The 70,261-nt window shown below is 39.5% G+C and overlaps 6 protein-coding genes and 1 non-coding gene across 12 annotated transcripts; 3 read left to right on the forward strand and 4 right to left on the reverse strand.

The window, feature by feature from the left end:
* Nucleotides 1-3,235: 3,235 nt before the first annotated feature.
* LOC137604269 (otoraplin-like) lies at nt 3,236-10,027 on the reverse strand. The gene is made up of 5 exons (XM_068328313.1): nt 8,698-10,027; nt 8,053-8,112; nt 7,776-7,915; nt 7,570-7,680; nt 3,236-7,473 (listed from the first exon to the last, which is right to left on the reverse strand). Exons 2-5 carry the CDS (start codon nt 8,099-8,101, stop codon nt 7,450-7,452), a joined length of 324 nt encoding a protein of 107 aa, XP_068184414.1. The 5' UTR covers nt 8,102-8,112; nt 8,698-10,027; the 3' UTR covers nt 3,236-7,449.
* A 235-nt stretch (nt 10,028-10,262) lies between these two features.
* Nucleotides 10,263-19,747, forward strand: gtpbp2a (GTP binding protein 2a). Of its 2 annotated transcripts, XM_068327991.1 has the most exons (12): nt 10,263-10,674; nt 12,203-12,229; nt 13,144-13,328; nt 13,553-13,661; nt 13,750-13,947; nt 14,188-14,362; nt 16,245-16,464; nt 16,832-16,967; nt 17,062-17,120; nt 17,208-17,379; nt 17,477-17,641; nt 17,838-19,747. In XM_068327991.1, exons 1-12 carry the CDS (start codon nt 10,474-10,476, stop codon nt 18,018-18,020), a joined length of 1,830 nt encoding a protein of 609 aa, XP_068184092.1. In that variant the 5' UTR covers nt 10,263-10,473; the 3' UTR covers nt 18,021-19,747. The 2 variants fall into 2 exon arrangements, with proteins under 2 accessions (XP_068184092.1, XP_068184091.1); XM_068327990.1 differs by having other exon boundaries at nt 17,477-17,979.
* trnal-cag (transfer RNA leucine (anticodon CAG)) lies at nt 15,095-15,177 on the reverse strand. The gene has a single exon. It is a non-coding gene; the product is annotated as a tRNA-Leu (tRNA).
* A 457-nt stretch (nt 19,748-20,204) lies between the features above and the next one.
* Nucleotides 20,205-24,819, reverse strand: polh (polymerase (DNA directed), eta). Of its 2 annotated transcripts, none has more exons than XM_068327655.1 (10): nt 24,604-24,819; nt 23,654-23,788; nt 23,308-23,540; nt 23,015-23,193; nt 22,631-22,734; nt 22,382-22,501; nt 21,899-22,022; nt 21,622-21,687; nt 21,335-21,507; nt 20,205-21,237 (listed from the first exon to the last, which is right to left on the reverse strand). In XM_068327655.1, exons 1-10 carry the CDS (start codon nt 24,738-24,740, stop codon nt 20,343-20,345), a joined length of 2,166 nt encoding a protein of 721 aa, XP_068183756.1. In that variant the 5' UTR covers nt 24,741-24,819; the 3' UTR covers nt 20,205-20,342. The 2 variants fall into 2 exon arrangements, with proteins under 2 accessions (XP_068183756.1, XP_068183757.1); XM_068327656.1 differs by having other exon boundaries at nt 24,368-24,728.
* A 1,366-nt stretch (nt 24,820-26,185) lies between these two features.
* On the forward strand, nt 26,186-33,166 carry LOC137603610 (polymeric immunoglobulin receptor-like). Of its 4 annotated transcripts, none has more exons than XM_068327234.1 (8): nt 26,186-26,246; nt 28,142-28,456; nt 28,702-29,001; nt 29,142-29,291; nt 29,849-29,868; nt 31,240-31,293; nt 31,823-31,903; nt 32,484-33,166. In XM_068327234.1, the coding sequence occupies exons 1-8, from the start codon at nt 26,204-26,206 to the stop codon at nt 32,535-32,537; spliced, it is 1,017 nt and encodes a 338-aa protein (XP_068183335.1). In that variant the 5' UTR covers nt 26,186-26,203; the 3' UTR covers nt 32,538-33,166. The 4 variants fall into 4 exon arrangements, with proteins under 4 accessions (XP_068183335.1, XP_068183337.1, XP_068183333.1 ...); XM_068327236.1 differs by having other exon boundaries at nt 26,187-27,938; XM_068327233.1 differs by having other exon boundaries at nt 26,199-26,246; nt 27,547-28,456.
* Nucleotides 33,167-33,693: 527 nt separating this feature from the next.
* Nucleotides 33,694-39,778, forward strand: vdac2 (voltage-dependent anion channel 2). Its single transcript, XM_068327237.1, has 9 exons — nt 33,694-33,830; nt 34,999-35,070; nt 35,173-35,222; nt 35,765-35,917; nt 36,011-36,063; nt 36,755-36,982; nt 38,158-38,308; nt 38,404-38,461; nt 38,877-39,778. The coding sequence occupies exons 2-9, from the start codon at nt 35,004-35,006 to the stop codon at nt 38,966-38,968; spliced, it is 852 nt and encodes a 283-aa protein (XP_068183338.1). The 5' UTR covers nt 33,694-33,830; nt 34,999-35,003; the 3' UTR covers nt 38,969-39,778.
* A 2,789-nt stretch (nt 39,779-42,567) lies between these two features.
* On the reverse strand, nt 42,568-45,407 carry comtd1 (catechol-O-methyltransferase domain containing 1). Its single transcript, XM_068327792.1, has 7 exons — nt 45,294-45,407; nt 45,087-45,205; nt 44,404-44,509; nt 43,820-43,938; nt 43,383-43,437; nt 43,174-43,307; nt 42,568-43,066 (listed from the first exon to the last, which is right to left on the reverse strand). Exons 1-7 carry the CDS (start codon nt 45,346-45,348, stop codon nt 42,914-42,916), a joined length of 741 nt encoding a protein of 246 aa, XP_068183893.1. The 5' UTR covers nt 45,349-45,407; the 3' UTR covers nt 42,568-42,913.
* Between the last annotated feature and the right edge of the window lie 24,854 nt (nt 45,408-70,261).

Raw genomic sequence — 70,261 nt, forward strand, 5'->3', positions numbered from 1 at the left:
AGTAGAATGCTCCCACATCAGCTAAATAAATATGCCTATTTTGCGAAGAGGTTATTTCTAATATAATAGTATGACTAATATGTCAGGCAGCAGCCAGGTGACCTTGGCAAAATGTGATGATGATGGGGGCGTAACTTGTAAACAGCACACACAGCAGACCCAGCGTGTGGGTTCTGGTGCTCTTCCATTCTGAAAGGACATTAGGGCTAATGGTAATGGTATCTCAGAGGTTTCCAAGCCTCTCATCAGCACTGCCCTATATACAAGCAACCAAAGAGCATAGTCCATTAAGAAAGCAAACAACAGATATTTTTCATCTGCCACATGGAACACAGGGTAAACATGACTGTGCCACGAACAATAAGTGACGTGTGATCTGCTTTAGTTATCAGCAATGCTTAAAATTCCTCCGTTATCATTTAATAACATAAACAAACAGCCAGAGAGGAATGAATGAGAAGGGAGATGTACTGTGGAAAAAGGCGATAATGATTAAACATCTCTATGAATCTAGACAGTCTTTTGCACAACTGCTTTATTTAAGCTTCAGTCACTTGTGCGTGTGGATGGGCATGCCTTCCATGTGGCAGGGACTGTCATGGAAACCTGCAGTATGACACCTTTCATCAGACTCTTAACACAGATGTGAGAAATGCACTTTTGATTCAGCCTGAGATTAGTGATAACCACAGTGTCCTTATTTGTCAGTATAGCTCCTCTGCATTGAGAGAAACTAAGAACGAAGCCTGTCATTCTGCCAACAGGCTGTGGAGTGAGCACAGCTTATTACTGGATCTGTCATGTGTTGATTAATTTATTCAGAGCAGCCTCATTTATTTCAGTAAAGGTAATTAATTTGCATATAGTTTAATGGTTTTCAATTACCAGTTTTACAGACCATAGAATCATTGTTTCAGACATTACAGTATTAAAACCTGGTCATTTGACTTAGTCCACCCTGCAATGACTTACAATCCTTCCTTCAATAACTACTTCCCATCATGCCATTGTAAAAATAGGCAGGGAAGCAAAGTGTGCAAATATACTCTGCACTGACCGCTCCAAGAGGGTCAATAAAACTACAAGCTAAGTTGCATTCAGAGAGCTGCATTGCTTATTCTACCCCAACAATTGGCGAGGATACCCCACCCAATCAATACAAGGACCATTAGGCTTAACAAACCTGGCCTGTCTATAAACTACTTGCAGCCTCTTTAAAGCAACAACATGTAATCCAGGACAGCCTGTCTACCTGTCATGGCTGGTGGCAGTTGATTGGTGCAAAGCAAGATGTAATTTCAGTATTGAATCCTCGTCTTGATGTAATTCAAAGTTACCATACATATGGAGATGCAGATATGATATCGATAATGAAAGCTTGTGTTAACAGTTGCTGAGATTTGACATTTAGTAAATTGAGTCATACATGACGTGACGCAAATAGAAGACCTACACAAATGCACCATACGTAATGTGCTGTGTAGTGTTCAGCAAGATCAGACCTTCACAATGAGAGTTACTATGGGGTGAAAACATCACTTTATTGATCAAAAGTCGGGATCATACATAGCTTTGAAGAACAATTCAGTTTTCTGTTATTTATATTTATTTTCTTTCAAATACAATTGTCAATTTTCAGTTTGTTCTTTTTTCACAGAAATTGTTACAATGGTTACATAAAAAAATTTCTTGATGAAGTTCATTCCACTTGTCGAGCAATATGCTCAGTTCACTGTGAAATGTTATTGCTTGTATTGTATAGTCTGACGTTGCCTGTTACTTAACTGCAGTTGCTAAAACATAAATCACAGTAAAAAAAAAGAAAGTAGAAACTAACATCAATAAGTGACAGTTTGGTTTTAAAATAACAGAAAAGATAGAAATGTAGCGCAACACAGAATATAATGGTGTATTTAAATCTACAGTCAACATTTCACTTTGTTTTATATTTGCTCAAGATACATATACAGGTTTTCTTTCACAAGTTAATGGTTTTTTGTAATGGTTAATCGGTTGTCATGACAAACAGTATACAGTAGTTATAGCTCAGTTGTCTTGGCAGAAACCCCTCTCCAAAAACATTTGCAAGGAAGACTAGAGGATTTCTGATGAAAGCTTTCCATGACTCTATACTTGAACTATATGAAGTCGGGGCCCTACACTTCTCTTTCCAATGTAATTAGTTTGAAGCAGGGAGACTCCTCACAGCAAATTGAACCACCGCTTTTAGTTAAATGCAAGAGCACATTTTCATATTGAAATAAAACTTGTATTGTAGCTCTGCTGGAGTTATATACAGTGCAGAAAATGAAAAAAACTACAGTCAATCACTTTCAACATTTTCACGCTGTTACACAATGAAATGTCTCAGTGGGACTTTGATTGTTTCTCTTCTTAAGATGTTGATGATGTCATGACACATAAGCAGACAACATTCTCCAGGTTTACCTGTTGTATAAAGGTAAACCTGTATACAGGTAATTAGGAATTACAAATAATGATCCTAATTATTTGTAAGGATACCATCTGAATGAAAACAAGGTAAAATAATTGTTTCACAATAATGACTAAAATTTTATTAACTAAATGAGGATTATAAGAGATTGCAAAATTATCACTTTATGCAGACTTTATATTGTTGGTCTAATAAACAGCTTGATATACGTACATCCAACAGACACAACTCTACTAGTGGTACTTGCTTATTTGGTAACACACTATACAGGTCGCCAGTCAATCATAGGACTAACATTCCATTCCAGCAGAATAAAATGATTGGTTCATTGTAAGGCTGCAACATTAAAATGAAGTGTTGCAGCCCTTCAATGCTCTGATTAAAACTTCAGTTATTTTTATTTAATTGCTGTAGAGCTTTTAAGAATGTTATGAAGAAAACTATAAAGAAAAAGCAAGTATCATTATTTCTCTTGCCTGGCTTTCATTTTAAAGGCATGCATCTGAACATGCATCATCCTAATTATTTGTAAGGATACCATCTGAATAAAAACAAGGTAACTTGTTTTATTCACAACATGGTAACTTGTGTTCTGTCCTTACTAGCATGACAATCCTCATGTTAGTAAGGATTCTCACTAACATGATTTTTCAACCTTAACCAGCAAGCACTCCACCACCAACCTTTCTGTGTACCTTTCTGGTACCCAGAGAGATTGGACAAACCAAAGGAAAAAATGAAGGAGAGAGTGTTACTTGGATCAAAAAGTAAGGAGAGGAGTGTCTTGCAAAAAGAAGTTTATTCAGGTGTGACAAGAAAGTGGACAACAGTTGAGATGAGGACAAAAACACAGCAAAATGAATATAATCCACACTTTATTCACACTCTTTCAAACAGTTCTCTTGTTAGTTCTCACCTACTAAGCCAATTACTCTTTCACAAGCACTAAAACACTAACACTATTCATTATAGGGTAATATCCAGTAAAATGAGTCAGTAATATATGATACACAAAAAAGGACAGAGAGCAACAAACAGTTACTGACACCCAAAGCTGATCTTTCTTATTCAACGCTTTAAATTATTGCCATCTACACATGACATGACCCACTAATTGTGAAAGTTTCTCGACACAAAACTAGACTGATAGATGTATTTTCAGATCTTGAAGATATTAATCAAGTGAGAAGGACACCAGTGTTCCTTAGGCATCAGAGGTGATTGATTCTTCCTGACTGACTCATTGATTCATTCAAGCAGACAATAAGCTGACATTTTCTGACTCATATGAAGAAAATCTGTGCTGGCAAACCCTGTTATTCAAGCACAGACAAGACATTCCCAATCAAGTCTTTCTCTGGAGACACAATGTGTTTGTTCTTGTCATATGCATGCATAAAGCATAGTCTTCCATCATTCGAAGAAAAATAAAGTTTTTTGCCTGTCTGGAGTAAATAATCTCTCTCACTAGGAAAAAGCCCCTTTTTGTTTGCCCTTTAAAAGAAAGGAGATGTTCCATCAAATGCATTCACCCTGAGTCATCCCTATGTCTGAGGGCCAGCATGTTTGTGTTTCAACTTCAATTACTTTTTCATTTCCTCCTCAATTCAAAAAAATCCATGATTGCTCTTCCACAAAGGTGCTCTGGAATATCTTGCTTGCTATATAGGGGAACTCTCAAATATTTATTCAGTTATCTGCAGCTTTTTATTGTTTTACTGTATTACCATTTAATTGGTAAAACTATTTTTTCCTATTTTTCTCAATATTTGAACAGAAAACAATTGCTGAAATAAATGTCATTTTATAAATAATAATGGATTAGATTTATATAGTGCTTTACTGGACACTCAAAGTCGCTTTTACATTGGATCCATTATTCATTCACTCCTAATTCATACTTGGTGATGGTAAGCTACATATGTAGCCACAGCTGCCCCGGGGCAGACTGACAGAGGTGTGGCGGCCAATCTGCGCCTACGGCCAACAGCACAATCACACACATTCACATATCAGCGAGTGTCTCACTGGAGGCAAGGTGGATAAAGTGTCTTGCCCAAGGACACAACGACAAATGACTGAACAGGAGCGGGAATCGAACCACCGATCTTGAATCATTGGACGACCCGCTCTACCACTGAGCCACTGCCGCCCCACAAACAATTTTATCTCATTCAGGGCTACCAGACTGTTATGAAAACCACATGTGAGGTTGCTGGGTGATGCAGTAAAATGTCACTCACAGATGCTAACTGGACTAGACACTGTTGATTTCTCCGCTCTACGTGGTGCTGTGCTGCTAGGGGTGGAGGTGTGGGTGTGACACACAATGGAAAAAAATCTGACTTCCTGAAGCCTGTGTTTGGCAGCTGCTCCTTTGAGCTGACACGCAGGAAACACACAAGTGTGCACACGCATTAATCTGATCTGTCACGGTGTCTCTGCCTGTCACCATGGTAACACCCTAAAACTATAACTGTCTGAAGGAAAATTTACTTAGTTTGAATGACTTGCTGTGAAGGCCTAGGTGTACACAGACACAAATGACAATCAGCTGAAAAGATGCTGTGCTCCTGACCTCTTTATGACATTTGTTAGTAACAATCATTGGACTTAAGCTCTTTATATCGTCTGTAATGAGAACAATTCCATTCCAATATTACAACACATATAGGGATGCTATTTTCATTTTCATAGAGTTATCCTTGTCCAGCCTTTACATACAGAACAGGTTTGACGGGATTATGGTCTATCACTATTTTTTCAAAATCTGCTGAACAGAATTCAGTAAAATATCATACATGCTTTGTAAGAGCCTGACGTGTGCATCTCATAATTGGTTTCTTAATTTTGCTTGATTTGCTTAATGTTATATTTTTAAGTGCATTTAATCTGAAGCGATTTCCATATTACCCTGCTATCACTCTGCTGTAATGAGGTAAAGATCATCATTACAAACTGTCTTGTATCTTGTGACCTTGGATACAAGGTTCTTCTTCTTTTCTTTTCTTTTCTTTTCTTTTTTTTCTACATTTGATCTTCTCTCGTGAAATTACCCTGCTATAACAGACCGATTAGTTATGCCCCCGGTATGTTTTAGTATGGAACCCTTTGTAGTAGATCCCCATTTGAAGCATGTTTGTATTGATCAAAACCTGAAAGGGGACAGGAGATTGATTATAATCCATGACAGCCTGGTTCTCTAAATTTGTAAGCTTGCCTTTATAATGGTCCCTCAGGTCGGACTGATAGAAACTAATGAAAGTGGACTGCTGGTACAGGCCACACAAATCAATACATGTGGCAGTTATCTAAGACACTTTGTGACATGTCAAGCACATTTACAGGCAGCTCTGGAAAAATAAATCATCTTTCATAACAAATCATTTGATTGAGATTTTTACACACCACTATGTTTGGGAGGGTACTGTGACACATTAAGCGGATACTGATCATTCAAAACCGATCAAAGAGAGATTCAAATTGGGAAAAGTTAGCGGTGATAAAATGTTAGGCCATTTCATTTGCATGTGTGTGTGCGTGTGTGTGTGTGTGTGTGTGTGTGTGTGTGTGTGTGTGTGTGTGTGTGTGTGTGCGTGCGTGCGTGCATGTTTTGTTGGAAAGAGGGAGACATAGACAGAAAAAAAGAGAGAGACCGACTGTCAGTAGAAGAGTCAGATAAGATAGATAAGATTCGGACGACTGTTATGGACAAGATAATATGATGATACTTAATGGAAAATAAATTTACCGTGAAGTGAGATCATCACTATCATAAGCAAGGCTATGAAGGTCATATTCCCTTAAGTGTTAGTAGGGAACCTTTGTTAGCTTTAGATATGGTGTTGGACATTTACTATATTTCACAATGTGGTAGTGCTGCATAATCCATCCATCTACTCCTAAATTATTATCACTGTTGTCATTGGTTTGTAGATGTTTTGTCTTCCATTTTTCTATCTCTTTTTCACTTCCTGTCATTTCATTTTTGCTGTCTTTTTAATGATCTTGATTGAGTTGCTTAGCATCAACTGTCTCTGATTACATTATATCAAATCTTGTGCTCCCTCCTCATTTTGTCTGTTTGTTTGTGTCCCTTCTTGTGATTTCGAGGTCTGTCTTTAGTGTACCTGGGTCTTGTCTGCTAATGACCCTGTATTAGATAAATATAATTTTGTTAAGCTTTCGCAATATGTCTTTTTTAACTGTATGAGTCAACCAATGTTTAGACCAGGTCTCAATTGTCATAAGGCATAAACGAACTATTGAGGATATTTTTTATTGAACCTGTAAATAACTGGGCTAAATGTATATTACCTCTGAATTACGGAGTGTTTCCAATATCATTGTAGTCAGTAAACTAAATAGAATATTTTGGTTAGTGTGCTGTGTGGGTATATTTATTTCCATAATTACTTACAGAAATGACAACTGCAACATTTAACTGTAACAACGCTTACCTGTCAAAATAATTTATCAGGTTTTTCTTTTGTTCATCCAAAATGATACTGTGTTTTTACTTTCATTTCTTTAATATAATTTTACTTGTCTTCAGTCGTAATTGTTATTTCCTCGAGAGTAATCTTAACAAGCTCTATGTGTCTTGTAAGTTTTGAGCTTTTTTGAACAGATTTGTATCATGTCTTACATGCTCCTTGCAACTGCTTCAGTCAATAAAATTGTAGGATAACATCGTCACCAATATTATAATACACAAATTATCTTTTTAAATAATCAATATTTTGGATTGACTTCAGAAAGATTTATTGACCAAAGGGCTTTTTTGACTAAAACAAATAGACAAAGAACAATTTGATATGCAGAAAGGGTGTCAAACTATGTGCTGAGGAGGGTTTTGCTTCAAGTTTTCATTCCAGCATGGAGAAAACTGTCTACTTGCTATGTTTTCTTTATAAGAGCTAGAGTTATGAAAAACAAGGCATGAAAGGAGAGAGTTTAGTCTTTCCATCTATTTTTTCTTCTTCTGCCTTCTCTTAATCACAGTAGAAGTCAGTTGCCTGCAAAGAAGTGAAAACAGATCAGTGTTGACCACCCCATTTTAAGCCATGTAATGTTCCTTTCAAATATTGTCATAAAGACACAAATGTACTTACAGTTGTGGGAATCTTTACTGTATCTTCCACAAACTTCTGTGTTTCCTTCATCACAGTTGCAGGAAAGTATCCAATGATACCCATCTGGTCAACATACCGTTCACCATAAATCTGTCAGTCCAAATAACAAAATTACATGATCTCTCCAAAAAATCAGCAACATCCATATGAATTTGTAACGGCTGTGTGGTTAAATAGTCACATACACTTCCAGACCAGAAGACTCCAGCGCCCTCCTTTGGTACAAGTTTAGAATACACATAAACCACCTGACCCCTCCTGATGTTGATAAATCTGCAGTCAGGAGCAATGAAGTCATCCAAGGCTGTGGCCATGGAGAGGACATCTAAAAAGCATAACACACAAAAGAGGACCGGACATATAAACTCAAAAAGTGCATTGTACTTAATTATTTTAACAACATTAACTTTAAGGACACACTCTGCACACTGTGCCATGCTTTTCTTAAGTTGTTTGACTTACTTGAGCATTCTGCATCGCCACAAATCTTGCTGTCTGCTAGTTTATCCATGCGAACTGCCTCTGCAGTATTGTGCAGTCCCATGCAGAGAAAAATCACCAGTGAATAATTCATTCTGAGCAAGAGAGCAGTGTCTTTTAAGAGTAAATGTGGATGTTGGAAGTAACTTAAAGCTGTAAACATCAAAAAAGTTTTCACTGAACCAGAGCTGAATGGGCTGAGCCCTTTTTTATAGGTTCCTTGACCAATCAGGTTTGCTGATTGGTCAACACCCCTGGATAACTACAGGGGTGTTGGCTGACTTTTTCCATGTCTCAGTCTTTTTACAGAGGCAAGCAGTCACAATTTGGGTGAAGTTGGGAAAAAAATGAAGCTAATACTTGAACAGAAGATTTCTAAATTCTTCAAGAGAGTGAAGACACTTTATACATGCTGCTGGCATCCTAGTGTGAAGGAGTAACCACAAGTCTATTTTGATTTTGTTAAAGTACTTATTTACTGTATGTAAATATAAAATAAATATTTCAATACTTTTATTGAATCAAAGACTGAATTCATCACATAATGCACACACATTGAAAAAGTGGGGTCAGAATGAGGTTAATAGAAGTACTTAGAGTGTTATTGACTTTTATCAATATACTCACCATCTCTCCTCTGTACGTGTCCAAACCATCAAAGTCAGCTGTCCCTAACTTTGTCTCCAAAACATCTCACCATGGCTGTTCCTCTGATGAACTCTTTTGTGATCCTATCCAACCCGGTCACTCCTAGAGAGAACCTCAACATCTTCATTTTGGCCAAATCCAGCTCTGTCTTCTTTTCAGTGGCACAGTCTCTAATCCATGCATCTTGGCTGGCCTTACCACTGTTTTATAAACTTTGCTCTTCATTCTAGCAGAAACTCTTCTGTCATATAAGACACTTGACACTTTCCACCAGCCTGCTTCGATGTGTTTCCTCACCTCCTTACCACACTCACCTTTGTCCTGGACTGTTGACCAGAAATTTTTAAAGTCCTCCACCTTTGCTATTTCGTCTCCTTGTAGCTTCACCCTTCCTTCTCCACTCCTCTCATTAATCATTTATACACAAATATTGTTTTATTCTGGTTGATTTTCATTCCACTCCTCTCCAACGCATGCCACCACCTTTCTAAATGCTCTCCCACCTGCCCCCTGCTTTCACTGTAGATCACAATGTCATCTGCGAACGTCATGGTCCATGGGGATTCCAGTCCAACCTCATCTGTCAGCCTGTCCATCACCACTGCAAACAGGAAGGGGCTCAGAGCTGATCCCTGATGCAGTCCCACCTCATTGATTGCTTACTGATTGCTTATTTTTTTCACGATTAAACCCTCTAACCCAGCTTGTATTCACCTGACATTGTAGTAAAACTACAATCCCTGAAGCTTGACAATCATACACTACTAATGTGATCTATAGCAGCTAATGGTCGGACCACCTTTGAATTGGTGGAAAACAACAGCATCCAACATGCTTCTTATTGTTAAGTTTCTCTTTAATGAGGTCAAGGGTTTCCCTGGAGATTCAAAGTGCTTGGAGTCAATGGATGAGTCATGTACTCCGAACCAAACACCTGACGGCACTCTTTCCCCCTAGGCTTGGATATTACATCACTCAAAAGGTTATTATGACATACAGTGTTGAGTTGTCACCAACATGGCAAAGCCAACTTCATGGAAGTAGTACTCCTTGTTACCGTATAATGACATACATTAATTGATATAAAGGTATAACGTGAATAAATAAAGCCAAGCCATTTACCCTCGTTGTTAAGATTTTTTCCCTAAATACTAGTTTTATGCTTTTCACTAAAACATTATTGAAGACATCATCGAATTCCCACTATACTCTTTTAACGCCAAATTAAATTAAGTAATTCTTACATTAAAGTTAATGGCATATTTATTCTTTTGTTATCATCTCTACCCGGCCTCCAAATAAATTTTTATAAAGTCGAGTTGTTTCCTTGTCGTCTGACGCAAACCGCTGCAAAAACAGCTTGTTTGGGGCTCACACGATTTTAATCCAAGTTAGCTAAAACGGGCGGAGTTTAAAAATGTATTGAGGCTCACTGTGGTTGGAAACAAACAACCGCTCGCTTGTGCGCTGTAGTTACAAGAAACAAGCACACCCTATTACGTTCTTCCTGTGACGTCAGTACGTACTCTCTAAACTCAAAACGACGTTCTCGGACTTTTGCTGTTATTGTTGGTGGAATTCCGAGACGACCGGTGTATTGTTTTGACTTTGAGAACCTCCTAAAAGCGCAAACAGCCTATTGTTCCTTCCTCATAAACACCTGCATTCTTGAGCTGAGGTTTGCCGGAAAATTTATCCTTCTATTTATTAAGGTAGTGGTGAGAAAACAAACTATCTAAGATCCTAAAGTCGCTGATGGATGCGGGGGTATCGGAGTTATTTTGTTCAGGAAATGGACACGGTTCTGGATCTCACGGGGTTACATCAAACTTCAAACCGGGAAATGGCTTTGGATTAGCTGCCAAAAAGGCTTGTGTCAAGACCACCAAGAAATCTAAGGCTCGACTGTCTCGCAACTTCAAGCTGAACATTAACACTCCGTATCTACCTCCAGAGGTAAAGATGTGTATAATCAAACTAAAAGTTGTCCAAACTAATCAAACTAGTGTTGTTTTGTAACAGCGGTAGTTTTAGATTCTCATTGTGTTCCACTTTTAGACGCTATCATCCGATTTCTGTTTGAACCTGTAGTGACACGTAAACAGTCCGTAGCTGAAAGCAATTGTAAAAATGAATGGAATAATACCTTGATGACCACTGAATTAACACTCTAGCTCTCGTTTTAAATTTACACTTGGTATAAAGTACACAATAACCTTAGGTTAGCAATGAATGTTTAGGTGAAGTAAAATACACTTCCATAAGGTTGCTGGTGAGCTATACCGCCAGCTAGCAGAGGAGGAAGAGCTCTACAGTATAGTAAATATATAGTCGAGTGGGTGTGTTCTCAGAAGGGCTACATATGGTGTTACTAATGTCAGCATTATAACCGCTGATATTCAGTGAGCCTCTGGCTATGTTACTACACAGGAACTAAAGAGCCTTTTTTAATATTATATGTAGTCACATTTGTAATCTAATGTTGGCTATGTGATCTTTCCAATCGCTTAAACGGACCTCATCGTTTGCCCCCAGCCTAAGAGTTGTTGCATCATACACCCAGCTGCTGTCCTGCACTTGTCAGTGTCAGAGCAGCCTTGATGTGTTTGTCTACTTTTTTGGTACCAGTTAACCTGAACTGTTATTGACTTTTATCATATATGTGTAAGTGTGATTTGCATAAAAACACATCCAAGTAGCTGTACATTAAATCCAGTCAGATTACTTCTTTTAATCAATAGCCAGTTGTCTATAACAACATGGCAAGTTTCTTTTAATTATTGGAGCTGATTAGCAGTGCTTTAGTTTTTATTAGTGGAAATATCATTTTGATATGTCAAAATATTTTGACACACAGCACTTTTTATACCAATGGTGACATGTTACAAAAAATATTTTCTCGTGTGTTCTCATTTCACTTCAACCAGTTAGAATTTACAGATATCTGTAGTTTTGTTATTAATGTCAATATTTTGTTATTAATGTCAGCTGGGACATGTCACACCGATTTTCATATTCTTTTCTACATGTCACAATGTCAATTTCACATGTCTAGAGTATTGATTTAATGATTTGACAATTGCATGTCAGGTATCTGAAATCTAATGCTGATTCTAAATATCTGAAATTATTTTCTTACTAGTGCCTATTACATGCCAACATATCAAGAATTTAATTTTGACTCATCCGATTGATATCTAGAATTGCATGTGTGATATCTGTAATGTAAGAACCATTGTAGATTGTGACAACAAATATTGTCACCAGTAAGAAATGCATTTCTTATCTTTTGCCTTTGAGTCAAAATTACATTGCAGCTATACGATTTTTTACTAGTCAAAAATCAATTGTTGGTTGTTGCAATTGCTTTGAATTCTACTGATTAAATGTTAGAATGACTTGTTTGTTTGAAGAGCCCTGCTCACCTACTGTCTGACCACAGCTGTCTCTTTCTTTCTCTTTTTGTTTCTGTCCCATCTTTTAGGCTGCAGAAGGAAATATAGAGTATAAGGTAAACAAATTAATTGTCATATATGCAAATCATGTTTTCTTTTCTAAGCTGCTTTACAGAAACCAAGTCAGCCCAGTTTCAGAATCAAGTCATTCCACCCGAATGAAATAATCCCACGATAGCATGGCCCCCATAGATTATTTAGTAATCATTAAAACCAGAAATTGGAACAACACTGATATCATTGTGAGTTTCATAGGTATTCAATTAAAACTTTGTTTTAAACTGGTGATATTGTTTCAAGATCTAGCTTAGTGATTTTTAAAGACATTTCAAATTTGGTACAGTTTCAACTATCATTTGATTTTAGCTACCAGTCTGTAGCATTATACAAAAATTTTCTCATACTGGTGAAGTTTCTGTAAGCCCTATGAATTTAAACACTTGATCATCAGATCAGGACTATTACTTGGATCAAGTTTACACTTTTTGTGTATGCCAGATTCTATGGGGATGCGGTCTTGTAATTTGTATCCAAGCATTGTAGGCATAATCCATGATTCAAGTTAGAAGAAAAAATCATGGAATTACCTTATCCTGCAAATTAATTAATTAATTAATTAATTAATCACTTTTACAGTAAACTCTGACAGACAAAAAAATGAACCTTTGCGACTAAAAACAGTGCTTCCTCACTGGAGCCAACTATAATAATGATCATCTAATGTTCAGATCAGGCTCTTTGACTTAAGAGTGTGGAGTTTGTTGGTATACATTTATCATTATTAGAATAAAGTGTCAGCAAAATGTACCTACATATATATTTGTTTATAAGTGAAGACTCACATTGTGTACCATGGAAAGCAATAGCCCAGTGGATTAGCAGAAATACTTCTAGCATTTTGACAGCTGCGTACCGTGACACAGCAACGTAGAGTTTTTTTCAGGTTTTTAATGACTTTCTTTTTGTCTAGCTGAAACTGGTGAACCCCACACAATACCGCTTGGAGCACCTGGCAACACAAATGAAATGGCGACTACAGGAGGGTCGTGGCGAAGCTGTCTATCAAATAGGTGTCGAGGATAACGGGATGCTAGCGGGACTATCAGACGACGATATGAGGACATCACTAAAAACACTTCACAAGTTGGCTGAGAAGTAAGATGAGATCTTAACAAACTCACTTCTTAACACCGTTGGGTTATGCTGCTGTATTTATTGTATGGCATCAAATTATTATCCTCATCAAAAAGTAGGTATGAATATTTACTATTATCAGTAAAACTTGATTCAGATTTACATGAGCATTCGGTAAGCAAGAAGTGACCATTTTCGTAAACAATCAAAACACCATAGAATATCTGTTTAATTGTCTTTGACAGAGTTGGGGCTGACATCGCTGTTCTCAGAGAACAAGAGTTGGACCTTGACGCTGATGTCCCTCGAAAGATTGCTGAGGTTCTCATCCGCAAAGTGCCAGATGACCAGCAGGTTAGTAGGGTTACTGCCCTTTTGTTTGTGGTTCTTTTTTTTTGTTTGATCAGTTTTTTAAAATACTTATTTTTGTTTTTTCCTGCAGTTCTTGGATCTTCGGGTAGCTGTACTGGGTAATGTAGACTCAGGCAAATCCACGCTTCTGGGTGTTTTGACACAAGGGGAGCTGGACAATGGACGAGGAAGAGCGAGGCTCAACCTTTTCAGACATTTGCATGAGATTCAGACCGGACGCACTTCAAGCATCAGCTTTGAGATTCTCGGTTTCAACAGTAAAGGAGAGGTGAGAGAACATCCAACACAATAGAAAAATTAATGTATCCCTTTGTCATAAACAACAGCATGATTCTAATACATTATATTGTTGTTAATGAGCTATGGGGTTTGTGGAAAAGTATGCAAAATGGAAAGGAATCTCACAAAAACTAATGACATATAGTCATTACTATGTGATGAAACTGTTGCATCCCAAAAAATGTTTGTGAATTATATGTATGCTGACTAATGCCCTGCTTGCCCCTAGGTCGTGAATTACAGCGATTCTCGAACAGCAGAGGAGATTTGTGAGAGTGCCTCCAAAATGATCACATTCATTGATCTGGCAGGTCACCACAAATATTTGAAGACCACCATCTTTGGCCTGACCAGCTACTGTCCAGATTTTGCTATGCTAGTCGTCAGTGCAAATACTGGCATTGGTTAGTATTTATTTATTAATGATTAGGTTTCTGTTAATTTTGTGAGAGGACTGAAGTCAGTTATAAAGTGCTTGTGTCTCTGTGTGTATGCTATCTGGTTTTAACACATTCTCAATCAGATAAGTCACCCTGAAACTGTCACGTCACAGACACATAGACTCGTTATGGACACTTGCAGGGTCAATCTGGCCAAGAGCATATATCTGTATACGCCACATCTCTGTATAGGAGCCTGACTGTTGCCTAAGCACTTGGCAGACACAAGATATCTGGGTAACAGACCACCATTGTTATTGTAGGCACTTATCCCACCTACCCACCCCCATTAAAACATGTTTTCTCCCCAAGTAATAGTTTGCTTCAGTTCTTGAAAATGAACATTTTTGCGGTATTTTGAAAATGTAGAACATCCAGCTCACGCTGGTTTTTATGTCATGATGGCTGAGTGGTCTAACTCGCTGCGTTCAGGTTGCAGTCTCCCCTGGAGGTGTGGGTTGGAATCCCACTTCTGACAGCAAAGTTGTCCTTTCAAAGTAAAACACAACATTTCTACTGTCACACCAAGAAAAGTGAACAAACCGTTGAGCATTAATATATAACTGCTCTTATTGATTGGTCCAATTACCACCCATGCATAAGCAAGGGAGTTTATATGCATGGAGATTAAGTTGAAATCTGAACTGTAACACATATTGTCTGATTCTGTAAAAATGAAATAAACAAAAACATTATTGTCAGAAGTGGGATTCGAACCCACGCCTCCAGGGGAGACTGCGACCTGAACGCAGCGCCTTAGACCGCTCGGCCATCCTGACATATTGGTTGTTGTCGACACAGCAAAATGAGCAAAGGGGAGGCCCGGTGACAATCACTGGTGCAACATGTACCCCCAGATAACGACTCTTGAAATCTTGTGACCAGCTGTTAAGGCCCTCTCTGCTTTAAAACCACCACATATTCTCTTTCTCAGCATCAGCAGAGCTTTCCTAAATAAATTATTCATAATTGATTATGAATTAATTAAAAAGCTGCTTTTAGCTTTTTAACCACACGGCAGAGGAACAGCGCTCAAGTGTTGGCACTTTCTGTACAATAGGATTTGCTGTATTTGCCTGTGTGTCTCTTCAGAAATAGAACACATAGGGAGAAATGGGGTCAAGAATGACGACCAGTTATGTAGCAGCCGAAAGAGGATACGGTGTCTGCAACCCAAGAGCAACAGTTTTAATTATGAAACAGAGTAATGGATCCTTGTCTTGCATAGGGCTCCTCTTGGACTGGATCTGTGAAAAGCCAAAAAACCCAAAGGTGGAGGAGTCATCTTGCATCAATCTGATACGTCACCATTGAATTATTTTGGCATTTCCAGTTCATTAATTTCAAGTAAATAAGACGAATGAATTGTTTTCCTACTCAGCGGTATTTTGGATGCTCTAAAAATAACACACAGCAAGCAAAAGAGCGTGCCACTCAGCTGACATGGGGGTCAGGTTATTTTGAGACTATATGTCCTTATAAATGTATGTTGTGGGCCACTATGCTTGAACTCAGGAGTAATTTTTAGCATGGTAACAGAAAAATAACCTACTATCCATTTTACTGGCCATCACATTGTTTATAAAGAATCATCATCTGCTAGACATGACAGCTAATATATGAATATTCCCGAAACATTATCCCATTTACTTTCTTCGATGATGCAGCAATAAATCATCATGGGAATCTACCTGCTCTTCTCTGGGTGCACATGGTCTCTTGACCCTCTGACTCGCGTTAACTGCTGGCAGAGAAACTGCATTATCTAAGGTCATGGCAGTTCTTTCTGTCTGGGATGTGGTTTTCTTGTAAACCTAATCTCTTCTTTTTAAAACTTTTTCTCCAGCTGGTACAACACGGGAGCATCTTGGACTCGCCACTGCACTCAAAGTGCCCATATTCATTGTTATCAGTAAGGTGGACCTCTGTACACGGGCCACGGTGGAGCGCACTGTGCGGCAGCTGGAGCGTGTCCTGAAGCAGCCAGGCTGCAACAAGGTGCCCATGGTCATAAGCAACAAGGACGATGCTGTCACAGCGGCACAGCAGTTCGCCCAGTCACCAAGGTGAGGAACAAGTACAGCATTTTCTGCACTATAAGGCTCACTGGACTATAAGGCGCACCTTCAATGAATGGTCTATTTTAAAACTTTTTTCATATATAAGGCACATTGATTATAAGGCACATCTGATTATAAGGCACACCTTCAATGAGTGGCCTATTTTAAAACGGTTTTCACATATAAGGCGCAATGGATTATAAGGTGCACTGTTGGTTTTTGACAAAATTAAAGGCTTTTAGGTGCGCCTTATAGTGCAGAAAATACTGTAGTTACATATGTGCTTTGTCATTTCTAACCCTTGTAATCGTAAAAGAAATCAACCAGTGATAGTCCAGGTGTCCTAATTTTATGCTTTCACACTTCCTGGCAGCATCACCCCCATCTTCACCTTGTCCAGTGTGTCTGGAGAGAGTCTAGACTTGCTCAAGGTCTTCTTTAATATCATCCCTCCTCTCAGCAACAGCAAGGAGCAGGAAGAGCTCATGCAACAACTAACAGAGTTCCAGGTAGTTTTAAACGGAGGCAGTCAGTTCACACAAATTTCTATATTTAAATACATGCTCATTATGATGTAAATGACATTGTAATGTGTTATTACAGGTTGATGAGATCTACACAGTGCCTGAGGTTGGGACTGTAGTCGGAGGCACTTTGGCCAGGTCAGTGTATTGAAACGTATACTTCATTCCGCCATTGTTCTTTGTCTCAAAGACTCTCTCTGACCCTGTTTTATTTTTTCTGTGCAGTGGAATTTGCCGTGAGGGTGATCATCTTGTGGTGGGACCCACAGGTTCCGGCCAGTTCCACGAGTTGGTCATTGGGAGCATACAAAGGAATCGCTCTGCATGCAGGGTACTCAGGGCTGGCCAGGCTGCCACACTTGCCTTGGGCAACTTCAATCGGTCGCTACTACGAAAGGTCAGGCTTTTTATGTTCATGCCATGTTTGTCAAACTCTTGTTTTTGGTGAACACTTCTTTGTAGTTTACAAATTTTTGTGGAACATCCATTTACAGGGCATGGTGATGGTGAGCCCAGAAATGAATCCTACCATCTGCTGGAAGTTTGAGGCCGAGATTGTGCTGCTTTTCCATGCCAAGACCTTCCACAAGGGCTTCCAGGTGACTGTACACATCGGCAATGTAAGACAAACCGCAACTGTGGAAGCTGTGTATGGCAAGGTTAGTTCATCCGCCGTTAGTTCATCCGCTCCTGTGTCATTGTTGTCTTCACTTCTTAATGCTAGACTTGCTACAGTAAATGCCTGTGTCTTACCTTCAGCAGATTACTGCAACTCAAGCTGTTATAATACTTGGTTTATTCTCAGTGCTTTCTCGTTTTCCTTCCTATTTTTAATAATACATCAATGAACCTCAGGAGGAGCTGAGAACTGGAGAAAAAGCAGAGGTTCTCTTCAAATTCATCAAGCACCCAGAATACCTGAAGGCAGGAGCTAAGGTGCTTTTTACCCAGGGTGTGACTAAAGGTATTGGTCATGTCACCAAGTTGCAGCCCATCACCCAGTATCTGCCATCCCAAAACCAGGATGAGGAATCCTAATGTTTCAGTGATCCCCAACAGAAACCCTGTCCCAGCCAAAAATATATATTATAAACAGGCTCAAGCTTTCTTCAAAAGCTGCCTTGTTTCATGCAAAAAATCTCAGTTTTGCTCGTGCAGTCCGTTTTCCAAAGTTTTCATATCATGATCAGAATTCGTACCTTACATACTTTAAGGTAACTTCTGTTTTACCTATTTGCTGGTATGAAGCGGTCAGTTGCTATACAAGGAATCTATTCAGAAAACGCCTCCAACCACCTCTTTGGTTGTGTTGAGCTATGTGTCAAAGTGATTTTAACAAAAAAAACAACTCAACATGACAACACACACAGATCAATAAATTTCAGCTAGAAAGGTTGTTTTGTTCATTTTGAAGTGATACTAGTTTATACCTACATGCAGTCCTAAGACAGACTGAAAAAATATGCACAAGCTTGGACCTAAGCAGAAATTCTTGAAAATTCTGAGGCAGATAATATGCAAACCTGACACTTGCAAACCTGAGATGCCTGTATATTAACATGTAACACCGGTGGCGTCGTTGTCATGGCTGCAGATTAGCCGCGCTGTGTTATCGGCACGCTTCCTGGCTGATAATGACAAATCTGTAATCCCACTTCATTTGCATGCATAAATCATTTTTGATGTAACCAGTAATGAATTATGTGAGATATTGTTGTTCGTTTCAGCACAGCTAAGTTACCATCTCTAAGCTATACTGCTCTGCAAGGGCACTTTATGTGGGTGAAGGAGGATATTGTATGCAGTAAGAACTTAACCCCGTTTGCACATTGCCCTGCCAAGATAAGTCAAAGTGGTCGTCAGCTGATAGCTGGTTTTGTTATGTCTCATGTCTGAGAGTCCTGTTTTTTTATTCACAATGCCTCATAATAGAGCAGCAAAATAGCAGCTGCCAATCTCTTTAAGTGCCTCAGTTACTCAGGTCAGTGTAGATTTCACGTTAGACGGCATTCCACTCACAGAACTGCTTTGGTCGAGGATTTTACCACTGATTTGGGGAGGAAAGGGAGGATTTACCAAAAACAAAAAGTTTTTCCCAAAGAGATTTGCTTGTTGATGGATTTTTTAGTATGTGAAGCTGCCTGATACAGCTTTGTGTAGAAGTATTTTTCAATGACTTGATGTCGTGTCTTCACTCGTTACTGATGTCACTAACTTTGAAGGGTTTTCACACAGTGCCTAGTGGAACTACCATTTGAGTAGCCTTCCACTACACCTCAAAGTCCTTAGCAAAAACATCTAAAGAAGTTGGTGCTACACCTTTATGATTAAAAGACGACTGAAAGTAAATCTCAGTTCAAGGCTGCTCTAGGTCTTATTAGGTTGTTGACTTATAGACTGCTGTCACACTCACCTCAACGTTAAAGGACAACTAAATGTGTGCATTTGTTTGTGCATTTTGTTATTGTGTGGTGAAAAAAACCTGACATTTATTTCAACACGTAATTTTCAATCCATGTTCACTTTCAACCAAATCATTTACCCTTTTGTGCATTTAAATGTGTTTAAATGAATCAGTAGTATTGCATAGGCTTCTAGTGGTTTAAGATTTTAGTTCTTTTTGAAACCATCACATGTTCACTATTTAGAGCTCACATTGAAGACTTGTTTTCCTTTTAATCAAAATTGTAATATTGTCATTATTTGGGTGAAATGCAATATTTATGTACAGATCCAATTTGTGTATATTAAAGAATGGAACTTCTATTACCTCTTTAGATGTCCAGTTGTCCTTTGTTTTTAAAGTGTGTCTTCATACACCGTGTCACAAGTTTGTGCCTTATTTCATAAAATCATATTTCAAAATACTTGATTATGTTTTACTGGAAGCGCTCTTCTTGTCCACTTCCAATCTGATGCAAGAAGGTGTAACAGTAATTTCCTCATTCAGTTGTCCTTCTATGCTTTGCAGTACAAACTACTGTCCAAACATGAAGAAAAATAAAACAGATTTGTTCTCATACTGTGAATGCACCCTTGTTATATGACAGACTTGACATGTCTCTCTGTATCTTGTTGTTCACAAGATATTGTAGTGATGATCAAGGTAAGACATGCTCTACATCCACCTGAAGATTGACACCTACTGGCATATCAGAACACTGCAACATAATGGATACTGCCACAAAATATAAAAAAGTATATTTTTAATATCTGCAGAAATACAAGAAAGCTGATTAAAATTATTGCTTTTCCTTTATATTATATATTTTTTTGTAATTTATACATATTACTTTATCGTGAAGCCCAGTAACATCAGAAAGCTTATTTAATTGGAAAATGCAGCTGTAAGGCAATTCCTCAGCTCCTCTTAAAAAAAGAATCCAGAGTGCCTGTGCTTCCACCTTGGGAACGATGCCTTTTGGATTGGGGTCCTGGCTGACCTCTGGTTTTTGTCTTGCCCCTTAAGGCTGAGGTGAAGCCTGTGTTAGTTTTAGAAGACAAAGAGTTGACTGCTGGACTTGATGCAGAGAGTGAGTTCTGGAGGTCCATAGCAAAATGGTAGTCATTGTGTTCAGGCATTTCCCAGACCAACACCTTTTGGCCACATTGTTCACAGTTGAACAGGTCCTCCTCACTGTCTACACAGGGAGAATGGAGATCTTTCTCCGTAACTATATTCAGATCACTCATCTGCGGCTGAAATCCAAAATCTGAGCTACAACTTGGCTGCAGGTCCGATGTGGCAACCACAGATTCTATTGTACTGACAGGACTGGGCTTGTGTTCCATGTCAGGTTTGTTCCATTTTGCATCTGGGACTTTTAGACTTCTTTCAAAGGTCTTCTTCTGGAAGAAAGAAGAAATTCCAGAATGGGGACTTGCTGAAGCATGCTCAGAGCCAGAAACATCTGTAAAGGAAGAAGGACCACTGGTATCTGTCTCCATGGAAGTAGCGGCAGCAGAGGAAGATGTGAGAATCTTTGTGAAGCCTAAGCCACCATCTTCATCATTTTCTGAAACCTTCTGTCTTTGTCTCTTAGCTGCCTTTTGAAAAAAGGATTGGATGGTGCTGGGTTGTTTGCAGATGGAGTCATTTTTTAATTCAGTGTGTGGGGAGGTGGAGGACTGAGTAGCAGAGACACCACTCTGGGTTGAAGTGACGTCACTGGAGAGGAACCCTTTAATCCCACCTGCTGATGGAGCGTTGCTGAATTTGCTGGCTGAGAGGTGTAGCAGAGTGAGCGGTGGAATCCTGGTGACACAGTATAAGACAGTGTCATAAACCACACAGGATTCCTTTGACAAATGTGACCAACATTTCATTTGTTACTACATTGTACTGTATTTACCATGCTTCCTGGTGATTTCCAGCTGTGTTGAGACTCTTGATGATGGCAAAACTGTCGTTGGATAGTTTGGTTGCTTCGTAGCGTACTAAAGCACAACAGCGAGAGAAGCTGCTCGGCCTCTTATCCCCAAGCTGACGCACTCCGACTGTCAACAGCTTAGCCGTTCGGCCATTCTGTCGGATGGTCAAAAAAGACGAGCACTGATGTGAAAACCACTTAAATAAGTACAGTAGTCTTATTGCAGTAGGGGAAAATAATGTTGCACAAACACATATGCTTCTTCTCACCACTTCTCTGTCCTTCGTCAATCTCTCCTCCAGCTCAAGAGCCAGCTGATGAAGCCAATACTGTACCTACAGGGAGGTTATTAATAATTAACAAAAATATTCTTGCAAAGCCTGAAACAAAAAGATGGAGAAGACTGCAAAATTTCTGCCAACGAATGTGTAATGGCAACTTGGTCATTCCTTCATCACATTCAGTCAATATGAGAGTACGAGTAAAAGTCAGATGCACTTCATACCCTGTTGTAACAAAGGGCAGACAAAGACTAACAGGCTGTACCTGCTCTTTCGTCGCCAGCGATGTCTTCCCAGGAAAATTTTTACTACATCCAATGGATTTTGGGAGCTGTCTCGGTTTCACTGCTTCAAACTCAATCCCCTGACACAAGTCATACAGCCACTGTCTGCAAAGCAGAGATAAGCAGATAAAAGTGGTGGGTAGTTTGGTATACAGTACATAAAATGTCTATTTTTTCTGAAACTTTTATCAAACAGGTCATTCTTTGGGGAACAGTTTAATTCTCAGATTTTGTTTTGACAGCAGGGAGTACTATGCATGTTGTGATCAGAAACATCATGTGAAATGAAAAAAGTAAGTTAAAGCCATTTTTAGGTCACCATTAAGACTCACTGATCGCAACTATCCTTACACTTAAAATTAGGACAGTGTCCTACATATTTCAATTGAGAAGCAAAGCAAGAGTCTTTTTTTTTTGCCATTTTATGACCCTTGACTCTTATAAGAATATCTTGCCTATCTTACCCAGTCTTTTCTCCAAAGTGCTGTCCCAGTTGGGCCTGAGAGAAACGAGTAAGATCCCCCATGTTCTCTACTCCCAGAGTTTCTGTGATGGAGACGCCCAGTTTACCTCCCAGGTTTCGACTGCAATAAATAAGCAACACAACAGTTCAGCTGATTATTACCAATTGACATACTGTACACTTCTTTGGCAAAAAAACAGGGATAAGTAAAATCTTTAACTAGTCCTAGTACTGGTGCTTTTGAACTCACATCTTGTTGATTGGTAGTGAGCTGAAAAGTTCAGTCACAGAGTCCAAAGGCAGCACCGTTTGTCGGTTAGGTTTGTTCAAACCGCAGGCAAGCTTGGCCAACATCTTGAAAATGTAGACAGGAAACTCAAACCCAAACAATCAATCTCTCAATCTTTTGTTGCCCTAATTGTAAATTCTCTGAGATATATTTCTGACAGAAAATCCAATTTAAGCATATATTAATAAATTCAACAAAGATAATGAGGTAAAACATTAAATAAATTATCTTAGAACTATTTAAACAATGAGGATTAGCTTTACTTCGTTTATGTTTTACACAAGAGTCTCAACTGTATTGGAAATACTTGTATTTATAAGAGAAAACCGAGAGACCTATTCCAACCTTATTGTGTGATATCCCTGCCGAACAGGAGAAACCTGTACATTCCTTCACGGCTGCTCTCATTTCTTCTACAATGAGGGCCCCCGTTGTGAGCTGCAGTTCTGCAGAGTTCTGCTTCCCTGACGAAGGGGCAGGCAAGGATGCAAGCCAATCCTGGAGACCTCTGGACCTCTGTTCCTCTAAAACAGAGGTCCAGTGTTAGGGATACAACTTATCCTACATTCATCCTTATTTCAGTCTTTATAGATTATTGAAAGTCCACTTTACAACACCGGTTTTCTGTTATAACCTACCTTTATCCAAAGGAACATTCGCTGGATGTGCTTCCTGTTCAGATGAGCTTTGTGGGTATCCCTGAATGTAGGTTGTCCTCAGTGAGTGAGGTTCCAGTTGCTTGTAATCCATTTTTTTAAGATGTTGCTGGACCGCAGCAGTGAGATCCATATAGGCCTCGTCAATGCTGGCTCTCTCAATCACAGCAAAGCGAGACATCACCTCAATGACCTCTACACTTGCCTCCCTGTAACTATACAAGGGAATATGACTTAGCTTGTCATTATTATAATTATTAATATTATAATTATGGAAAAAACTAAATAGAAGTGTATGTTACAGCATAGTTTCTTCACAACTACTTACAGTGTAAGGTCTGCCTTGCCATGAGACTCACGCACTCTCGCAACTTGGAGATCTGGGCACAGTTTCTTTGCGTCATCTACCCACATGTTCCTGGTGACACCATGAGCCCTGGCCTCATAGCTGACAGCTATGATTCTGCAGAGGATAATATTAGTTATTATAAAGAACTATGTTTTTAGGTCACGTTTGCAAACTGTAGGAACATGTTAATCATGCTAACAGGCAACATCCATTTGAAAAAAGGACAATGTATGAAATTTGAAAAAAAAAAAACCAGCCATAATGTAATGGTTGTTTCTTGACTTAGACTCAAATGAAAACAATACAACATTTATTTTTGTACTTCTTCAACTTAAATGTATTGTATAAATATATGCTTATTGTGGTTTGGATGTCAGGAACATCCTTCAAACAACTTAGGGCAGGCAGCATTCATTATATTTTTATTTAGAGGAAGGAAGCTCAAATATTCAGCCTTCATCCGATGTGTTCCAACATCTGATACAAACATGTGCTACTGTGAGGGAAGCCATTGAGAAGATTGAATTTTATGAATTTTATTTTATTTTTTCTGAATCTATTAAAAGCATTCTGAGGCAATCGATTCGCTGTGGCGACCCCTGTAGGGAAAAGCCGAAAGGAAAAGAAAAAGATTAAAAGCATTCTGGTAGAATGTGTTAAAAAAAAAAAAGCTGAAAAATGTTTTAGTCTAACCTATAATTCCCTGAAAGTGCAGTCCTTGGAAGTGTTAACTTAATTTATGTATTGGTATCAGAAGCAGAAGAGTCTCCATGACAGCCGGGTATGATGAGGATTTTCTGCCCGACTAATAATTCATTCTGTTCAGTTACTTGATATCCAGTCATTTATGCCATTCTGCAGCATAATAATCCTGCTTCGTGAGACACTCTACAGTCACTTCGAAAACAGTCTCCGTCTCACAAACTCACCCGCCTCCCTTCCAAGTCTTGTACTGAGCCACCACACAGGGAGTGTTTCTCAGCGCTGGGTTGATCCTCTGTTCCACCTGCACGTAAAAACAGTCCATATCTACTAATGCCACCACTCTCTCTTTCCCGTAGTCCATTACATGGGATGGAAATCTATCCGCGGAGAGTAATTATTAGTATTACACCAGGCGCCGGAGTTCGTTCTTCCAGCTTGTCGCTTTGTAGTCGCGCGCTTACATAAATACGTCATCAGACGACGACGGCGTCGGTCACGGATGACGAAACTCACCAGACATGATCACGTCAGTAGGACTGCAGTGATCCCGGCGTTCTGAGGCCTCCCACTCCACGGCGCATCCTTTCTGTCCTTAACTAGCTTGCAGTTGTGATAGTCAGTCAGCCATCTTCAGATTACCACTGTTATATCCGCCGCAGCGGGTCACGGGGAGCCGGAGCCTATCTCGGCGGCATAGGGCGTGAGGCGGGGGACACTCCGGGCACGACGCCAGTGCACCGCGGAGCCACACACAAAGACATACAACCATGCACACACACAGACACTCATTCCTACAGCAATCAACCTGAAGCACATGCTTTTGGAGGTGGGAGGAAGCTGGACAATGTATGAAATTTGAAGAAAAAAACCCCCCAAAATGTAATGGTTGTTTCTTGACTTAGACTCAAATGAAAACAATACAACACATTTATTTTTTTACTTCTTCAACTTAAATGTATTTTATAAATATATGCTTATTGTGAATTGGATGTCAGAAACATCCTTCAAACAACTTGGGGCAAGCAACATTCATTATATTTTTATTTAGAGGAAGGAAGCTCAAATATTCAGCCTTCATCCGATGTGTTCCAACATCTGATACAAATATGTACCACTGTGAGGGAAGCCATTGAGAAGATTGAATTTTATGAATTTATTATAGCCGGAGAACCCAGAGAGAACCAACGCAGACACGGGGAGAGCATGTGAACTCCGCACAGAGCGGGACTCGAACCCGCGTCCGCCGTGTTGTGAGGCGGCACTGCTACCCACTGCGCCACCGTGCCGCCCCCAATGATAATAATAGTAATAAAAATAATAATAATTAATAATAATAACAACATTTAATATGACAGTAATGGAGAAAAGAAAAAAAGAGTCACTTATGCACTGTGACCTTTTACCATCAGATAATTTGCTTCAATTTGTTGTCTGTAGGCAGCACAGTGGACAGACATATCATGCCAAGCAGCGACATGAAGAAATAAGTGTTAAGAAATTTTAAGGAAAGCTTCTTACTTTCCTCTTTTTTAACAATGCATTGCACAAACTCAGAAAAAGACTTTCATAACCACGCTGTTTTGACTATGTGTTTTTATACATTATATAATAATCTTTTGAAGTCATATTTAGAGAACCTCATACTTAGTCTATAGTTAATCTCTGTATGTTCTGCTTATATACTTACATGAAATACCGCAAATGAGTGATGTAAAACAACTTCCTTATAAATAAAAGAAGAAACATTTTAACTGTTGCAATTAAGGAAATTAGGAAGTTGACCGTCATTCTTGATACATTGTTGAAACCTGCTCACATAGTGCCATGGCTGTTCTCGGTTTTCTTCTGGTACTCACGGGTTGCACAGGTCAGTAAAAAGAATATTTTTTTAATTGTGTAAGGCTGTATGTGAATTGTAGGACTACGGAGGCAGCTGACAGGTATAGACAGGCCAGGCGTACTGCAGCTCGAGTAGTCGCAGAGGCAGAAACTCAGGTCTGGGAGGAGTTCGGGGAGGCCATGGAGGAGGACTATTGGTCATCCTCAAAGAAATTCTGGCAAACCATTCGGCGCCTCAGGAGGGGAAAGCGGTACACAGCAACACTGTTTACAGTAGAGGCGGAGAGCTGCTGACCTCAACCGAGGATATTGTCGGGCGTTGGAAAGAATACTTCTAGGATCTCCTCAATCCCGCTACCATGTCTTACACAGAGGAAGCAGAGGCTGAGGTCTCAGAGGTGGACTCGTCCATCACCCAAGCTGAAGTCACTGAGGTGGTTGCCAAACTCCTTGGTGGCAAACCACAGGGGGTGGATGAGATTCGCCCTGAGTACCTCAAGTCTCTGGATGTGCAGGGACTGTCTTGGTCGATACGTCTCTGTAACATCGCATGGCAGTCAGGGACAGTACCTCTGGATTGGCAGACCGGGGCGGTGGTCCCTCTTGTCAAAAAGGGGGACCGGAAGGTGTGTTCCAACTATAAGGGGATAACACTCCTCAGCCTCTCGGGTAAAGTCTATTCCAGGGTACTGGAGAGGAGGATTAGACCTGGAGTCGAACTGCAGATTCATGAGGAACAATGTCCCAGTCATGGAGCACTGGACCAGCTCTACACTCTCTATTGAGTGCTTGAGTGTTCATGGGAGTTTGCCCAACCAGTCCATGTGTGTTTTTTTGGGTCTGGAGAAGGTATTTGATTGTGTCCCTCATGGTATCTTGTGGGGAGTGCTTCGGGAGTATGGGGTTCCGGGCCCTTTTACCCCTGTATGACCAAAGCCAGAGCTTGGTTCGCATTGCCGGCAGTAAGTCAGACCTGTTCCAGGTGCACGTTGGACTCTAGCAGGGCTGCCCTCTATCACCGGTTCTGTTCATAATCTTTATGGACAGAATTTCTAGGCGCAGCCAGGATCAGGAGGGAGTCCGGTTTGGGGACCAAAGGATTTCATCTCTGCTTTTTGCAGAAGGTGTTGTCCAGTTGGCCTCATCAAACCTGGACCTTCAGTGTGCACTGCGATGGTCTGCAGCTGATTATGACGCGAGTGGGATGGGGATCAGAACCTCTAAATTTGAGGCCACGGTCCTACTGTCACCTATGGTCGTGAGCTTTGGGTCATGACCGAAAGGACAAGATCCCGGATACAAGCAGCTGAAATGAATTTCCTCCGTAGGGTGGCAGGGTGCACCCATATAGATAGGGTGAGGAGCTCAGTCACCAGGGAGGAGCTCGGAGTAGAGCTGCTGCTCCTCCACCTCAAGCGGAGCCAGCTGAGGTGGCTCAGGCATCTGTTCTGGATGCCTCCTGGATGCTTCCCTGGGGACGTGTTCAGGGCATGTCCTACCGGGAGGAGATCTCAGGGAAGACCTTGGACACGCTGGATGGACTATGTTTCTCAGCTGGCCTGGGAACGCCTCGGGATCCTCCCGGAGGAGCTGAAAGACATGTCTGAGGAGAGGGAAGTATGGGCATCCCTCCTGAGACTGCTGCCCCCACGACCCAGCCCCGGATAAGTGGTTGATGATGGACGGATGGATGGATGGATGGATGGATGGATGGAAGCCTGTATGTATTATGCTTCTAATTGGCCTGGTGATCAAAATATGAAACTATCAGGATAGTAACACTCCTCAGATTATATCTAATATATTGTGAAGATTATTATAGTTTTGCATATGAAACAGCAACTGATGCACTTGTATAAAAACAATAGATTATGTGCAGGACGTTTGAACTTTCGTCAAAATTCTGTTCTGTTCTTGTTACAGGAATCCACAGCATGACAACTGTTAGTGAAATGTCAGTGAAAGCTGGAGAAACAATCTCAATCCCATGCCTGTATGACTCAGAATACATAAATAATGTGAAATATTTGTGTCAAGGATATTCCTGGGTTTCTTGCTCATATGCAGTCAAAACAGACAACCCCAACACTGAAAGGTTTTCTGTCTCTGATGACAAAATTCAAAGAGTCTTCACTGTGACTATAAAAGGCTTGACAGATCAGGACACTGATTACTGGTGTAATGTGGAGAAAAAAGGAACTGATCAGGGAAAATGGTTTCACATGACAGTCACCAGAGGTAGGTAGAGTCTTTAAAAGACCTGCATGTACATTTCAAATGCTTTGTGAGATTTATATATTTTAAAGGAAAACACTATCAAAGATTTCTTGATTTGTTACAGATTTTTGTTTATATTATCATCGACTGTCACCATTAGTCTTGAGAGTGTTTCCAAAACTATTAACTAATACTCATTAACTACTTAATAAGAAACCTTTGAAATAACTTATGTATCAAGGCACACTTTTGTGTTTTTCTTCAAGGTATACCAAATCTCCATGTGGACCATCAGGAGATTGTAGCATTTAATGGAGAAAACATAACCATCAATTGTTACTATCGTAATCATGGAGACATGAAATGGTGCAGATTGGGCCACTCCTGTGTCGAGGGGTCGTTTGGATTAATAGATGAAGCAAAAGTGACTATTGATACAAGAGTCGCAAATGTTTTCACTGTGACTATGAGTGGCCTGACAATGGAGAATAGCGGCTGGTATTGGTGCGCCAAAGGCAACTTACAAATGCCAGTCCATGTAAAGGTTACTGAGAAACCTACCACTGGTAAGAACAGCAACTATACATTCTGAATAATACTGAACTAATAATTATTATGTTGTGTGCATTCGTATGTGAATGTTTTTAATATATGGTACATTTATTGTTATCATATTCTGCTAGTTTTTATTTGACTATTTTCACAGTCACATCAAACAGCTGCTTAACCACCTTATCACCCATTCCTGACTTCGAGGAGCTCCAATCTGACATACTAAGCTTTGTCATCCCTTTGTGTTTGTTGGTCATTGCTGTGATGGTGACCTTGCTCATCTGGTTTCTGCTTAAAAGACACCGTAAGTCAGTGTTGGAATGGCTGTAACATGTATCTTAAAAAGTAATTATCTATATGTATATATGTGTATATACACGTGTGTGTGTGTGTGTGTGTGTGTGTGTGTGTGTGTGTGTGTGTGTGTGTGTGTGTGCGCATGTGTGTATATGTGTGCGCACACACACACACATACATAAATATACATATATACTGTATATAAAGCCTTAACAGTCTGTGGGCGTTGTCACCGCACAGCAAGGGGGTTCCGGTTCTGTGCGGAGTTTGCATGTTCTCCCCGTGTCTGCGTGGGTTCTCGCCGGGTTCTCCGGCTTCCTCCGGCTTCCCCCCACATCCAAAAATATGCCCTTCAGGTTAATTGGCCGGTCCCAAATTGACCATAGGAATGCGTGTGTCTGTGTGCGTGTTTGTGTGTAGCTCAGCGGTTTCACTGGCGTTGCGCCCGGAGTTTCCTTGCCTCACGCCCTAAGACAAGCTGGGATAGGTTCCATGACCTGCACAAGTGGATGAAGCAGTTTGACAAAATGAATGAACGAATGACAGTCTGTTTTTTTGTTTTAGGATCATCAGATACAACAAGGGTACGTTATGACTTTTCCATAATAAAATACTAATCTTCTACATCTTAATAGTGAAAATCACCATTGAATGTGCTTACTGAGAAAGCAATTCAAACATTAACAGCTATAAGATGTATAGATGTGCTCAGCACTAAACTTAGCACATGTGGTCATAAATATGTTAATAGGGTCAGAAATCAACTAATATCTAGTAGTAATTCATGTTCACTGTATCTGTTTCCATGAATTTTAGGGCCCCCATATTTTTAAATGCTGTATCATCAGGAATATTCAATTTTGAAAGTAATAATATGTTTGCCTTTAGACAGTGCTGGTGTTCTGACTATACATACGTCAGTAGAGTGTATAATGTATAGTGTTACATTAGTTAGATTAAATTCCTTAATATAACTAATTATTTAACTATTTAATTAATCTCACTATTTGAATTAATGACAAAATACTGCTAATTCATTTACTTGGCCAGTAAGTGAAAGTACTTTAAGCTTACTAAAATATGTTATCTTGATAGTTAAAATGTATTTAAATATTCAGATGAGCTTATTGAAGTGGTTGGTTAGGAATAGAAAGTAAGATGGTAACTGTGGAGAAACTGAGGTGAGCAAAGCAAATTAGAAATCCAAACCTTTATTTAAAAAAAAAAAAAATTAGGCCGAAGAAGTCAATAATGTAGTAATAGCTGATATTGTAACGAATTTGCCCATGCCTTAAATGTATTAGGCCATAAAGAAATTTTATTACATTATTGGCCAGTTATTACATTATTGGCCTATTACATTTCAAAAATGAGCAAATATATTACATTATCGGAAGTTATTAATAACATGGGCTTCAGTGTAGAAATTTTTATTCAGAAAGTTAAAATGAGGCAAGGAGGACAGGAGAGGGAGGGTGCTGACTATGTCATGAGTGAGGAGAAGTGCAAGGAGATAATTACAGGGTGAGAAATTTTTGGTTAATGCAGAAGTCAATATCTTGTTTTGGGAACATTTCATTTTTTATCTTAATTTCCACAGATAAATGTCAGAAGTTATATATTATACACAAAAGAAAAACATTAATAATCCTCTTTATAATGATTCTGAGACTAAAGTCTTTACTATGGCAGTACTCGGATGCACATTGAACACAAACAGGCATCATGTCCTCACGGTCATCAGCACGACACCGCGGCTGAAAAAAAATTCAAGAGGGAACACATGAAATACAGTACATGAATGAAATGAATATACATTGAATTATAACTGAATTACTGCTGGATATCTGTATTTCTGAGGGGAAATAGAATGACAGTTTTAATGACTGAACCCATTATTGTTATTGGCTTATTCTTTCCAATGAATTTTGGTTTTGTTTGTGACCTTATCACAGGCTGAAAAGGAAGTAAACCGTACTGTTGCGAAAAGCAGACGAATTTCAAGGCAGGTAAGGCATGGTAAATCCTAAAAAAATGTTTTGTGAAGCATAATTATTGGACATGTCCAGAGGAGAGATAGTGAATATATTGGTAGAAGGATGCTGAGGTTTGAACTGTCAGGCAGGAGGCCTAGAGGAAGACCAAAGAGGAGGTTTATGGATGTAGTGAAAGAGGACATGAAAGTAGTTGGTGTGAGAGTAAAGGATGCAGAAGACAGGGTTAGATGGAGGCAACTGATTCGCTGTGGCGACCCCTGGAGGGAAAAGCCAAAAGGAAAGGAAGAATTATTTTGATATTGCCTGTGGATTGAAAATGAACCATGGCTCAAATTAATGATATTCCAAAATGAACTTTCGTAAGCTATAGTGATTACAGACTAAGTTTTTACACTTGATTGAATATATTTAGCATTTCATTTTACTTGAAATTTAATACTTAGTATTTCACCATACACGTTTGTATTTAAGAAAAGCAATTAAAATAGAGGTGTCAAAACCACTCAAATGGTTTCTGTTTTTTGTCTCTTCCTCACCCCAGAGAACAAATGCTGCGATGGAGAGTGATACGGGTGTCGTATACACCACCGTGACTACTGCAAAACCACCAACTCTGCCAAGGGTACATTTTATGACATAAAAAACCAAGCCTTAGGCAGTCTCTCACCTTCCTATTAAAGCTTCATTTACACAAAACTTTAGCTAGACATGATCTAGCATGTTCTCAATCCAAAAACACTCAAGTGGACACTGACCCTAGCTTCAAACTCTGATACTCTAGGTCTGACATGTGCGGGGCTTTGTTAAGGTTGCAATAATTACTGACATAATCTTTGTTTTGTATTTTTGTTCATGTTGCAGTTGGGTGATATTCACAGTTTGATGAGGATTGGGCAAAAAGGATACTTGGTTAGGATTAAGTAAAAAAAAATTGCATTTTGGTTTAGGATTGGGTTCCGGATCACATCACATCTTAGCATGTCTGTGATCAATTATGCAATGAATATAGTCAACATTGCCTACCAGTTTAATGTGTTCCCAATGATGCCGTGCATGTTAGCACACTTAAAATATTTTTATTTACCTCAAAGTACTTCTTCGCCTGCAGTCTTAGAGCTGCTCTTATGGTTATATTTCTTGTTTTGGTTTTGCTTTAATCATTCTTTCTAATTGTTTTTTTTTCTTCTTATGTTTGCAAACAGGTGGAAATAAAACCTGAAGATGTGACATATAGCATAATAGCCTTGCAACCTTAAAAAGTCAAGTGCCATGGAATCTAACCTGTCCAGTACACTATCACCAACACACACACACACACACACACACACACACACACACACACACACACACACACACACACACACACACACACACACACACACACACACACACACACACACACACACACACACACAAACAATAGTGTTGTAATGTTTGATTTGTTATTTGATTTTGCAAGATATATTCCTATTTTTGTAATTTGGAAGCATTTTGCTGTCTGACTTTCTCATAATCATTTTTGCTGAACAAAATTATCCACGGGTGTGCTTGTGGGAGGGAGACACCACACGGCTGGCGTCTCTTTTAGTGTGTATGCCACCACTTGCCCATAGCAGCTGATATACTGTAGGCGATTGTGATTGTGGCCATCTCGTTCGATGGGTCTCCATTTTGTTCAGCCTCGAAAACTTACAAGTTTCATTTAAGTTATGGAATCCTGATATAACCTCATTTCCATCAGTGGCATATTTATTAGCATATCTATATTACAAGCAGGATGTATTATATGTTCATTTGTTTACTCTGGGCAGTTACCTATGTATTGTCAAGTTTATAATTACAGATTTTCTTTTTAAATATCCTATAATATTAAACAATGGTTTTATATTACTGCTTTATAATATAATATGTTTTATAATATAAAGAAGTGGTGGAAACTGATGAATTTTTCATTTCATAATTAAAGTTGTTGAAAAAAAAACTATTGTAGCTCCAAAATCTGGAATTATTTCTATTGCCGTTTTGCCGTCCCTGCTTTTCATTTGAATGCAAAAAGAAAAGGAAGAGCTAACTACCTTTAAATGGAGAGTGCAGCTCTGTTCACTACATTAGTTCATGATCAATCTTTATGTAAGTGTCAGCACAAAAAGCAATTTAATAAATGTACAACACCTGCTTTTGCTGGTCACCAATTTATTTCGTGCAGTCGCATGTCAGTGAAGATTTGTTGTCAAAACACTTTTATGAAATGGTAACTATGAAACACGGTTAACAAAAAACAAAACAAAAACAAAACGTTACATGAAACCTATATTACGACAAACCCTGACGTCTGAACGACGTGACAACACCTACGTGCAAAAGATTTCTACTCAGGCACACACGTGGTTGTCCCGGGTCCTGAGCCGGGACGTAATAGGTCTGAATTTCATCACGTTGCAGTCTCCTTCAGCTCGCCCTCCAACTGGTGACGCTCACCTCGGTCGTGCGGTGTGAGGAATATTTCTGTTAAAGTCGCTTAAGTTAACGACTGGCCCCACCTTGAACCGGTAAGAGAACCACGTACTCGTCCTGACACAGTTGACGAACTGTAGAACAATTAAGAATTACCTTTAACGCGCTTTACACGCGCGGCTAGCAAAGTTGGCTAAGCTAGCGGCATTGGGTCTGCACGTCTGACACATGTTTCAAGTAATGGCAGGGGAGTGTTGCTGAGTATTATTGCTCGTGTCATGCAGCTTTATAGGCGGCAGGCGTTCTACACACATACTCCAAGAAAATATTCACAACTTTTCTCAAAAGTTAACAGTTTCCTCTGCAAGCTGGTGGCCTAGTTATTTGACTGGTAATGCGCGTGGAACTAATAATTCACACATGTGCCATTGGCATACACTTTGCCACGCCTAGATGTAGCTGCCCATTCACGTGGCTCACACTTTAACGATGGCCAGGCCTTGAGAACGGACTCCAGTGCGGCAAAAATGGCTTCTGTCACGCAGTAACCTTGTCCGCCGGCTGTCATAGACTGTACCGCTGCCTACACGCAATGCTGCCGTTCATAGTAAAACTACCGAGATTTCGTAGTAACCATTTCGGCTGTAAACTTCAAATTGAGAATTATTCCAAACCTTAAAGGAAGTTTGACAACACAGACTATGTCTGTGTTTTACAGTTACTCCTACACAGCAGATAGAGCTCAGTGTTTTCAGAGATGATACCATGCTGGTGGTCATCGGAAGGATAGATGTGAAGAATTAGTTGTGAATATCCACGCATTCAACAGGTGTCAGCCAGGAAGGACAGATGTCATTACATTCTTATGTAAACCAGGCACGTTTGCTTTTCTATTTAAAAAAAGAATGCATCATCAGTATTACTAATTGTTTTGCCAAAATTTTAACAAGCCATACCTATGTAATGGATTTTGTTCAGATGATTCCATACTCTTTATATCCCTGAGTTACTACAATCCCAGGCCTAAAGCCTAAACATTGTTTTTTTGCATTATACAGACAGATTCCATTTAGCTTGTTTTAGTGACTGACCTTGTATTTTCAGAGACATCAGAAAGTTATATCTAAATCTTACATCTGTAATGGTATTACGAATATTGTCCTTTAATTATCACATTATGGGTTTCTAATTTTGCTTTAAATCATGCAAATATACTCTTACAGAAGAACAATTATGAAGAACTGTTATACTTCTGTCACACAGATACAATGGCTGTGCCCCCTTGCTATGCTGATTTGGGTAAATCTGCCAAGGACATCTTCAATAAAGGCTATGGTATGGGCATTTACTGTTTGATATGTATTGATATTCAATACTTTTAAGCTTAGCTGTTGAATAAATACTTGGAAATTATTTTAACAATATGATTCTCTTCAGGCTTTGGCTTGGTGAAGCTTGATGTCAAGACAAAGTCAGCAAGTGGAGTGGTAAGGTCATTTCTTCAGTCAAGCGGTGAAACTACAGTAATTGTGGCATAGAGTAATTTAGATTTTGCAGTAAAATAAGCAGGTCTTCGTCAATTTTTGCTTACAGCAGTCAGGAAGTGTTAGATTAGTTTGAGGCCACAGAAAGTGCAAATATCGAACCAGCTTGTCAGTTAAAAAAAAAGACCAAGTCTTAATAAATGTAATATTGCTTAAATGCATATAACAGAAAGTGATTATTATGGCCGTCATACAATGGATTGTAGTTTTGGATTATATTCCATTTTAAATGTTTTGAAAATGGTTTCGCAGTATTTTTGTCTTCGGCCCACAGTTTACAGTGATGCCAAATATTTCTTCAGAACTCCTACATTTATGAAGCAGATGTATATTTGACTGGGTTTGTGGCTTATCAATCATCAAAATTACTAATGTTTCCTGTCACCATAAGTTTTTCAGTTTCCCCTACTCTTAGGATTGTTCTTTTCAGTCAGTGTCTAAAGTGTTTCTTTTGGTTGTCATTTCTATGAAATTACCCCTTGCAGGAATTTAAAACATCTGGTTCCTCCAATACTGATACCAGCAAAGTTACAGGTAGCCTGGAAACTAAATACAAGAGATCAGAATATGGCTTGACCTTCACCGAAAAGTGGAACACTGACAACACTTTGGGAACGGAAATCACTATTGAAGATCAGGTTAGGATAACGTTAAAACATTTTGCAATTTAAAATTGTGCATGAAGGCCAACTCAAATATTTTACTGTCAAATGATTTTTTTTTTCTCACAGATTGCCAAGGGACTTAAGTTGACTTTTGACACAACCTTCTCACCCAACACTGGGTAAGATGATTGTGATTAATGGGTAATCACATTAAAAAAAAACTTGTTTGAAATCTTGTCAACATACTTGACACAGTCTGCTCTGCCTGTTGCTTCTCTACACTAGTAATGTTGGAAACCTGATCTGTGCTGTATATTTCTCGCACAAGTGTCATCATTTGAAATATAACACTTCCCAGTATGGTACTGGTCTTTCACCACTTTCTGATTGGCTGCCAAGTTTAGCATTTGCTTCAGTGAATTAAATTTTTTGTTTGTCCTTTGAAAGGAATAGAAGAATTCCCAGATAGTAGGGCATTTTGTAGATAAATCACATGAGGGTTATGGCACATTTCCCAAAGGAAGTGGGCCTGCTTCATATCGGGTGTTGGAAGGTTGGCAGGTTTGAACTAAAATGGCTACTGGAACCTAACTTTCCCCTATCCAGACATTTTAATGGTTTTGTGGCAAACGGACATTTCAGTTAGACATCAATGTCCTGTGTCAGTGCTTTTTGTGATAAGGTGATTTTTTGAACAATTTACCTTCACTCCCCAAAATTTTTTGACCCATTTCTACAGTAAATTGTAAACATGAAATTGAAAAGAGTATTGCCATGTTAAATACAGTATATTGGTGGTAAGAAATGATTTTGATAAATCTGTGTTGGACTGCAATTTCAATTATGGTTAAACAAAACTCTCATCGACAGAAAGAAGAGTGGCAAAGTTAAGACTGCCTACAAACGCGAGTATGTTAATTTGGGCTGTGATGTCGACTTTGACTTTGCCGGCCCCACCATCCACGGAGCTGCTGTCATCGGCTATGAGGGGTGGCTTGCTGGTTACCAGATGACCTTTGACACTGCCAAATCCAAGATGACCCAGAACAACTTTGCCATTGGCTATAAGACAGGAGACTTCCAGTTACACACTAATGTGTAAGTAAAGACCTTATTTTCATACTTCAGGATGTTATGTTTATACAGTATGTGATCTAATGGATTATCCACTAGATAATCTGAATCCAGAATTTTTAAAGAACCTTTTTACCATGGCAGTATGGTAGCAAATATAACACTTTCTTCTAACTTCATGGCTAATGGCTACATTAATTGGACAAAATTACATTTTAACACCCCATATGATCTACAACAGATCAAATATTTATCCTGGAAACAAAAAATATTTCGGATCTAATGATCCAAAATGCTTGATTTCAAAAGAAGCAGTTCATATCTACTCAAAATTATTGAAAAATGATGGATTCAAGGAAATGCACTACAGTATTCTCTCACGCATTCACTCCTCAAGCTGCCCTGCTTCATCTCATCACAGATGTTTAGTAGGTAGTCGTGGGATACTGTATGCATATTCTATTCACTGATGGTGCTGCGTTCCGAGACTTACGGAATGCAGCACATTTCCGTGTGCAGTGCACCCTCGTGCATTCATGCATCAACGCTCACGACTTCACCTCATTTTCAAAGCTTTGCTCAGATTATACACAGCAGGGCAATTTAAAAGCAAATACAGTCAACCCTCGTTTTTCGAACAGAATCCGTTCCAGAAGGCTGTTCGAAAAGCGAGTTGTTCGAAATCCGAAACCATTTTTCCCATTATAATTAATGTCAATAATTTTAATCCGTTCCAAGTTTAAAAAACAGCTTTTTCCAAGTTTTTAAAAAAAAACTATTTTACACCATAAACTGCACTGTATACTGTTTACCATAAATAAAAAGGGATAGAAATGGACACTGTTTTATTTTAATAAAAGATGTCCTAACGAACTTTGAACACGAATGCGCTACGGAGGAAGCATCCTGGGCATTTGAGTTCACTCGGCTCCTGAGTGAGTCACGTTCAGGTACGCTTGGCTTCTTTCGGTTTGGTCGAGAGCCGAATTTTGGTCGAGTTCAGAGATGTAAAAATTCTCTGATTTTCTGGTCGAAAACCGATTTGGTCGAGAACAGAAGCGTTCGAAAACCGAGGTTTGACTGTACAGTGAAGTTTCTACATTATAAGAACTCCAGCCCTGTGAATTCTCCTTTCATTAGAAATTCTATGTTTGGTTCCCTGTAGCTTGAGGTCTCTCCTATGCTTGCAATTGTTATAGCAATGATGGATCTGAGTTTGGTGGCTCCATCTACCAGAAGGTGAGCGACAGTCTGGAGACGTCAGTCAACCTGGCCTGGACTGCTGGCAGCAACAGCACACGCTTTGGTATTGCAGCCAAATACCAACTTGACAAGGACGCCTCTGTCAATGTAAGAATCTGAGCAGAGAAAATGAGGTCTCCTTTGACCCATCTTTGGTGGTGTGGATGTTGAGTGTTACCAACTCAATTGTTTTCCTCCCACAGGTTAAAGTGAACAACAATAGTCTTGTTGGTGTCGGGTACACTCAGACTCTAAGACCAGGTAAGTGTTCCTTAAGTTGCTGAGATGTCAAATGTTGTAAAAAGTTCAATACCTCATGGTGGTCTGGCAATCAAACCGATGCAGTTGTCTGAGGAACTTAAAGAATTTGACCAGGAAAACCTATCACAAGCACTACTTCTGACCCTTGTGATAAATTGTATATATGGCACAAATATGCATCAGTGACCTAGATTTTTTTCCCCCAGAGTCTAAAATTACAGCCTTTGCACACAGCAATTAAGTTACTTGCAAATAGTTGATAGTTGACATGAAATGAAATAAATGCAACAATTAAATGACCTGCATCTTTTGTCAACACCCATTCTGATAAGATCTAGAAGTAATGTACTTTGAGAACTAATTTAGCATCTGCTCTGTGAATGTTAATGTTGTGGGGGGCTTTTTATATCTACAGGTGTAAAACTCATACTGTCGGGTCTGGTCGATGGCAAGAACATCAATGCAGGAGGCCACAAGCTGGGTCTGGGCTTAGAACTAGAAGCCTAAGCTTTCTTCGAATTGCTGGAGACTCGGGAATATCAGAAGATCCTGGCCTTACACGTATCTGCAACTCAAACCAGCAAGAGGGCATCATTGGAGAAATTGTCTCAAAGCCTGCAACAATAATTCTAACTGGTTGAGTACCACTGCAAGTTGGTGTGTCTATCATTGGTATATTTTACCTTTGTTGCTTTGTACTATGTAGTTGCATCAATTTGTAAAAACAATTTTGGTGGCATATTTATAAATTGTCATTGTTTGTGTTCTGTACACCATAGTAATGAAAATTAAGCACTTCTTGTTGTCATCTTGTCTGTGTGACTTTATTGTAATATTTTTCATCACTAGTTTTTATTTCTTGGGAGAACATCAGTTTATGGTTTTGTTTTAAAGTCACACATCTGATATTCCTTTGTCATCTAGTTTCATATGAAAACTACAGCACCGTTCCTCTTAATGTACATAAGGGCGTACTAAAGCTGCTCAATGTTTTACTTTGCGTCGGTCAGCATGTGTGAAGTTTTGTCAAAGGTTCATTTAAAGCTCAGTAGTTGTTGGGTTGCTAAAAACAGTTATGCAAATTTAAAGAAGCCCTATTCACTTGGCTGACCCAGCAGAATTAGGATCATGTCATTCTGTACTAATGAACAATTATGAGACACTTGATGTTCACAGTAATGCCAAACTACGATTGCTCAAAAGAGGTGTAACTTAAAGCTGCTCTTGTGCACTTTCCTTGTTCTGGACAGATATGAAGCCCACAGGAAATGCTGAAGTCTGTATGAGTTTTCAATAAAGTCTACTCCACAAAACACAGGTGACTGAAGCATCATTGAAGCCAACTCGCAAATCACAATCGTATTGTCATTTCCTTGTAGATGAGCTCACAATCGCCTCATCTTCAGCTGCTTTTCTGCCTGGTGGATCACAACCTCAATCTCAGTCGGGTTAGGTTTGCATACCATGTTTGAGACACCAGCTCTTCATGGAGCCGCATAGAAGATGATCACACTCACACCAGAGCAGCATGTTTTGGGGGTGGGAGGAAGCCAGAAAGCCCACAGACATGGGGATAACAAAAAGTCAGAATCAAACCCAGAACATTCTTGCTGTGAGGCAACGGCAGTACCTGCTGCAGCACAGGTCTGCCTTTTCCCCAAAGTATTTTTCTGCAGCATCACAGTCTGATCAGGGAGAGGAATATGGTTTGTGCAACGATAACCCAACATATCTCAAACCAAATATATAATGGAATTAAGCCAAAAAAATATCTTGCTATACAAAAGTAATTTGTGTCAATATAACAGCAGCTTCTGAGGTTTGGTGCCTTGCTCAAAGGCATCTCGGCAGTGCTCATGAGGTCACCTGACATGTCTCCAACTACCAATGCACACTCAATACTTTGGGATGCTGTGGACTTGAACCAGCCACCCTCTGCCTCCCATGCTAAGTCTCTGTGGAGTGAGTCCAAAGAAACTATTGGATATCAAATGAGTTGATGAAGAGAAGACACTGAGAAAATCCTTTACTTGGAGTAAGGAAACCAGAAGACTGTCAGTAGAAATGATACCTTCAAATTAAAATATACTGCTGGGAGTGTTTCTGTCTGTCTTTCTGTTAGTCCACCAAATATCTTCGCAACCGTTGCAGATAGAAAGATGAAACAAAAAGCACATTACTCTGGCGGGCAAGGGGATGAAAGTGAGATGATGACCTTGAGCCTGAGAGAACACGGTCAAGGTCAAATTTCAACTTTTGTACACTCAAGAACCGGATAAGATAGAAAGACGAGGGAGAATTCCAGTGTCAGACCATAGATCAAAGCAACTGCTTTGATCCAAGCTACTGCTTTGATCTATGAAAGTACATCAGAGCACTAGCTTTGATCTTTGACCAACGCAAGTAGGTCAGGGTAAAATTTTGAATTCAGGGGTGTCGCGGAATGTTGCTGTCTGTGACTGCCTTGGTTCTAGTTGATATTGTAAATGTGATGAAGGTGTGATGTCTGTTATAATAACATGCCCGGGGGAAAAATGTAATACTGCACTTTTTGTATTCCTGAATACTTTTGACTACAGCAGTTGATTTAAAGGTCAAAGGCAAAGCTGTTGTAAACATTCAAAGAATCCAGCTCTGTGCTTCAAGATTAAATTACAGCGTTGACAGTTCTTCTCTTTGCATTTCATTCTTTGTTGTCAGCTTCACCATCCTTGACATTTGCTTATCAACGAATGTTTAAGGTGGACATGTTCTTAATCCTTATTTCTCCCACAGCAGACACTTCTGTGTCAGATTGTTGGTGCATTCTCTTCCTGTTTCTCTGGCCCCGTCACCTTCATTGACGTTTCAGACAGCACTCATTTATGAATTTGGCTAAATTTCCAGTATCTTCTCATGCAACCGTGACTTCTGCAGTGGCAACTGCCATCCTTAGGAACTCAGTTGGATCTTTATGGATATTTCCACCACTACACATGTGGTCCTCCACTTAACCACTTTTTCTTGTACAAGAAAGCCATGAATTGATTCTTTATCTTTGTGTTTTACAGCTTTACCCTTTACTGAGTTCCTGTGACTGTGCATGCCTTTGGTATTGTTTTTGATGATGCTTTAGCCTTTTCTGAAAGATCCTCTATATCTACAGAGAAAGTGCTCTTTGCTGTGAAATCTGTTATTCTCAGAAGTTTCTGTGGCCAGTGTGACATAATCATGTATTTGGACAACATTGCCTAGCTTTTAAGTTTTGTTTGAGTCTCTCTGACTCTTTGTCTTCCTTTCTTTGTTTAAACTGAGAAAGTCAGTTTCCCAGTGAGTTGTTTTTCCCAACAGATTTTCTCCAGTGTTGCTGGAGTGACCCCTGGCTTTAAATCACGTGCATTTGTAAATATATCTTTCCTTTATTATTGTCAACACAGCTATTTTTTCACTGCTTTTTGTCTTTGCTACTTTTTGATGTTCCTCATTTTATCTTTATTAAAGCCCTCACTTTTAACTTTCTTTTAATAGAGTTCCTCTGTTGTGGTGTAGGTGTATGTTGTAGGGCTGTTCTTCATCGAACTTGTGTGCGCCAAATAGAGGAGAGAATTCTTCTTTGTAACTATCCCTGATTGTATGGACTTTTCTGTAATGATCAGTGCAGACAAGCTGAATTTTCTTAGCCTGCAGGTGACTTCTCTTCGCTCCTGAGTTTCTTGCGTAGTAACTTTTTCTACCTTCCTCTTGGTCTCAGCTTTTTCAGTTAATCTTAGTGAGATAAAGCTATCCTTATGAAAATAAGGGTATAATTTAGTGTTAAACGCGTTATAAGATAATACTACTACTTATAATAATACTTATCTTTCTCCTCTCTGCTCTCTTCAGTTTAATGTTGCTTTAATAAATGAACCCTTTCAATAGGTACCATTTACAATGCAACACTTTAACCTATTATTGAACATGTAATTATTGTCTTAAGACCAAATTTTATTAAAAAGTCTTGTGTGTATCACAAACACAGGAAGCATTTGTTTACCAGATTCTAGGAGTTGGTCGGGTTAGGGAGGACCACTATGTATATATAGAGACCTGAAAAAAATGTGATTTTCATAATAGGACACCTTTAAAAGTCTTCAGTTTTCCTTTGCTTTATTCCAATTATATTGGTGTGTAATTCTGATTTTACAGCAGTTGACATCAAAGTGTGTGGTAGATGTTACAAAGAAAACAAAAGCACTGTTTTTAAATGTGTATGTCATCTGAAGTTTTAGCACTACAGCAATGATTGATTTTTGTAGTAATACCTATGTGACATCAAACCTTTGTATTTTAAAGCACTTTAATACTTGCTGTCCTTGTGAGGTAGGAAACACAGAGAGGGTTGTTATAATGTTCAATATAATAATTATAGCTGACAAAAAGAACAGAAAACAATACATTCCATGTATGACATGTAGCCTTTTAACTGTAGAGATTTCAGCGTTTGATGGCAATCGTCAGTCCATCGCTCAGCGTGAGGAGGCTCAGGTCAATTCTCTGGTCCTGATGTAGTTTTCTATTAAGTGTGTCGAGAAACTGGGCGGTGATATCATCGGGAGCAGGATTCACGACCTTTCCACCCCACAGCACCTTCAAACACAGTATCAACAGAGCTATTTTATTGTTTGTGCTGCACACCTCATGATATGTTTTATAACAGATGCTCATCCTTCTTTTCTAAGGGTTACTGCTCTTACATTGTCGATTGCAATGATGCCCCCCGTTCGTATCAGCTCCAGAGACTTCTCATAGTAGTTGTCGTAGTTTAATTTATCAGCATCAATGAACACAAAGTCGTAAGTTCCGGACTCCCCAGCTGCTATAAGTGCATCTGAAGAAAACAACTGAAAATTAATATGTTAAAACATTTTCATAAACTCTTGATTGTGAGATTGAAAGTACTTACCGAGTGTCTTCAGGGCTGTTTGTTGTCGTATGTCGAACTTATTCTCAACTCCAGCCTGTAGATAAGGTTAAAATATGTGGATGTAAATTCACAATGTTTTTTTTCTTGCTTTTCTGATTGCATTTTTAAGAAAGTGATAGAACTGAAACAATAATTGCTTTTAGGGTTTTGTTTTGCTTCTTTAAGTGACACCATTTCCTGAGTGGACACAGTTTTCATCCAAAGCCAGCAGCATTTACAAGATATTGACTGAAGACAGAATTTGTAGAGTTGTAGAATTTGCTGTGTGCTTAGGTTGCGAAGAGTAACTCTCATTTTAAATGTTACAAGATGTCTACAGTGCTACTGGGCTTAAGAGTGGAGTCCTCATGGACATATCCTCATTTACCCAGGATGACTGGATGTGAGTCACACGGTTCAGAAAGGAATTCTCTCACCTCATTAAAAAATGGTTTGGCAATGTTCACATAGGTCTCTTCTATTTCACAAGCCACCACTCTTCCATTGTCTGGCATGGCCAGAGCCATGCTCAATGCATTGTACCCGGTGTACATCCCTGCAAAATAAATCAAATGTTAACTAAATTGCCTCAGAATTAGATTTTAGTCCCTGCAAGTCTATTAAAAGGTGGGTCTCTAATGGAAGAAAATAATGGCCTTGTAGATTGGAATTAAAGAAATCGGAATCACTTAATGTTAACATTTGAGTATTATTGAAACCACTCTTCAGTTCGACTAAGAACTTGAAAAATGCAGTTGCTTACATTCAAACAAGACTCGAATAACACTCTGTACATGAATAATCACTATCAATTATTTACTATCAATAACTGAGCTTGAATAGAAAAAAACATACTGTATATCCTGTTGTTGTATGTAGAATGTAAATGTGCTCTGCACTGAAGTCAGCAGGATCTTGACTAGTCAACAATGGTTTATGTCCACACTTAAGGGATCATTTGCTTTTAAAATTCCAATTATTAAGGCCATTTTTGCTTCCATAGTGTTCCATTTAATCTCACCAATTTCAATAGCCTTAGTTGCATTTATCAGCTTGATGAGGTTTGCCATAAACTGGGCTTGTTCACTGCCAACAAGCATTATAGCCCATCGGTCTTCGAGGGTTCTCTGAAATGAAATATATATAGCACATAACCTGTCTGAATGGAGAAATATGTTCCAGCACTGTATTACCTATTACTGTAGATTGCTTCCAGCTATAATGCGTTTTACTGACCCCTAGTGGTTAAACCATTTCCCTTACACACACATATACAGTACATCTGTCTGTCTGTCTGTCTGTCTGTCTGTCTGTCTGTCTGTCTGTCTGTCTGTCTGTCTGTCTGTCTGTCTGTCTGTCTGTCTGTCTGTCTGTCTGTCTGTCTGTTTACATCCATATGTGTGTACATTTATTTATCTACTCATTCATTCTGCTCAACGTCTGACAAAAGTATCTGTGGCAATGTATCCCGGTAAGAAGTGAACCACCATCTTAGTATTGAAAACCCAGAGTTAACCCTGAAGATCAACCCAAGTCCTGCTGTGTATTACAGGCCCCTGATCTGTAGCCGTGAAGTGTGGCGTAACCCAAGACATTTACCAAGTAAATTAGAATAATCAGACTGTACTGACATGAATGTAAAAATTCTGCATAAAGAATATGAAACTAGTGTTCAGAGGCTTACTGGTGTTCTGGTTTGCTTACCAGTCTCAGTTTGGTGAGGACTGGATGCTCCCGGACTGAGTTGTTAACCACATACTGAAGCACAGGATCATCTCTCCCCCTGCCATGGCTTTTCCCTCTGAATGCAGACTTCACCACACCTGATTGGAAGAAACATATCTACCAGTACTACTAATAATAAAAAAAAGTCTGTCCCCTACCAGATTATACAAAGTCACCATCTCAAACCTGTTAAAACAAGAATAAGTCCAACGCAGAGAATTACTCTGACACGTGTGGCCATTGTGCTTCTGCTTCGTTCTTTGAACTGTTGTAAATCCGAAGTATCCTTAAATGTAGTGCTGTTTGTGTTTGCTTTCATGTGTGTTATTGTGCAATCCAAACTCTGAACTTTATTTTTGTTTGCTTTTCTTATCCTGTGTATACTGTTACTCAGCATTACAGTTCATGACCGGAATCTGTGTTTTGAAAAGATTACACCATGATTACTGATCGATCAGAAGACAACTTAAACTAAGCTTTAAATTGTCTTCTGTTGAAGGACACAGGACTACTACTTTTACTTTCTGTGCTCATAGAAACTTTAGAAAGTATCCAGAAGGTTTCCAGAATAAGACTGGGTGTTAATGAACCAGAATATTCATTAATACCAACTTAAATAGAAAAAGCTATGGTTGATATAAGCACTGAGCATCCCATCACTAACAGCGCAACATTGGCCCCTCCTGGTAGAATGTAGTAATTTATCTACCGGTGTGTTTTCTATGATCGGAAGTGAAATCAATAAACTGTACTGCACTTGTTCTGAAATGTGTGTGTGTGTATTTTGAAATTTATATGACGTGTTGAGGTTCTAAAATTTAGAACACAAAGAATGCAGAAAGTGACACAGCCAGAATATATTAAGGAGTCAGAGACTTACAGTGTTTCATATAAAAAGATGGCATGAACATAATATAAAGACTTTAAGAAGAAGAAAAAAAGTTATTAATATTGTAACATAAAGTTTGTTTATTCTATCAAACGTGATTGTTTTTAACATGTCACTGATCTGCGATGCAGGCAAAGTTTAATGAGCAATCTTAGTGCGCGACAAGCGGACTGTCTCCGTGAAACACGCTCGATCGTCTCGTCTTGGGACTTCAAAAACAGGAACAGAGGAGACGGTAGCCTGGTGTGTTGAAAAGGGAATTTTGGGGATGTGAGTGGGATGTGAGGTATCTCCGAGGACGCGGAGCTTCCTCTGTATATTCCTTCATTAAGTATTCACAAATACAAACAAAAACACGAGAATAAATCAAATAAATGAGCCCTGACGTGAACTGTCTGAAAATCAATGTTTGAGTTTTGACGAGGACAGGAAGGGGGATGTCTCAGGGTGAGAACACAGTTCTGCTGAGGTCCTCTTGGTGAAAACGTAATGCCATATATTCCCCCCCCCCCCCACCACCACCATATTCTCTCTCCCTCTCCATCTCCAGCTGCTTCAGGCTTCTCCTTATGTGACGCTAATTGTTTCTGCTATTTGTGCCAAGCACCTACTCGTTCCCAGCACATTCTACAGACAGGCCCTGGTCCCTCTGCTGCTTTTTGTGTCTGTTTAAGAATTTGAAAAAAAAAAAAAAAAAAAGAAATAGAAAAAGAAAAAGGAAAAAGCGCGCTGCCATCTGCAGCGAGCGCGCCGCTGTTCCTCCTCCCGGCCCCGACTGTCAGAGAGCCGCTCACACACACTCTCTCTCTCAGAGGTGGAAAATATATGTGGTGGAGAAATAAGAACACAAAAGTGACACATACAACTGCTAATATGAAACAAGAGGTCCCTGCTTTGACGCATTTAGAGGGAAGACACAATACATTTGACATTAAATTTTGCAAACTGTGCAGAGACGAAATGTAGTAAATTGAAAACAAAAATATGCTGCTCTTGTATTTGTATTTCCAAATATATTGACTACATTTACAAAACTCGTGGAATACGTCCGCAAAGACAATACATCGTGTAATAACTGCAATGACATTACTGTAGTTCTTTCTCGTCGTCTTTTCCCCTTCCATTTATGTGACAGTACCTCCATGTGACCAGCATGTGGCAGTGTTGTTCAGCAAATCCACCGGCTTCCCAACGCCAACAGGCACGAAGAGAAGCCCGGCCTTGACTGTCGTGTCTGAGAACTAATATCACTTTCCTCTTGTTGAATTGACCTGTGACACCGTCACAGAGCGCACACAGGGCGACATATATTGACATGCTTGTAATTCTACGTGGCTCTTACATCATCCGAGCGAGCTTTTTTATTTTTTATTTTATTTTTTTTAAAATCAAGATGACTGTTTTTCACTGCACCTTAATAGCGGCAGTCAGTTTTGGCATCTCAGCAGACAGATAAGCATGCATGAATATTAAGTGATGCTAATCACAATGGAGAGACCAACGTCAAAACGACTGACAGACATTTCTCGGTATTCAGTTGACATCCTCAGATTTGTCCTCTGTTTGACAGTAGCGTCTCCCATTATGACAAGTCTGTTTAAAGCTTCCTGAAGAGGCTCGTGCACGTACACGTGCACACATGCACAATTTAAGATGCATTGACACTGATTTTACTCAAACTGGGCCACTGAGCTGCTGTGTAATACCCAAAGAAGAATTTCTCGACAGGAGTCATGGTTTATGTGGGCCACTTGGAATGCTGAAGAATTAGACTAAAAGACAACAGAGAATTTCGCCTCTGAACTTCTTTTCAATCGTGGAAATCTGAATTTGTGGCAGCTGTATCTAAAAGTGCAACGTATATCAGAGCATAAATGTTGGGGATAAACCATTCAGGTCATTATCAGCTTTTTTTTTTTGTATATTCAAGCCACAGGACAAACCAGATGATCCGGTTCAGAGGAGGAAAAAAAAACAAAAACAAAAAAACAGAAATGAATGGCAGGTGCATTTGTTTGACTTTCAAATTACTGAGAAATCTATGCTATTAACCTGGTGTGTAAATAAATGCAGAATTCAATTTCCATGGAGTCACCCAGTGCGTTGACAGTCCTCAAAAAGATCAAACAGGCTGCTTTAGGGCATGTGAGCCCCGGTGAAAGGTGCTGACACCCCGAGCAAGCCACAAAAAAGAGACAAATGTCATCTCCTCAGAAACAATTACTGGATGAACGACGGGTTTTTAAGCCACTAGGTCCCCGAACTGCTATTCTGCATATTGTAGAGCAGGGGTGTCAAAGTCAAATACACAGAGGGCCAAAAAAACAAATTTGCTACAAGCCGATTGCCGGACTGGTTCAATGTTTATTAAAACATATTGAAATGAACATAGCCTATTGAACCAAGAACTAACACAGTGTATATTATTTAATGATTGAATAAATAAAGCAATATGCTGTTATGGCTGTCAGTAATTTCAAGGGAAAACCTTTTCAACAAGCAAACGGCTAAAAAGTAAATGTCCTTCAAAATCAAAATATGTTCTTTAATATCAAGATAAATGTATAAATGAAATTGCACACATTATAAACTGATAATACACTATTGTGTATGCATTATTGCATGCACAATAATAACATTGTGCATACACAATAATGATACATTATTGTGTAAAAAAATTAAAAAATAATTATTGTACTGCTCTACAATCCTACCAATCACTGCTTTGAAATTGTAAAATAAATTAAAAAAATCAAATCAGTTCTATCCTTTTTCATGGCTCTTATTTTGTAATTTTCCCTGAGTCCATTCAACTGAGATAAATATGAATAAATAAAATAAAATATAAAAATCTATGGCACACAGACAAAACGATACTTCCTCCAAAGAGACATCATGTCTTATAGAAACAAATGTAAAAATTTAATTGAATTTAAAACTGAAAATACGTTACTGCTGTGTGATGCTCACTTCTCTGAGGCTGACCCTTGATATTTGATGGTGTCTCATCTTTCGTACCAGTTCAGGAATGTCTAGGGTCAGGGTTTATTCAGGGGTCAGGGTTCATTCAAGGATCAGGCTCTGAGCTGAGGAAATCCTCAGGATGGAGTGAAGGTGTTTATCAGTCAGACGGCTCCTGTGTGATGTTTTGTTCAGCTTCATCATAGAGAACAACTGTTCACACAGGTCTGTGCTACGAAACAGAGGGCGTCCAAGCAGCTTGGACGCACAGCTTGGATGCACAGCTTGGGCATTGTGTCGGGGATGAAATGTGCAAACTTAGCAGAAGATACACAGGTTTACCTTTTACCTCTCTTAACATAAATTCTGACTCCCACCTGGCCTGAAACTGTCCACGTTCCTCTTAGCCAGTTTTGAGGACTGCTGATAAACATCCATCCATTCATCCATTGTCATGATCGCTTCATCCGCTGTCACGGGTCACGCTTAGGGCGTGAGGCGGGGGAAACTCCGGGCTAGCGCACCGCGGAGCCACACAGAGACACAGATAACCACGCAAACACTCATTCCTCCGGTCAATTTGGGACCGGTCTATTAACCTAAAGGTGGGAGGTGAGAACCCACGCAGACACGGGGAGAACATACAAACTCCGCACGGAGCGGGACGCGAACCCATAACCGCCTTGCGGCAAAAGCGCTACCCGCTACACCACCGTGCTGCCCTGCTGGTAAGCATTGAAACCCAAAGCGGGCTTGTTTCGCTGCATTGTATTCCGCTACCGTTGCACTGTGGGAATGTAGTTTTGGTGCGTGCAAAAAAAAAAAGGCGGGCCGATTTGGCCTGCGGGCCAGTTCTTATAGTAATTAAAAAACATCCGGCAGGCTATAAATAATTCGCCGCGGGCCAGATCTCGCCCGCGGGCCTTGACTTAGACATTCAGTGCTTTGCGAAAGTATTGGCCCCCCACAAGAACTTTTTGAAATTTTGCCACATTTCAGGCTTCAAACTTAAAGATAACAAACTGAAAACGGAAAAGTAGTATGTGCAAATGTGAGACCAAATGACACACCGGTGCACTCTGTTTGACATTGTTGTCATTTAGGTCAACATTGGATCATTCAGAAGTCATCAGAGAACTTCTGGAGTCGTTTAGCTGAGCTGAGAGAACAGGGGACCAATATTTTTGCACATCCTACTTTTCAGTTTTTTATTTGTAAACACAATATAAAATGTTGAATAAATTTGGTTCCACTTCACGCTTGTGACTCACATGTTGTTAATTCATGACAAATATTTTCAGTTTGTTATCTTTAATTTTGAAGCCTGAAATGTGGCAAATACTTTCGCAAAGCACTGTATGTGTTGTAGAGCTTCTACCACAATGTCTCAAATTTGTCAGTCAGTGCCAGAGGAGAGATGTTTGTAGATGTATGTATGCTTTCTATGTAGCAAGAATGATAGCAGGAATGAATGCTTGGATTTTAATTTCCCATTCCCTTTCACACAATGTACTCTCTAACAGTATAGAGAGTATAGAGTCAGCATAGAGTCATGCTTTTATTTGCTCTTCGTCACAAAGACAAACTTGATCTGTGCGGTCTCAGTCATGTCCGGTCAATACAACCTCCCCTGCTATTAGTCTCACTCTCTGCTGGCTGCTGTGTCACATTGCGACAGCACTTGAGGCGCTAATGATAATGTTATAACCCAGACCAATTTGCCATGGCAATCAGACTCACTTAATTGAGTTGATTATGAGTCCTCTGTGTGAGATGACCCCTCCAGACTCAGAAAAAGTGAACTGAGAGATGGAGGGTGTGGAAGCAGTGATGGCTTTCCTCAGGCATTCCATAGTGGTGCAGAATTCACACGGAAATGACTGTTGACTGTTTTAGGCATGTGAACACAGGCGTGTCGAGGAACAGAATGGGAGGGATAGTGGCTAGAGAGGGGGGGGGGGAGCTCAGGGTGGAGGGGTGGGGGTTGGGGGTTCCAAATCAGAACATACCATCTATAATAGACCCAGACATAGACCATATCCGAAGCTAATCCAATCAAGACAAGACACACAAATAAGGTCAAGCCCAGTTTGTGTTCGGGCAATGATGCTGGGAAGGAGATGTTTAGTTAAGATTTGACATTTCAGAGTAAGTTGGAAAATTTTACTGTTGTTTAACTGGTTATTTAGAGTACTTTTTCCTCCGTTGCTTACAACCCCTTAATGTCAATTTGCAACCATGCAGCCAGGCCATGGCATCAAACATCAGCACTTTTTCGGTGTCAGTTTTGTCAGTTGTAATGCTGAAAATTATGTCTTGAAAAATGTAACAGAGGCTTCAAAATGTGGAGAGATTTGTTACCATGTTTGTTATTTCCTTGTGTGTAACATCATATATAAATCAGGATCCTTTAGTCCTTGTGTAGCTTAGAGAACAAGAAATCCCTGGAAAAAAGCCCCAAAGAAACAAAACTGGGTTTCATGGTGAAATAGTGTGGAATTTTTTGAGAAAAATTTAAACACTCAGATCAGTGCTCATGTTCATGAGTTCTGAGTAGCCCATGAAGAGTGATTTCATTTTGGAGGAAGCTGTGGCATAAAGAATCAAGATTTTTTTAGGTGAAATTATCAAATATTATGAAAAAAAAAGATGAATTAAATAAGAAAAATGTTTGAACAAGATTTTTTTTTTTGCATCTCCTTAGAGTCAGTTCGTGCTGTGTGAGCTTGCATGAGCTGAAAAAGAAGAAAGAGATAAGAAACAATTTTGTATTTCTATGTAAATATGTGTAAAAATTAGCATAATAATTCAGAAAAATGTAATTATCTACATACAGTGTTTCGGATGGCGATGCTCTGGTTCTTTCAGTTCCACAGATGTCACATTCTAACTCTGCCTCAAGACACGCTGGTTTACTGCTGAATCAAAAGCACATAAACAGAGTTATACATACATATGTGGAAACATTTATTTAGATGATAGGAATGGGGACAACCATGGCGGGGGATACACTAAGAATTGTACCGCTTCATTACCAGTAAAAAACAGGACACACTAATAAGGGACACAGAGCACAGTGAAGTAATATCTGGGGATGGAGTGCACTTTTGAAAAGCTGACGATACCAGTCCCTTTCATAGGCGACTTGGTTCCACCCATGATTGAATGAAACATTCTAAAAGGACTATTTACTCTTTTCATTTCCTCTTGTGTATTACAGATGAAGGAGCGTGTGGCTCACTGTATGAAAACAGGGCTCGGCCTAATGTTGCATGAAGACCATGGTGAATTCATATTGATGGGAAAGCAGCTTCTGAAGCCCAGCAGCCATGATTTTTTCATAAGCCACCAGAAACAAGAAGTCAGTCAGCTGACAGGTGCTAACGTCGCCAATTGTGCTGCGGATAAGAGATGGGACATGGAGAAAAGAGGGAGAGGGAGAAAAAGAAAGGAAAGGCAACAACTGGCTCTTCTTTTCTAAGCACTTCTGTGTGCAGAATGTGTACGTGCTGCGTTGTGTGTGCTCCCTACACCCTGTTCCCCTTCTATAGCTGGAGAGGATTTTACGGAGGAGACTGTGTAAACACTGGAATGCATGTCAAATATGATGAGTCTTGATAGCTGTAAAACATACCCAAGGACTGCTCCTCACTTATTATCTACAACCAGAGCCCTGGAGCTATGTCTGCATCCTCCTGCCTTCCCTCCACGCATGTCGCACCACAAGTCCCTCTCTGGAAAGCATTGATTATTTTGGCATGAGGCAGGGAGAAAGAGAGTTGTGATTTCTTTTGTGTTTCCTCAAGAAAAAAAAAAATCAGGAAAAATAAATATTTTTGTGAGCATGGTTCAGCCTGAAAAATATGAGCACATTGGGGAAGAAATAAAGATGATGGATTTGCTAGCTGACGTGTGAGTATGTTTGTGTTGCTTGTGTGTGTTGTGTGTGTGTGTGTGTGTGTGTGTGTGTGTGTGTGTGTGTGTGTACGTGTGTGTGTGTGTACGTGTGTGCGTGTGTGTTTGGTTTATGTACTTTTTGGCTGCTACAATTTGTGCATTGTTTCTGTTCATGTGCATGTTGTTTTCTGAACTGTACACCCAGAATAGTATTATCTTTGTGTAATTCTGTGTTTACAATGTCTGTGTGCGATGTGTATGTAAACGAATCGGGCTGAGCTCATGCTGGAGCGAGCGGCGGAACCTGCAGGCAGTGTGAGGCTCCAGGGAACCACTTGAGATTGCAGGCAGAGGGACTGATAAGGCAGCTAGCCATTCATCAGGCCAAATGAAGGCAGTAAAGTTGACTGGAGGAACCCAGGCATCGCCCCAGGATGGCAATCGGTGTCTCTGTGGAGACCCATGAGTAACACGCGTGTACAGCCGTGCATGCATGTACATACACATAACTAGCTGAAGAAAGGGGAAAGAAACCAGGATGAATGGACTGGATGGAGGTATTGGACTCAGGACACAGGCTCTGGAGAACAGGGGGATGAAAGTATAATGGACCTTCAGAAGCAGAGGCCCCATCTCCTAAGAGCTACACCCAGCAACTTAGGCTCCTGTCTGGGGTACACGTGGCCTGCTCCGCTCAGGAAGCATCCATCAGATAGATATTACTGCAATCCAGAGGTGATACATTAGCTTGGGTGCATGGGGGACAGCTTGTGTTGGTGATGGAACTCCCTGTTGTTGTCACAAGGGCCTCTCAGAGAGAGAGAGCACTACTGCTCAGTTGTGCTTTTTCCTGCTTTATACGACTGCCTGAATTATTCCATAGTAATGCTCTTTGTATTTTATTCTTAATCATAGTACCAAGAGGATGGAGACATATTTCCACCAGAAAAAGTGCTACGAAGTTGTACAGTTATGAAAGCAATACATTACTTAAGCACTTAGGCCAGCCAGAGAGGAGAGATGAAGTTACTTTAGAGTGTTGCTAGTGTGTTTATAAGACTATATTACTGTCTCACTGGTGATTTGATAGAGCGCGCACTATTGGTTTGCACAAAGACTCTATATTTGCTTACATAAATCTCACCTCTGGGTTATTATGAATCTGACTTGCTTCGGTTATGTTTATTATTGCATTTTATGGTTTATATTCTGTGTTAAATGCTATCAATAGGGCTACAGCACATGTGAGCCTCATCCTGGAACTGATGAAAATGATTTATGGAACTGTGAGTGCCAGTAAACAAGCCGCCACAGCCTTTTGGATGTAAATCTTTAATGTTTCATACAGAATGAACTCATTAGTTTAGCACAGGTTCAAGGCTAAATGGTAATAACAGGCAGGACGTCCAGAGGGGAACTGCAGGCACAGGATAGTCTGATCTGGTCATCTGGACACAGTCATCCTGACGTTGTCTGAGGTGTGGTGATGTAGGGGAAGTGATCTGTCTCAAATAAGATGAAAAACAGACAGTCCACCAAGGACGACGGGACGAATTGATGTTATCGCCAAAGCAGCGTGCAGTGACATGCTCTTTTCACAATGTTCAGGTGCAGGCAATAGTAAGAAAAAAGGTAACCAATGCAGGATTTTCTTTAATAGATGACATCAACTATTGGAAATGTACAACTCTGCTGCTCGCTACTGAAATGTTTCTCCAGTGAGGTGCAGATATGTACTACAGAATAATTGGTAATGAGGAGCTGCTATAATTCGCCGATAGAAGGGGAAATAAATCATTAGAGCATCACTTCTACTGGGAGCAGTCCGACGCTGTTTTCTGGTTTTTCTACACAACAAAATCAACTGTCCGTCCGTGATTACTTTGAACTTTGATTTTCATTTAATATTGCTTTATAGTCCTTCTTTCTTTCTTAGATTAAATACGTCACTTTAGTTACATCTGGTAAACCTTGTATTAAATGTTTATCATGGCACCAACATGAAGAAAGAGAATAAAATAATGATACAATCTCTCTTCCAAACGTTTACCAATAAATTCATTGCAATGCACAAGATTGTGGTATCACTTCAACATGCTTTTTGTTCTTCAATGCCAGGTGAGGATGATCGGCTCCTTCATAATTCACAGACCCACATTTCACAAAGTTAATATGCCGTGTGTAAATGAGAGAATGTGTGGATTTGCTTGTGTTTCCACCGAAGTGCCTGTCTTTGCTGTGAGTGAGTCTTTGATAGTTGTTACACTGTGAGACAGACAGGCGTGTGCCATGACGACGGCATCAAAAAGCTGACGATTGACAGCTACTGACAGCCATCTTCCTCCTAAACACACTTCAGGTCCCCTGCTTACCCCAACACCCCACACCCCCCATCCTTTCTTTTCTCTCTCTGTCGGGGGAAATTGAGGAGATTCAGAGATAAAGAGAAGGATGTCATAAACTGGCACCTGTCATCGTGTTTTGTTTTGGTCAGGACACAGAGAACATCCTTAAAGTTTAAAAAAAAAAACCTTCTGCGCTTTTACAACTACAATTTAAATGTCCAGGTGATAATCTGTTCTTGACACAGGTTCTTGTTTATTGCCAGGAGGTTAAACAGAAATATCTACATGTGAAAATCATCATTTGTTCAAGTGCTGACAATATTCTCTACAAGCAATCAAATTGTAATTACTTTTTGACATACTTTTGGCTCCTTATATTGAGAGAATATTTAGTGGATATAATTATTTAACCCTCTTAGTGATCCATGACATGCTGCTTTGATGTGAAATGCTGTCACTAAAATTGAGACATCTGACATTCAACACAAATCAAGTGAGATCTCCGGCAAGAAGTTACGCACATGCATGCACACGCCACTCACACACATAAAAACACGCTACATTTATGCATAAATGCACATCTACACAAACGTTGTGTCACGTACAGACTTGTGTCTGTGCAGCACAGCTAACAGACACACCTGTATTTCTCAGGTTTTTGCTGCGTTTCATCAGCTTCAGTCAGAGGCGGCGTTTCTCCAACGCATTCAACCTGTGGAGCCATTATCTCCTGACACACTTATCCTCCTCTAAATGATTTCTCTTCATCTCTCTTCATCTTCTGCAAGTCACCTAATCAAATTTGAAAGCCTAATGCCATTCAGAGATCCCACTGCTTTCAACTGCATCCACTGTCATTATGAAAATGAATGGCGGCAGCTGAGAACTCAGATGTTCTTTCAAATCATGACGGAGAGTCTCTTAATGCATCTTGTGATCTTTTACTGTTGCTGCCTTTGACTGAAAGCCTTGGTTGGGGACTAATCATATTACACATCTTACACCCTACGTTTGGGTTCTATATCTGCTCCGTCTCCACTTCTCACCCACACTGGCATACGTGTTGCTCATCAAGATCATTAATGTGTGTTGACAGCGGTGAAACATAAGGCTTCACTCAACTTGAAGCCAAGGTCTCTCCATGTAACAACAGAACATTTGAGTCTAATAAGACAAGAATCACCAAGTTTGTCATCAGACAGTAGACGAACGGGAGGAAGAGGAAACTGGAAACTAGAAACCTGCCATGAATGTAGAAGTGTTGTTATATTCTAGCAAGAAACACAAGAAATATCAACAGCAAATGGGAAAAAAAAGGGAAATGACTGACTTAGTTCAAGAAGTTAGGAGAAAATAGCCCTGAGATTTAACCTTGTTTTCAGACATTCCACAAGTAAAGTGATAAATCGTTTCATTATAAGCTCACCATCTCTTATAATTAAGTTTATTTTTAAGGTGTCATGTTTTTCTCATACTTGCTGTTGTAACTTCGGCACACTGGAAATTTAGTTGTGCGGACTTTTATTGAAAGAACCTATCACCAGCTATATTTTTCAGAGTTATCTTCCAGATGTGCCTTCGTGAGAACAGGATGACATCTCCATCTCACCCCTAATCCGCAGCCGTCTGCTGGGTGTGTTTGCTAAGGTTTTATATGTGTTTACAGAGAAAGTCATTATCTCTTTTAGACATGCAGCTGTTAGAAAAACTGATTTTATGGATCACGGCTATTGCCAAAAATTGTAAGCACCCTGGGCTCAATTTGTCAATTATTTAATCATAATTACATTTTCTGTGAAGTCATTAGTCACAGGGGGTTTAACAATCAGCTTGTATTTGACCTCAAACTTTTTCTGCGCTTTTCCACAAAGAAAAGAAAAAAATTTGAATCTCAATGATATGCCCGCTCTCTTTTCCCCAATTTAGCTAAGTGCAGAAATGATTCATGGCAGATGAAGGCATACTTTATAATTACATTACAGCTTGATGGACTAGAATTTATTAATTATGAAGACACACGGCCTTGATGCAATTTTTTCCCATACTTTATCTTCTCTCTCCGATTTCATCAGCACATTGCTCACTCATCTGTAATCAGCCGCTGGGTTGAGTTACCAAGTTGTGGTAACACATTGTTACAGCATATTATGCACGAGCACGGACAGACCAGCCTCTAAGTGATGGCCACAATATGCATTTGCCTTTAAAACTTAAAGGGGGACTTTAATTTATCTAGGGTGTCACATGGCAGCAGTGAGTAATTATTTGTGGACCACAGTGGTTAATGTATTCCAGAGCCCTAGGGGGAGCTGTCAGGAAGAGGACACCATCACTGCCGCTCTGCTCACTGGCCATGTTGGATGGCTCAGGATTCAAGATTCTCAACACTTAACCACAAATCCCTCTCTGTGGATACCTAATTGCGCTTTTACCCTCTGAACCTTTCCACTAATTTTTCAATCTCGGTGGCAAATGTCACCAGATAAGTATAACTTATATGTCTGCTTAAGTTTCCTAAAGATATTTCATTTTGTATAAAAAGCACAACCAAAAATACATCAGAGGATATTTTATACATTTGTTTATGTGCAGCTGCTTATTCAGAAAGGGAAGGCGTCACGGTTAGCTGCTGTATTTAAAGTCTAAACCATCAAACGTGTGTTTGTCACTTTCGAGGGCCATTGTTTTGTTGACTTCCTCACCGAGATTATGACACAATAATTTCTTGTCTAAGCGGTTGTTTACAATAATTTACCAAGCAGAAGAATACAAAATCTCCCTTTGATGTGGAGATTGCTTGAGGTCAAATTGCGTTTACCAACAGGTTTGTGATGCCTGTGTGCAGCTGAATAGGCATATAGCACCCTAATCGTGCATAGATCATGCAACAGCAGCGCAATGAAGACCTTTCTAACACCTCTTCTAACACCTCTGACCTCGGGCTCTCTCCCCAGTTGGTAGATTTTTCAGTTGATTTCCTTTGTTTTATTGCTATAGCTGATAGCTGCTAACAGCAGAATCTCCTAGCAGAACATTAACCATTGTCAAAATATCACATCCCTGTCCTGTCCTACCAGAGACAACAACAACAAAAAACATTGTGTGTGCGTATGTGTGTGCATGTGTGTGTGTGAGTGTGTGTGGTTCAAAGAACAACTCATTAGACACTGGTCATGATCGGGATCATTAAAGACCTACATTACAGTGCTACATTACAGTGCTCCTCAGGGAGACTATTGAAGACACCTGCACCTGCAGTTCTCATATCAGGAGAGGACACTAGGCGCAAGTAGAGCTTGTTCCTTTACAGCTTCCTGAAGAAAATAAGGTGTGCCACAGGACAGTTTGAGTAGTCCCAACATTTTATTAAGAATTTAGGTTCACAGGTGCACGTTCATGGTGAATCTAAGCTGCCTGAGCATTTTAATGGATGACAGTGAATAAGAATAACAACAACAACAAAAAAAACAGGAATTGATGGTCTACAACATTTTTTCAGTTCATTCCCACTGTTGACAGATAAGCTAGCCCTTGTCTGTTAATATAAGTTGATAATTTAGATGCCCATAGATCTTATTGTGTTCTTTTGATAAATTTGATGGAGAGAAAGTCAGAGCTAAAAGAAAAGTGAATTTAAGACATATATTCATTGTGTGACCAGAAAAACTATTTCTACTGACATAACATTGTGACGTATCAGTTGGCCAAAAAGGTAATAATTTATCACTGTTACTTTGTCTCAAAGCAGTCGATAAGACAATATTGCCAAATAAACAACATTAGCTATCCCTGCCAGAAATTAAGCAGAGGAAAATAAAAACATCAGTGTGTCAGACTGATCTTTTTCAGAACTACTTAAAAATGAACAGATTTTGAAAGCATTATATGGCAAACAGAAAGATCCATTCAATTTTTGATGGTGAACCAGATTCAAATTTCTAATATCAAATATGATGTATTTTTAAAGGTCATTGAGCTTGATCCCATAGAAAATGGCCATTAGTGAAATCTGTCTCTTTTATAAAAACCAGTAGACTAATAATGATGTCAACATGATTTCAATGGTTGGGGTTGGTTTTCAAGGTCAGTGAGTCATACAGTGTTATGAGGATTCAAGTGTCACACAACCATTTCTACGAAGGGCAGTAATACCATGGAGAAATGGATCCACCTCGGTGGAGATTTTCACTGTCTGGTTGCTGTCTATTTTTAATAATAAAGATGTTAAAAAGTTTTCCCTGCCTCTGGATAGACCTGCCCTATAACACCACCCCATCTGCCCACCCAGAAAACCAAAAATAGGACTTTCTCAGTGAAATTGACAATATTATTATAATATGAAAGAAAAAAAACTTCCATTCACACAGTTATAAGTAAGGCTTTGTTTAACAAGTCATGAGATGACACAGGTCGTTGTCAGGGGCATTTGTGTGGAAAAAAACTGAAACTGCTTTGAGAGGGAATAAGTGGAACTTTTATTTTTAGTCTTCACACATGAGTGTAACTTAAAGACAAATAGGAGGCCTTGCTCTTTAAACACCACTGATAATAAACGATGCCTTTTGCATCCATGAGAAAACTCCTATTATCTATTGACTCAGTTTCACCCCGTGTCTCGGTGACTTATGCCTAACTCTAATTCCCATTACCGGGAACACTGTAGCCTTATCAAGGGAAACAACAAGCCACTTGTCAGCACAGCCAGAAAATATGAGGAAGCATCTGCCTAGTCCAGAGGAACTCATGACTCTGTAGTGAAAAAATGCTCCGTCTTCCTCCTCCCATCTGCCCTCCCTCCTTTAAGTCCTCCTTGTGACCTCCATAACGGAGTGGTGGCAGGACGGTCGCACTGCTGGGGAGGTAACTGAACAGCAGAGTCAATGTCATCATCAGTCAGAAATTGAATTCTGCCGAATTAAATTCCTGAATTCTGCTTCTTCCACAGGAAACACATGTTGAAGTTTGGGGGAAATGTGTGGGATGGATGTGGGATGGCTGGATGGTGAGGAACACCGATGCTTTTCAGCCTTCCACCCCTCAAATCGAAGCTGTGCTCCTGAGCCGTACACCTGTCAAAGAAATATGTCTCTGTCGATGAGGGCATCTTTTTTCCACATCACCCACTGTCCCCACCCCCCTCCCCCTGCCTCTCCCCGTGCTCGCCTGTTATCTCCTTCCTCCCTGCTATGTCTCCCTGCTCTTTAAGACAAAGGGTAATAAAGCTATAAATTGTGTGGTCTGTGGAAAGTATGGACATTCTGTCTGGGAGACGCTGTAAGAACTGCCATAAAGCACCCTCAAAGTCATAGCTGAAGATTTACAGTTATTTAACATCCTCCTCTTCCCCTAAATCACAGTGATAAGAGAATTAAGTGATGGCTATAGGTTCTTTGTCCTTAGTCTATTGATTTTCTTCACCCCTCAGAAAGATCCTGAACATTATAATTATTGAGCCCTGCAGTTTGATGCAGGTTTACAGAGTAGGAGAGGAGCCCTCAGTTCAATTCTAACACAGTTAAAACAAAAGGCACCCATTTTTCAATTGGGTAATGGGCTTCCAATTATGCTTCATTTACCTTGTTTGGCCAGAAAATGTTTTTTTTTTGTCTGTGCTATAAACAGCTTCTTTCGGTTGCGAAAAAACCCTCACTAACAGCTTTATTCATCTTGAATCCAGAGACCTGCTCCTTCAGCCATTATTGAAGCCATGTGGATAGACTTTTTCTTTTGTTTTGTTCAACGGTTCTTTTCATCAGGACATGTTTTCAACAAAATGTGACATGACAAAAGAATGTCTCTTCAATAAAAATCAAGATGAACTGATGCTTGTCGCTATTTATCCCCACATTATGGAAGCTTTATCTTCACTGTAAACTACTGGCCTGAAGACAGGATGTAATTGCATCTTTCCTCCTTTATGTGTTTAAGGTTAATTTGTCGCTGCAAACATGACAACAACAAAAAAGCTCTTGTCGCAAATAAACAGAGTTGGATACACAGTCATCAATATATATCAGCCACAGCAGATTGATCCAGAGGAGGCACAGTCAGCTGCTCAGTTATTTTGTTTAAAAAAATGCTTTGGAGCGCTACGTTCACCCCCTTTTTAACAAATGTTTTACTTGTAACATTTTCTATCTTTTGTAACATAAGATCCGAGGCCGAATTTGAAATTATGTGTTTCAGAGCATAACAAAGAATCCTCTATTAAAGAGTCATGTCGACTTTGATACTATCATACAAAGAAAGCTGTGAAACAGATAAGATATTATGTTTACTTCAAATAACTAGCCTTAGCAATTTTTCAGGAAGACTAAAACACAACAAATTAGATGTCATTTATCATGAAGACACACACACAAACACGTGTAGACGAGGGCGACTATATGTTATGTGACAGTGGACACAGCCGTCTGTCTGGCTGGTGGTCAGATATCGTCTGCTTTCACACTCCTCTCCTCCTCAGTGGTCGTTCAGCCTCACCAAGTCGCTCATTAATGTTTCCATGGTGCTGGAGCCTCTCAGGCCCCTCAGTAGTTTCTTTGTATTGATAACAGAGCACCGAGCTTCTGGAATGCTTCTCAGTCAATGTGGGTTTTAGACTTGTGCTCATCCATGATTTCCACATTAATCGAATATCACCTTGCCCTCGGGCCGGCCGCTGTTGAGGGGTTCTATCAGGTCAGTATTCTCAGTCTTTGTCCACGCATGTCTTGTTCCAGCATCCTACATCTGTTCCACACAGAAGGGAACATTAAACATTTTTCTAATGCATTTGTGCTGAACTGTCTTGAAAAACGGGAATGTTTCCAGTATGAGTTATGATGATTTTCAGCGTTATAGTATGGTAATTGCCAATTTCAACCTCCAAGGCTCTCTTGTGACATTGAAAATATTGTGTTTTGTTACACATCTTCCAGTCTCATAATACTCGGGTTATTAGTTGGTTAATACCTTGGAAATCACAAGGTATTACCCAATTATTACCTCTACCTTATCAAATTATTGCTAAACAATTTGCGTGTCATTATAAAACTCCAATGTTAAAAGGTTTTAAGACCACATACACGCAGACACACACACACACACACACACACACACACACACACACACACACACACACACACACACACACACACACACACACACACACACACACACACACACACACACACACACACACACACACACACATACATACATACACCCTCAGGCACCGCGGAGGGCCAAAGCCCCACTTACCACTACCTGACAGTTGGCTTCTTAACAAAGATGCAGGGAATATTATTTAATCATTTACCTTTGATACCCAGCCAGCTTTGAAATTAATTAATTCACCCGGGCTGTGCAGGAATTACATTCACTGAAAGATGAGGGAGGGAGAAATAAAATGATTCGGCATACTTCAGGGACAAAACCCAACACCATGCCGTCCCTTTCTTCCACCTTGTTGTACCTAGCTGTAGTGGAGTCCTCAGAGATGGGGGTGGAGAGTTAAGTGCTTCCTTAGTTGAAATAATAACCATGTACTAATGTTTAGGCCACATCAGCTGGAGTGCCTGAGGCCAGATCAGGCTGTTGCAGGAGAACAAGCCTTGCTTACACATCCCTTTCATTTGATCTGACCTTTGTGGCAGCTGTGATGTGGGAAGGCGATTGCTGTCAACATCATCAGTGTCACACCGTACCAGAAATAGCCTGTGTGGAGATCAACAGTCCCTTAAGAAGAGCAGAGCATAATGAGCACAAACATTGCTACAGGTTATAATGCAAAATCCATATATCATGTCAACCATCTCAAAGCCTGAGGTAACAGAGACAGACAGTAGTGACCCTGTGTTTGTATGGCTCTAGAATCAATGAAACAGAAATTGTCATTAATGGTGCATCAGTGACAGCAATAGAAACCTATTATGAGCAATCTCTGCTTGTGTTTTGATGGCAGTTGAATCTGCCATTGGGCTCTGGAATGAATCACCCATTTTTTTTGTGCATGCATTCTTTGTGCTGTCTGTTAGTTGTTTGCCTTGGGTGTAACTTTTGCTGAAATGATTATCACGTTTTTTACATTGGATCTGAGTCAAAGCATCCTTGTAGCACTTTAGCTGTAAGACACCCAGAAAGCAGACCCAAGCAATTTCTTCAATGTCATCATTTTGCCTTTCCAAGAACATCAAGCATTTGAATCAATGAGCCTTCATCAGCCATCTAATATTTTTACCCCACATTGCTGAGCTACTGCACCGCCAGTCAAATGGGAAAAAATACAGCAGTGTTGTTTTCACTATTTTTTTTCCTTGTGGTTTGTAAATTATTGCTGCAGCACTGTTAAAAACATCTGAAAACCACTTCTGTAAATTATTGTCGATAAATTGTAATCAATCAAATGGCACAGCCAGAAGTTTGATTTATAATTTGGGGCTGACGCTATGAGGATATATTGCCCTGAGAGCTGCTGGGAGGATTTGGTGGGCTCCATAGGTACATTCATCATCCTATACTGACGCCATTTTTACTGACGCCTAATAGTGTGTACCACTGTTAGGTCTTGTACTTTTATACCTATAATAGGACCATACACTGCGTCATGACTGCTGGCTGTTCTGTCATCAGTAGTTATATGAAGTGGATTCAAATTGAATCTAAAACTGTGGTATATTATCATACATATTCTATACTGATTAAATCAAATTATTGTAACATTTTTAGAATGTGACTCCATTTATCTGTTTTTCTTTTTCATTTCTTCCCCAAAAACAACAAACAAACTGAATATAATTTCATCCACTGATGAAGACTTTGAGATGAGACTGAAACCTCCGGAATAAAGCTACAAAGACTTTGAATCAAAGTCTGACGTCAAGAACGAAACTCCTTGTTCAAATCTTTCTTTTCACTACCACGTTTTTTAGACCACTCTGTGGAATATAAACAAAAGTTACTGCTCATTCTACATAGTTGTAAGCACATTTAAAGATAGATTGTAAGTGTTTAAAGATGCATATAAAACATTTAGAGAATGAAATGTAACTGGAGCATAAAAGTGTAAGGTGTTGGACACATGATATTTGTGATCTAGAAATACTCAGATGCATTAGGTATGTAAAAAAAATGGGTCAGTGAAGTTACTGATGCAAAAATAATAAAAAGTAATAAAAATATTCCAACTTTTACTGGAATACTGGATCATTTCACATGTTTGGGTGTAAAACTACTGTTAAAATTGAAGACAAATAGAGATTTGAAGGTAAAGCATGTTTATCTGGTTAAGTCATCAACTGTCTGAAAGATGACTTGGGATTCAAACTATGCCTGGATTTTGTAGCAACAAGCCAAAAACATTGAGAGATACTGAAGTTTTACCATAAATGTGATATTATCGATATATCATACATAAACATATATGCATAAATAAATGCATTGGAAAAGGATCCTATTTCTGAATTCATTTAGAAGTACAGTATATAATATAATATACAGTGTAGTATATAGTAGTATAGAAATGTAAAGAAAATACTTTATAAATAAAGAAAATTGCACTTTGTAAATACAATTATCTTCTTTCCATCTTTGATATTCATGTGTAAGGGTTTGTTGTTCATAACCCTTAACATCCTGGCCAAGCCATAAGATGGCACCACGCTAACATTAATGGAGGCCAGGAAGATTTAATTTCTTTGTTTGCTCACATTTGTCTCTTATAAAGGTATACACTTGTTCAACCCAGGCCCCTGGTCATGAAATGGTATCATGTATGTTTCCGATTGTTAAGGCCTGTCCTGTGGCCTTGAGCAGACTCAGAGCAGTCATGTGGTGACAGCATTTACATCCCTCTAAGATCTAAAGAGCATTTACCCAAACCATATGCTGTCTTCATAATGGTTAGTGATATTTGTGTGAATGCATCCAGCAATTAACAATGGAGAAGTGGAACTGGCATTAACCTCAGGGTACTCCTGGGTTTGAACAACCCTCTCCCTGAATCGCCATCCTTTTCTCCGTCTCTGCCATTCTCCTTACTCTTCCTCTCATCTAACTCACTCCACCCTTTCATCCCCCACCTCCATTCCCTGCTTGGGGTCCAGTAGAAGTGATTTATCTTAGCGTGAAAAGACTTTTGATGATGCCGAGACAGGAGGCCCCAGGCCCTTGGCATTGAATGCTTCGATGGCGTTTGCATGAAGTTCACGGCCCCGGAGTCACAATAAATGTCAAGTGCAACAAACGTCCTGTAAATAAGATAGAGCGCTGCCAAAGCCACAGTCAGCTTATTGACTGCTGGAGCAGAAGTTGGTGTCTGTGTGTATGTGCATGATTACAAGCACAACCTTGTTCTCGCTCAAAATAAAAAGCAACAAATCTTGAATTTCATAGACACAGGCTATACTCGCAGAGCGGTTATGAGCTTTCCTCTGCAGGGGATTTATTCAGCAGCCATGTAAAAAGGAGGAAATGTTGAAGGTGAAGACTATTACAGATGTATCATTAAAAAACTGTGGCTGCACATAGTTCAACACAAAATTTGCTTGTTTATGTCTATTCACAGGATGGCCTTTTCCTTTTTATGACAAAAAAACTGTTGGAAAAGGTTTTCTCTTTCCTTTTAGCTGGTGGACACTTAATATTTAAATTTCCATCCTTTCATACTAGAAACGACGGAAATTTAAATTTAAATTAAAGCTTGTTTTACAACACACACAGACACACAGACACAGACACACACACACACACACACACACACACACACACACACACACACACACACACACACACACACACACACACACACACACACACACACACACACACACAAACACTACTCAAACCTCCTACCTCATTGTTTTCTTTGTTCTTGCTGGTTTTTTAAACCGAGCTAATATATTTGCCTTTACCTAAAACTGTGATGTCATTTTTTGACTTGGCAAAGTCGTTTTAAGACTAAAGCGCATACTTCAAAATATGATTGCATTTGATCAACCTCCCCTCTACTGCAAGAATTTCCCTGTTGGTTGACAGTGAAGAAAGGAGCAGGAACAACGCTTCACACTATTAAAGTTATCTAGTGAAGTACAGTCCTGCATATATCACATTTGCTGGTGTCATCCCCAGTTGATAAACTGCATTTCCTGTCAGTGGAGGACAGTGAAGGTTAAAGCTAAGATTAAAAAGAACACAAACAACCTCCCAACTGGAGGGGTGACACATTCTACTTACTTATTTTGATAATTAAGACCAGCAGAAGTGTACAAACACTTGATGAATCCTCCTGTGAGTCCTAAGTATGGATGTGATGACAGCTTTGGATGTATTTCAGACAAGAGTGAGAGCATCCAGACATGAGGACATGTGTTCGCATGCTCGCAGTTGACATAAAACATGCAGCAATATGCAAACATTTGCCTACATGCACTCAGCTGATTAAACAGATGGATAAATTATTACTCCTTGTCATTTTTTTTAATACACGACACAGTGAGTCGTCCCTCCCTCTATTGAATTGGCTCACAAATGTCACCAGCAGGGCTCAGAGTTGGTTCTGCCCAGAGAGCATGGCCTGCTGTATATCCAGTCCTCAGCAGTGACCATAAGCTATGTTTGTTTCCCAGCTCCAGACACGCTGAGGCAATTTATGGGTCTCTGGCTGCAGGCTGATTAGAACAGTGCTTATAAAATGTATTTTGGCATGTACAGAGAGTTTTACTGTAGCACTCGCCGTCACATATCACCCATACATCAGGAGTGAAGCAGATAGGGGAAACAAGAGCAGGGGAGGGAGGGTGGTGGTGTCCGTAACCAGTAGGGAGACTTTTAAGCCTCAAAAGCCTACGTTTTAGGGGTTTTCCTCAAGCTCCTAATCCTCACTTGCCTTAGAAATGAACGCAAATAATATTTAATATTAATCTTAACCTTTACTACCCTATGTTCAGTTTTTAGTTATTGCTGTATTGTACTACGGCTTTGTTGTCATTAGCTCTGCTGTGTCAGATTCTGAAAGTTTCCTCACTTCTCCCGGCAAATGTTCTTTTTTAATTAAAACTTTGTATGAAATAGCATTTCATCTTCGAAAGATTCTCTACAACTTTTGATTATCAACCAGACAACAAAATAGCATGTGCCGCCGTTCCCTGGCCTCTGTCCAAAACTTATCTGAGCTTCCCAGGAAGTATCCACGAGCTCTGCTACCTGTCACCCAACTTTCAGCATGATTTGTGACAGCACCGTCTGACCAGAACAATTGCATTAACAAGCGCCGGAAGGCCCTGGCTGTCAGGCTCTGCTGATACCATGTGAGATCTTTATTAAATTACAATTATGAGACGACAAATCCTCTCATTTTTCCACCTTATGGACTGAACTTGGACACGTGCCACTGTCATATGAACACAGGGTGAGTCATTTCTCAGGAATAGGTCTTTACCCTTCTGGCATTCTGTCTGCCATTGCAGCAAAGCTACTGGGAGTAATAAGATGAGAGCACATGCTATGTCAAAGACAATTAGGTTTATAAGAGAAGTACATTAATTTTCTCAGACAAAACCATATTTCTGTGATACATTTGTCTGGCAAGCTACTTAATATCATCATGGGTAGTTTCTCTTTTAGCCACCTCCACAGATTAATAGGGTAGAATACAATTGCCAAAAGACGGTTTACATTCGATCTTTTTTTCCACACATTTTCACTTGTTGTAACAGAAAAAGCACATGTGTATATCAGGACATTAATGATAGCTACATTCCACAGAACTGAAGTAATCCTAGAGTCTTGAAATTGTACAAGCTGATTCTTATTCCACAAACACTATTAGTAACACCTGTGCTTTTTGTACTGGTCAACATGTCTGCTGTTTGTTCCACAAGCCTTCAAACATGTTAAGGTAACATCAAGGTAAAAACTGTGCGTGGATAAAGTTAATTAAGAGCAAATGTGAACCAGTATTGTGAAGAGACCCAATGAAATGTAGGAAAAAGCTTCCAGACTTCTCACTGATTGAAGAAGAATGAAGAAAAAAAAATCCCAATAGCAGGGTATCAGGCATCAAATCTAAATACTGTTTATACATATAATAAAGCAGATAAGTAACAAGGAAACAAATAAATAAATAAATAAAATGTGTTAGTTTGAACATGTCTTTTCACTTTTGCACTTATTTTACCTTTTTCAACTTTGTTTTACTTAACGTCCATGGAATCAAGACAAATCTCATGAAGGTTTATTTGTCAGCAAAACAAGCTGTAAATCAATATTATAAGCTATTTGTAGCTAACCGAGAGTCTGTAGCTTGGTGTGGATGTATTGCGGTATATCGCAAAATCATCAGCTTTAATAGTGGAAGTGGATATATAAAAGTATGTTAATGTTTTTGCTTCTTTAATTCATGATGATCAGAAAAAAAACAATTAAAAAAACTGTACAATACTACTTAGTGTCTAAAGTTCTAAGAAATAATCGGGATAGTGCGCTTACCATCTTAAGTTGAAAATAAAGAATGCCTCTTCTCAGAATTGATCAACACCTGTAAGCTTAGATTGAATCAGGAATTTTGAAGATATTATGAAGTTTTAATAACAAGATAAAAAACATAGATAATGTGAATAACATATTTTAAGAAAGAGTTCTTTTTTTTACATGGAAAAAAAACCAACCTTTGATGAAATTCCAATCTAGACAGTGAAGTACTCATCAGTATAATCAAGCAAGTTCATGAGGAAGGAAATAAGCATTTACTCTGACCAAGCCACCTTGGTGCATTAACATTGTTTATGACCCTCGTGTAAATTGAGGTGAATGGGAAATGGAGTCCTCTCTAGGGTGTTATTCAATTCTTGCTTGCAAGCAGTAATTCTCAGATACAGAAAACAATACAGTCTGCATTTGATAATGCTTCTGGTAGATAAAATATGCCATATACTTGGCATGAATGTGAGCTGTGTTCTCCGGAAGGATCAATAAAGTGCATAGGATTTGGGATTTATGATGACGTCCTATCGATCAATTAGCTGCTGACTGTTTGAGGCACTCAGAGGTGCCAATGGGTATTATAGCTAAATCAGGGATTAGACAGAATTACTGCATAACAAAAGATAAACTACAACATTGCACTCTGACAAATACTGTCACACTTCTTATTTACAGGAATATGGGTGATGAGTGTGATCTGTGTTGTCAGATTATTAATAATTATCAATATTATTAACAAATGCTTAAAAACATGTGTAATTCTCTTATGGATGTGTCAGATTTGTAAAAAGAAAGCCTTTGTTGCAAATATTCATAACTTAATGTTTACTTTTTTGGTCACAGTGTTTCTACTTGTCCTCAAAAACACACCTACAACTGTCTGTGAAAGGGCCAGAATGACATAGACAGAGATAAAAACCATCCTCTTGTGACTTCTCAGGGGGAATGGAGTCATTTAGTAGATTTCTCTCCATGTGCCCATCACTCAAACCGAGCTGCTTTCACCACACAGCTGATAATCATACATATTCTATGTGCAGGAACACCATAAATCTCTGTCCCTGATTCATTCCTCCATCATTAATCAGTCACACAGGGTGTAGGATGAAAGACCGTCTGCTCGAAACATATCATATTAGTACCAGGGGCGTTTACCAAGATAATGTGAGACAACAGCACAAGGTAAAATATAGCACCATTGCATTCCTTAAATTAAAACCACTCCTCTCTCTTTTCAGCCCAACCTCTGATGTGTGAGTCTCATGTTTTCTAGAAGTACTGTAGTCACACCCGTTATGTCCTTACCTGTCTCTCTGGCCTTGATGCATAGCTAGCTTGGATTGAATGAATTTGATTTTGATAAAACCAATACTTGTTAGTCAGAGAAAGTTTTGATTGGCTCAGAATCCAATCCGTGCTCATTTGTAGTTAGTAATCTGTTGTTAGTAATCATCAATGTTCAAATTGTATTTGACAGTGCACATTTTTTATATATTCTATATATTTTAATCATCTTTTCTTCCTTTCGGTTTCTACAATAGTTCGTAGAGGATGACTTTCTTCCCATCCAATATCTTCAGGTTTATGGAGTTAATAATTAC

This window comes from Antennarius striatus, chromosome 11 (genome assembly GCF_040054535.1).
Source record: "Antennarius striatus isolate MH-2024 chromosome 11, ASM4005453v1, whole genome shotgun sequence".
Lineage (NCBI taxonomy): Eukaryota > Metazoa > Chordata > Actinopteri > Lophiiformes > Antennariidae > Antennarius > Antennarius striatus.

Excerpts from the sequence above, each read along its gene's own strand:
- LOC137604269 (XM_068328313.1), bottom strand. The coding sequence starts at position 8,101 with ATGGATAAACTAGCAGACAGCAAGATTTGTGGCGATGCAGAATGCTCA. Across the intron at positions 7,916-8,052 it reads TGGCGATGCAGAATGCTCAA|ATGTCCTCTCCATGGCCACA; the intron begins GTAAGTCAAACA and ends TATGCTTTTTAG. Across the intron at positions 7,474-7,569 it reads CAGTAAAGATTCCCACAACT|GCAACTGACTTCTACTGTGA; the intron begins GTAAGTACATTT and ends ACTTCTTTGCAG.
- gtpbp2a (XM_068327990.1), top strand. The coding sequence starts at position 10,474 with ATGGATGCGGGGGTATCGGAGTTATTTTGTTCAGGAAATGGACACGGT. Across the intron at positions 14,363-16,244 it reads CAGTGCAAATACTGGCATTG|CTGGTACAACACGGGAGCAT; the intron begins GTTAGTATTTAT and ends CTTTTTCTCCAG. Across the intron at positions 16,968-17,061 it reads AACAACTAACAGAGTTCCAG|GTTGATGAGATCTACACAGT; the intron begins GTAGTTTTAAAC and ends GTGTTATTACAG.
- polh (XM_068327655.1), bottom strand. The coding sequence starts at position 24,740 with ATGGACTACGGGAAAGAGAGAGTGGTGGCATTAGTAGATATGGACTGT. Across the intron at positions 22,502-22,630 it reads TCACTACCAATCAACAAGAT|TCGAAACCTGGGAGGTAAAC; the intron begins GTGAGTTCAAAA and ends TATTTATTGCAG. Across the intron at positions 21,238-21,334 it reads GGAAATCACCAGGAAGCATG|GATTCCACCGCTCACTCTGC; the intron begins GTAAATACAGTA and ends CTGTGTCACCAG.
- LOC137603610 (XM_068327232.1), top strand. The coding sequence starts at position 28,090 with ATGTGCAGGACGTTTGAACTTTCGTCAAAATTCTGTTCTGTTCTTGTT. Across the intron at positions 29,292-29,848 it reads GTTTCTGCTTAAAAGACACC|GATCATCAGATACAACAAGG; the intron begins GTAAGTCAGTGT and ends TTTTTGTTTTAG. Across the intron at positions 31,904-32,483 it reads AACCACCAACTCTGCCAAGG|GTGGAAATAAAACCTGAAGA; the intron begins GTACATTTTATG and ends GTTTGCAAACAG.
- vdac2 (XM_068327237.1), top strand. The coding sequence starts at position 35,004 with ATGGCTGTGCCCCCTTGCTATGCTGATTTGGGTAAATCTGCCAAGGAC. Across the intron at positions 35,071-35,172 it reads CATCTTCAATAAAGGCTATG|GCTTTGGCTTGGTGAAGCTT; the intron begins GTATGGGCATTT and ends GATTCTCTTCAG. Across the intron at positions 36,064-36,754 it reads ACCTTCTCACCCAACACTGG|AAAGAAGAGTGGCAAAGTTA; the intron begins GTAAGATGATTG and ends TCTCATCGACAG.
- comtd1 (XM_068327792.1), bottom strand. The coding sequence starts at position 45,348 with ATGGCCACACGTGTCAGAGTAATTCTCTGCGTTGGACTTATTCTTGTT. Across the intron at positions 44,510-45,086 it reads TCCTCACCAAACTGAGACTG|AGAACCCTCGAAGACCGATG; the intron begins GTAAGCAAACCA and ends ATTTCATTTCAG. Across the intron at positions 43,067-43,173 it reads GCATCATTGCAATCGACAAT|GTGCTGTGGGGTGGAAAGGT; the intron begins GTAAGAGCAGTA and ends CTGTGTTTGAAG.